Below are 72,089 nucleotides of genomic sequence, written 5' to 3'. Positions count from 1 at the left end.
AGGATATTAAATCTTGTTTATGTTGAAAGGGAAGATATTAGGGGCGGAGCAAGGCAAAGAAAAAGGATCCTACCAGCAATCAGATGCATTGTGGAGAAAACTAATGATAAGTATACATACTCAATATGCTTTTAGGAGCAGAGAACCAAGAGGAATCTCATAATATTACTTACCCAAGAGATTTTAAAATGCTCCAGGATTTGTTTGATCGGGTAGTCCGCCTCGTTTGGTTTGTGTGAACATGCAAGCAAAGTCTAGAAAGGATCAAACTGGCAAATTGTTTCGTTTCCAATCAAAATCTAGAGTGTTAAGGCTCCAACATACTCTGGTGGACTCCACAACAGACTCCACGCGGCCGGTCCACACTCCTGAGAGATTGCATATTTTAGCTTACCACCGCTTAATAGTTTGTTTCACCAGGCAGTGAAATGCAAGTTGGTGTTACGTTTAATGCTGGTCAATACAATACCGAGCAGTGATTTGTTTTACACCAGGTATGCGGACAACTCCTGGGACTGAACTGGTGTAGTCACAAGTTTAATCATGGACTGCATTCACACCAAACGCGACTCTGGCGTCTATTACATTCAAAATCAATGTAAATGATTCAAAGTGACACGTTCTGAGTCGCTGGAAATTTTCAAGCGACTTCGAGTGACGCTTAGTTGCGACATTCAAAAGGCATTGAGTTTTTCCCATTCTTACATTCAAAGTCAATATAAAAGATGCAACTTCAAGCAACCTCCCTTCAACTGACGCGATCACAGTCACTGGAAATCGCTGGAAAATGTTGAAAACTTTTCAAGCAACTTCGGGTAAAGCTGTGTCACAGTATCCAATTGGCAAGAACCTGCAAACCTCACACCAGTAAAGCAAATGAGCCTGTAGCTTGTGGAAAAAGCCACTTCAAATTCCAAAAGTGTAGTATTTTTAGAAGTATTAAGGATATTTAGAAGATAATGCCAACCAACACAGTGGGACGTATCCAGGACTCGCAGTGACGGATAAACTTCCGTGTCAGCTCCGTGTTTTCATTTTTCCAAAGTCGCTTTCCGCAGCGTCGTGCACATTCTGGAGGTTCCTTCACCCTGCGTTTTTTTCCAACACACATTCCAGCTACACATTCATTCACGTGCACAACGCACAGATGCAAATACCTCTCGGCACCTGAATTCAGGTTGCTAAAACAGTAAAGGCCATTTTTAGCTCTTTAATAATAGTTGCTACCTGAGATATCCCCGAGGAAAGGTAAAACAATCCTGCTCTCCCACAAGCCCAGGAGTTTAATCCTCTCTAGTATCCTCCAAAGGAAAATAATATTTCCCCATATAATTCCTCCGGTCTTTCAGTTCAACGCTAACGTCCTTTTGTGTTGGCTAAAGCTATTAGTTTTGACATGTGTATAATTGATTACCATATAAACGGGTAAAATCATCCCGCTGGTTTTTTGCTGAGGCTGTTGGGATAGACAAAGTGTATAATGACTTTGAGCAGCTAAATCCATTGTCTTCACCCTTTGCTCTCAGTGTGTTACTATTTTCACGCTCTCGTGTTATTCTCGCCCTTTTCCTCTGACCCAAAGTCTCGTCACTTATCACTCTTTCCCCCTATCATAGCTTTTGTGATTATTATTTTGTATGTTTTGGAAGTATGGAAATATATTGCTGTCACAGAGCGTTATGCATTGGTTTAAAAGGGCACAAAGTAGAATAGTGGAGATGTTGGATCAGCCTGCAGGGTCTCATCGAAGGAGAAGGAAAGGACATGGGAAGAATAAGTGTTTTTGTTGTTTTTCTAGCCACTAATTAATAACTGAGCAGAATGCAGATTAGTGAAATTAAAGGCAGTGCCAGGCCAGCACATTCTGATTTTATCTGACTGGAATGATTAGCGAAGAGAGAGGAATAAATGAGAGTCTCTTATAGTGTTATAATGTTACTTTATCCCACATGTGTCAAATTCAAGGCCCAGGGGCCAAAGCCGGCCCTTCAGAGCATTTGATTTGGCCCCGCAGGAGAAAGTGAAAATGACAGAGAAGACATGAATCATTGTGTAAATGACCAAATAATTCAGTGGAAATTGTTGTTGAAAGAACTAAATGTTTTTCCAAAATCCTGCAATTTTTCTAAAATCATTTTACAAAATCTCCCCAAATTAAACAAAAATTGGTCAAAAGAAATCTAAAATTATTAGACTTTTAAGTATCTGTCACTTACTGCTAAGATCTTGTTGATGCCTTCCATACTTTATGTGTAATTTATAACTGGAAGTGCAAACTTGGGCACATTAATGTTGAAATATTTTGTTTTCTCGCCTAAAATCAGTGATGTATTTGTGATGAAACTGGTCTGTATTTGGCACTTGAAAATGAGTTTGACACCCCTGCTTTAACATGTTAAAAGCTGATATTTTATATAAACATGAACGCTCAGAGAGAACAAGAGTCTTTCAAGCTCCGAATCTCTTTTCTAGATATTGTCACTTATTTGGATTTAATTATCCTTATCGTGGTACTATTATCATTCACACTTTACATTTCTATCCCCATTAATAACCATGCAGTAGGTCCAAATGTATGGAAAACCCTTTTTTTTTTTTTAGAAAAATCACAATGAAATGCACAATTTGAATCTGATCCAAATGAAACTCAGTGGAATAAAAGAAAGAACCAACCCAACATAACTGAGTCAAATTTCATAAAGATAGATTCATTACAAACTTGAAGTTTCACCAAATATGAGAGAAAGGAATATTCCTATTTCTAAAATTGATCCAGAATCATTATATTGAACCTTGTCCCCTCCAAAATTCAATGGAATCTTTGGTTAAAATTTGACATATATGTTAAGTTAATTCTGCTAAAAGATGCTGAGCAACAAACAAATAAATAAACGATGGTGAAAGTGTAAGCGCAGGCCAAAAAAAATGTTTTTGTTCGATCCAAGGGGAAAAAAATAAAAAATAATAACGATTCAAGGTTTAATACACAAAATACCAAAGGGTTTAGTTTGTTTTTCTCATCGTTTTGGATATTTTTCTGTCTTTCGTGCTTTTTTTTGTGTTGAATGAGTCATTTAGTGTAGTCTTTGTTTTTTTGTTGTAGTTTTGGAGCATTTGTTTTCGGAGTAAATTGTGTTATTTAGTTTTCCTTTTGTGCAATTATTTGTTTACGTAATTTTTAAAATGCTTTTATTTTAACTATTTTTGTATTTTCACTCTTTTATGTTTCTGGTAATTTTATGTAATTTTAACTATCTGTAAACAGAATTCAAATAGCAGGCTACAATACATGTTCATTAAATTCTTTTTTTTTTTTCATTTCTGAAGGCAGTCGGCAAATTATGAATAAACAAATAGATAAATTAAATAGCTATTTGGTTAAAAAAAGAAAAGAAAAGAGTTATAGATACAATTCGCTGACTTCATGCAGACTGAATGAAGAGGAAATGCAATGAAGTGGCTTCCTGCTGATGGAGACAATTTCCAATAAAAATAACACTTCTTGGATGACGTTGTTAAATCAATTGGATCAGAGAAAAATCTAAGAGAAAGCAACTCCTTTTCTCTGCAGAGTCCCGACTGCATTGTAGAAAAATCCTCTAAAGGAAGACATGTTTTAAAAGCAAATTATGTGAAAATGTACTTTAAAATCTTTCATTAGCAAATGTACGAGAACTGAGGTGCGTTGCCTTAAAGATTTTGCACATGTTCTCATTCATATCTTTGAGAAATAATGATCAAAACAACATTTGTGACTTGTTATAGTACTCCCTGAAGGTAGCACGACGTTCAAAGCCTCATTTCATCTAATCCTTAACCTCAGACAATCCACTACAGGAATCCACAGACTCTTGTTTTATGCATGATATCTACCTTTTAAATCACATCACACATTTGAAGTCGCTCACAAACTTGCAATAAATACACAACAAAGATGTGTAATTTATCTTCCAAACTTTAAAACCTGCTGTTCCTTTCTCAGGAGAATAAAAGCACGAGCCACCATTTATTTACAGCTTTAAGCTGCTGGAGACGATGATTCTTTATCAGATCAGTAAATCCAAGTACATTTTGAAGAAAAAAAAAAGAAAAATACTAGCCATCAGGAAAATTTTTGAAGTGAAAATTTCCACCTTAATATTCGGTCTCCTATCGTGGCGGGGTATTCAGCTGCTCTTTGTCTCTGTGTTAATTGCGTAAATGTTTTTTAACGAATTAAACAATTTGAATATTGCGGTATCATTTATTCAGACAACTTTTTTTCAACCAATTTACTTTGATCTCCTGACATACATGTTTCAACTGTCAACTGCCAGTCTTCTTCAGAGGCATCTGCTGATTGCTTTAATGTGTCCTTGACTTCCAAGTAATCCAGCAATTCCAGCAAGTTGACCCATATTTTCGAAAACGAAAACGGTTTTCGGAAGTATGTTGGTCAGTCAGTTTGTGTATGTAACCCATGTGAACTAGAGGCCAACTTCCTGCCATGGTTTTATTGTGACGAGCCCGCGCTACACCTTTAAAGTCCCTGGCCCCTCCCCCTTCACTCTTGTTTGCTCCACTGAATGCTGTGATGGCTGCTCTCACTGTGGCGTCTGCATGGTCAGCTTACTGATTGAAAATCACCACTGAAACAAAACCTCCATAAGAAATACCTGGATGAACATCTTCTCCTATAACCTAGACATCTCTCCACTCACCGGTCAGGTTTTTATGTTAGTCCTGGATCACCTACCACTCTCGACCACTAGATAGCGAGCCACCACCCAACCACACCACCGCTGCATCGCGGTAGGAATATTTGATCTTTTTGTTTCCTCGGACACTCAGACCTAATACATGGATTATACCCTGGGGACCTTTTCTGTTTTGTATTTTTTTCCCCCCAGTGCGAAAGAACTTTGCGAAACCCTTTGCTTTCCAACTTAGCGAAATCAAACAAACTGAACTGAACTCACCAAAGGAAATGAACCTTGAACTGAACTTTGACTACAAGTTTTGAAAGAAGAAAATATTGTCTTTGTTTTGTAATTGTATTTTGTTTGTTTGTTTATTGCCTATACCTGATTATCATAACAACTAAATAATATATATCAACATAAATTGACTCCAAATATCTTTACGATATATAATATCTTTAATATACATATACTAAAACAAAATCCTTGTGTCTGTGTCCAATTATTCACACACCTTGGCTCTACAGCCGAACCTATTTCTGTTGTTTTTTTTCGCAATCAGTTCCTGAGCCCGAGTGTGTTATTTATTTGTTACATGTACACAGTAACGGAAAAAGTTATGAACTGATATTAATGAAATTGTCAGGCAATATTGATAATGGGACAAGGAACAGGTGACTAAATTTTGGTGATGTTCTGGCTACCAAAAGAAAATATTTCAGACAACTTTTTTGTCAGGAAATTTATCTCCTGACATGTTTCGACCGTCAACTCTGTACACAGCACTATCCCTAACAGTTGTTTTTTTTTTGTTCTTTGCTAAACAGTTTTTCACAAAAGTCAAACATGTAACAGGTTATTAGTACTAAGTTGTATTGGAGTGTATTTTAACTTCTTGTGAAGTCATTAAAACTGCAATATGTAACTTTATTTGGTCAAAAATCCATAATCATCTTTGAGCATATTGTAATCAAAGTGTTCTGAGTGAGCAGTGAATCTCTGCTTCTTCTCCTGGCACTGTAAAATGACATTTAGAAATCCAGGAGCGTGACGCTCCTAGACTCTGGATGTCATCCAATCAGAGATCTTTCTAGGAACTATTGGCTGCTCATCTGAAGTCAGACGCGGTCAGGTATCCAGGTAAAAGTGAAATGACGGACGTCCAAGCAGAAGTCTCCTTAACAGTTACACAGCAAATCAAGAGGAAAAAGGCAGACCGAGGTGGAGAAGTAACAGTTTAAAGCCACAAACACTGAGGAGGAACAGATCGCTTTCGCTTTGCGTCCTCGTCGACCTACGTGACGGCAGAGGGCCGCACCACACTCACACTCTGTGTCAGAGAGAGAGTGAGAATACGTGATACGTGTATTCACGTGTATTCATCTCTAAAATAGTGGTTCCCAAACTTGTTGTGGCCAAGGCACATCAAAGGACAAGTAAAAATCTAAAGGCACACCTATTGCTCAAATCAGCCTTTATAACACGTGTTATCACTCATAACATGAACGATATAACAGGCGACCGTACAAGAAAGTGCTCCATTTTCCCTCTCACTGTTTCTCTGTTTTAATGACGTCCTACAGCCTTTGTCACAGTCTTGTAATTACCGCCTTCGCAACTGCAGGAACAGCACTTTTTTTACGCATAGAGTTTGCCTCTGTATTATGAAATGAGTGCATACAAAATAGTAAATTCAAATAAAATTATTTTTGTGCAGTTGGATATTGCAACAATAATGTAAGTGTCAAGTGTCTTTATAACGTCATGGCTTCCCACACTTGAAAAAGGAAGGACTTAACCAGACTCAGGATTTCACGCATTCTTACTTTTATTCTTTCCAGTGACAAGAAAGGTGAAAAACTTTTGAAGACAAAACACAATGTAAATAAGTTTATAATTTTCCATCAAACAAGGTAAGTACAAATAAACACAATTTCAGGTAAGTACATTTAATTTGGTAAAAGTATATTTTAAACTTTTTTTTTTTATTAAATCAATGCAGGTAAGTTATCTTTAAAAATTAGACATTAACCAAACAGAAAACTAGGTCTACTTTTATAACCTGAAACCTATTTCCTCATGTTTTTATCAGTTATATATTTTACAATTAAAATTTTATTTTAACAATTTCTCAACAGAAATACTTTCATATTGTACTATTTTCATACATAAATTAAATATTTTCACTGTGGATGTTATTAAAGAGAAATTAGCTAAATTTTAAATACTCATTTTAGCCCTTAAATACATAAACAAGGTTTTAAGCAAATTTTAAACTATTTTTTTTTTCTCATTTAAAATACTTATTTAACACAGCAAATTAATTATACAATGATGAGATCACATTTTAACAGTCCAGTCATTATGAGTGCACCAGCAGCCCTTCAATTGGTTTCAGTCCTTTTCCCATGCTTATTGTGCAGTGCACCTTTCAGGTGTTCTCAGCTACGTTATGCACAGCCAAAGGCCGTTTATAGGGTGACTTTCTCATCAGTGTGATTGCGCTCACCTGCTGAGGTGCGCCGCAGAGAATCGTGTGCACACACAGAGCAGTGTGCACGGCTGCAAGCACACGGAGCGCATCCCGGCATGCACTTACACATGCACCCAGCATTTAGCCTAGTCTATGCTTGACGAGCACAGGACGTCGCGAGGTGCGGGCGCCAAAAATGACGTCACCGCTCACCCTCGGAGCACTCAGGCAGAACGCCGGAACAGTATGGTGTCACAAAAACCCACGGCACACCTGGACTTGCCTTACGGCACACCATTGGGGAACCACTGCTCTAACACACCAGAAATATCTCCAGTAATGCAAGATAAAATCCATACACTTGTCAGTAGTCTATATTGAGAAAAAAGTTGTTAAGAGCGTTCTCAAGAGAAACCGCTAAGGGAGGTTGAGTTTCGGTTTCGGTTTCAAAACGGAGCGGAGAGAGAATTCTGCAAACTGCAGCTTTAAGGCGTTTTCATGAGAGAGCGCTAGAAGAAGGGACAAGAAGAAAAGAGATTCGTGACGTCAGAGGATAGTTGATGGCACACTTAACTTCAACCGTGGCCTGTATCCCATGGTTACCATATGTCCAACTCTGTGAGTATCCCATTGCAGGCTGACGCACAATACACGCATGCACGCTGCAGGACAACTGGCACCCGACACAGGCATGTGCAGAAGCATTAACGCACTGTCTGTGAAGAAAAACACTATAACATGGGTTGTTTCTAATTCCATCCTCACAAATATCTGCAGGATCTTCAACTGAGATAGGTAATCCACCTTCATCCCCAGGAGATCATCCTGACTGCAAAAGATAGATTGAAAGACAGAGAAGGAGAGAGAGATGCATGGGCAGGAGAATGTGGGGTAGAGGCAGGGACAGAGAATGGTAGAATAAGAGGAGGAGGAGGAGGAGGAGGAGAAGGCATTATCTGTGTTTCCAGTCCTGGGAGGAACAGCCTGTTTGTAGAGTGATACCTATCAGCTCCCTGGCCGTCTTGGGAGATGTTTCTGCACTATGGTGTACTTTACCCAGATAAAACATCCCCATGTCTCTGGAAAGTCAGACAGATAGTGGCAAGGTGAAAGACAAAGACACACAGCAAGAGAGAGAATGACAGAGAGTTAAATATATGAGCTAATCACGGCCTTTAGGAATCATTCTGCATCGCAACAGGAGATAGAAAATAAATGAAGGATCGTCGTATTGGAAAGTTACAGATGGTACAAACACAACATCGTGTTCAAGCAGGAATCAAACACGTTAATGTTGTCTCGTGATCTGATGTTGGTAAGAAAACTTTAAAAGTCTTTCATGCAACTGATGTGATTTGAGGCAGTTTTTATACAAACATTAATGACCCATAGAGTTAAATCCACCATCTCAAAAGTTTAGCAAAAGTCTTGTGAAGAATGCTTTTATTGAATCAGTTCTGTGCTTACTGTATATACTGGTATCCCACTGTGTGTTCAGAAGTCAACTATTCCAATGTGAAATAAATTATTTCTTATCACTGAAAAAGAAAAAAAAACAACTACTTACAGTACATTTTCTGTGGGTCGCAATGTGGCTCTTTGGCCAATGAAGCAAGCTTTAAGAGCGCTAGCATTGGCTAGCATTACAACATCCATGTAGGGCATCAACAACACATGAGAGAGGAGTTTATCCACAAATAGGCTAATACTAAGGCAGACATTTCCCCATCATTGTATCTCTAAAGCAGTGTTTCTAAATCGGGGGTACGCGATGGCACTACAGGGGGTACTTGAGAGAGAGTGGAAAATTAACAAATAAAGTGTCAGTCTTGCTCCCACCCTAGGCATTAGATAACCAGAAATGAAAAAAATTAAAAATAAATAAATAAAATATTCAGGAGCCCCCAATCTTAAACAACTGTATTTCTAAACTTAACTTCAAAAGTGTCCAATATAAATCTAATTCATGTAAGAAAAAGAAAAAAAAAAAATCTGAGGTCAAACATGATCAAAAACTAATTTAAGAAAAAAAAGGGTAACACTTTTAGAATAACCATCATCTATAAAGCATAAAAATTGGTAAATGGATAGTTAATTAACCTGTAGCTAATAGTTATTTACAATAAAATGATAGTTCATAATGATTTGTAATGCTATAATTTGATGTTGTATGAACAGTTTATTGATGCACACATAACATATTACACACTTTATAAAGTGTTGTTAATGATTAACAAAGGACTAGAAAACCTTGATTATGGTTTATCAAACATCTATAAACATTACTGACACATGGACCAGGTATTTGTTAATGGTTTATAAATGTTTAATGAAGCATCTATTATCATTATTTGGAAGGGTATTGTAAAATTTGAACTGAAGATCATTGATGCTTTATAAAGCATGTATAAACATGTTTTAGATAGATAACTAATACTTTACTAATGGTTAATAACTAGTTTATAAACCATCTACAATCATTATCTGGAAGTTAAGTTGGAACTGACGGTTATAATCCCTTACTAATGCCTTATAAAGCAACTATAAACATGTTTTAAATACATAATTAAGATTTTACTAATGATTATTAATTTGTTTATAAACCATCTACAATCAATATGTGGATGGTATTATAAAGTTGGAACAGATGTTTATAATAGTTTGTAAATGGTGTGTAGAGCATCCATAAACATTTGTTGAATTGATGTTTATAAAACTTTAACAATTGCTTTATACATGGTTTATAAACCATTTAAATATATGTTAATGAGTATTATAAAGTTGTTAGTAATTTTGTAATATTTAAAACTAATTAGCCATCCATTCCAATCTATCATAACCATGTGATCTGGGATTAGGGTTAGTTAGTTAGTTAATAATTAATTATAAAGATTACACAAATTAGTTGCAACTTTATGATATACATGAACATATATTTAAACGGTTTGTAAAGCATGTATAAAACAATTATTACCAAAAAATGTATTTGGGGTCGCCAGAATTTTTTGATATCAAAATGATGACGATCCAAAAAAAGGTTGGGAATTAATTCATTCCATCATTATGACCTATAGTTGTTTTTTCACAGAATTTTGAGCAAAATGTTCTCGTGGGACAAAGGGGGTACATGGATTGAGATTACAGTCATTTTAATGTTAAACTGTTGAAAAAACAAGAACATTTCCCTTAATTAAATAGAAATTGGTCACAAAATCAAGGAAATTTAAAGATCCTGTTGACACTGATATCAATCACTTATTGCTTGAATATTGTTGGTTTCTTACATATTTTGTATTTTATGTATACACAGAAGTGCAAACTAGGGCACAATAATGTTGAAATTACTTGTTTTCCAGCATAAAATTTGTGGACCATTTGGGATCAAACTGCCATGTATTTTGTAAAAACAAAAAATAAAAAATAAAATTGGAATTCTAACTGCTGTGCTGCAAAAGTCAGAGCCAGGCAATTTTAGGCAATTCTGAGCAACAAGCACAACAAAAACTGTTTCTGGTACAAGAGACAATGTTCTATATCACTGAGTTAAATCAAAAATAGAAATGTCACAAATGGTTTCACTAATAGAATAAACCAGTCACCTCTGTGTAAGAAAGTATACAGTGTAAATATATTGCATGTAGACATTATGAGGACGTTTATAATTTGTTTTTAACAATGATTTATTGGCTCGTAAGTGGAAAAAGTGAAAAGGCAATCTAAAAATGGAACAGAAATTAGGAGGAAATTTTGCAATAGAAATAGGAGAATTTTTTCTTTGTTAATGGGGCTAAAACTTAAGTGAAAGTTGCAAACCTGGAGCACATTTGGTTGATTTGTTGTGAATTTTCAAAACGTTGAATTTCACTGGCTTCATGTAGTGCCACCTATAGAACAATTTGCCTGTTTTTGCAGCTGACACAATCTGACATGGGTCTGGACCTTTGTGCAAAATTTGGTGATTTTTCACACTTGGGAAGTAGGATTCTCTCAGTAGAAGAAAGAAAGAGGAACATGCATGACAACAAAAAATAGAACATAAAAAAAATAAATAGTTATAACAATAAAACATGTGCACAACCCTTTTGTTTTTTTCCTATATTTTTTTTTTTCTCAGATTGCAAATTATTCTAAATACTGACATGAATGTTGTCAATAAATCAAAACCCTTCTCATAAAATTTTCAAAAGAAAGATTTTCACCCACATGTGGTGAAGCCATAAATGTTGTGACTTGTTTTGTTGTGCACGTTATTCACGTTTCATAGTTTGAGTTGCACAAGGAGTAAGTAGTTTAGTGCTTTAGAAATGTAGCAATGAAACATTAACTTTAAACATAAAAATTAAACAGAGTTTTATTCAATAATGGAAACGATCACCGATAATTTATCTTGGCGTTGGATCTAAAAATGAATAATTATGGGTTTTAAAAATGACTTTATCTCGTCCGGCCGTAACAAAATGAAACAGCTGTCAGGTACATAATCAGGCACCATGGTTGACGTTAGAATCCAGAGAGAACAGAGATGGATGTCTTTCATCGATCCCCACAGTGTCCTTCATACTTTACTCTGATCTTTATAAAAGCAGTAAAACCATGTGTTTTTGTATCCAACACCTGAATACCTTGTGTATTTTAAAATCGAAAAGAGTAGGCAGATGATCCAGCTACTCCATACAGTATGCATAAAAACAACAATTCTTTTAATGGAGTAATTAGTTATATGTATTAGTGTTGTAGTACTCAAAACCAGTCTTGGTCTTGTCTCGGTCTCTGACTGCCCAGTCAAGACCAGCACTGATTTCTGCTATTCTTCAACGTTATTAATGTGATAAGGAGAAGAACTTAGTAAAACGATAAAAAAATCTTTAATTTATACGTTCAAGCGGGAGTAAAAAGTGGAGGTGTGGCCAAAGGGGGTGAGCTTGAATCTTTAGTTGTTTTTGTATTCTGTTATTAAACTTGTTCAGGCTGGACATTTGAACCGTTTCTGACATGCTGTCAAAGGTCAACACTACAAGAAGTACAATCATTATGAGACAGCAACGCATGTTTTGTTATTGCAATAAAATAAATTGATTTATTTTATTGCTTAATTGTGACCATCACCAGCCCTCCCTAAGGAAGGGTAAGAAATATTTTATTATAGGGAGAATATAAAAAGGGAGAGCAGTGTTACACCTAAGTGGAGGGGGAGGGAAAGGGGAGGGGAAAGGGAGCAGGGAGGAGAGACTCAAGATAGGAAATAAAAAGGGTGGGGAAGAATAGATTGTTATACAGTGAGGGTGAGATGTGATGTTGTAGAATATATTGTGCTTATTATGTTGTGTAATCAAGCCAGCATAGTGACAAGTGTGAATCTTAGCTATAATGGTGGTGGCTGTGGACAGGGGGAATGAGTGAGTGGTAGTACCTAAAGGTATGAGTTTTATCCCACATCCCAAGGCGTGCCAGTGCATTGTATACCAGTATATGTGCAAAAACCGTTACCGCAAACCCAGGAAATGCCCCGGGCCCGCAGATGCAGCCAGGCCAGCAGAGAGAGTGGGGGCCAGGGAGCCCCAGGCCACCCCCCCACAGCCGAGCAACCCCCAGACGCCCCCAAGATCCCAGGCCCAGAGGCAGCCACACACACATCCGAGGAAGCCCCAAGCAGCCGAGCACCCAGCGCATCCCGCCACCGACCCTAACCCCCAACCCCAAGGCCCCCCGCCAGCATCCCGCCCCCAGGCCAGACCTACCAAGCGGCAGATGCCGACCTCAACCACCGGAACAGATAGAGCCGTCCCCCAGCAAAGAGCACCACCCCGGAGTTCCAAGCAACCCTACCCCAACCTCGGCGCAGACGCCAGCACCCCCCAACACGCCCACCCCCCACACTGGAGCGGCAGGCCGCCCCGGACCAACACGCCGCGAGGCACTCCCCCAAGGCAACCAGGAGACGAGACAAGCACCAAGCCCCACCCGTAGAGGAGGGGCACCACCACGCCCCACCAGACCGGCACCGCCCGGAGAGACCCCACATAGAAAGCCCCCAGCAACACCCCTGCACGCCCCCCAGAGACCCACCACCCCGCCACGCCCACCCGACCGCACCCTCCCACCCCAGCCATCAACAGAGGGGCCGGGCCCCCACCCGAAAGGCCCAAATGTGTGAAGTTACCCATCACCCTGTTATGGTGCCTCTCCATTCCCCAATGGAGAGGCACTTCCCTATCCCCTGAGTGAATGTATGTGTTTAGTGAATGTATGAAGTGCTATTAAATAAGGGTGGATGGAGGAGAGCCGTGCTCCCCATCCAGCCTATGTGTATATATGTGTATGTGGTGCAATAGCTCCGAAGGGTGGAAGTGGTGGTCCCACCCTCCCAGGGGGTGGTGTGCTGAGGTGTAATTAAAATTGGAGGGATTAGTAGGGCAGCCAGAGGTGGGAGTGCCGGCCCCGTGCCACTATTCAGTAGCACAGGCAGCGGCCCCCTGCACCATCCAGCCCCCCAAGGGTTGGGTATGTGAGTGTGGTGCAACAAGTGGGTGAGCCAGACCAGCTGGGAGTGTGTAATGTGAAGTGTCCATGTCGGAGGCCTGTCCGGTAGGAGCCCGACCCGTCCTCATGGCGGGCTACCGGAGAGGGTAGATGGTGCAGACGGGCACAGCGGGCCCCAGGGACGCGCTGAGCAGCACAACCGGAGATCCCCCACGGCACCCCCCGAACCATGCCGGCCAAACAGAGCGCGGCGGGACCCCCCCCTTCCTCCCCCAGGCGGCGCCAGGCACCAGCCACATCCCCCAGCAGTCCAGGAGACGACCCCCGCCGCCAGCCGGCCCAGAGTGGCCCGCCCCGCCAAAGCAGGTGGCGGCCAAGCAGGAGAGAGGCCAGCTCCCACACCAGGGCCAGCACAGGCCCGCACGACACCACGATATAGCACCCTCCACAGGTGGGTGGCCCCGGCCCCCCGACGAGAGAGTACACCACCAACCACCCAAGCAGGGCCACCCCGCCAGCCACGAACCGATAGGCAGGCGAACCCATGCACCCCCAGCCAGGCACCGCAACCCCACACCAAAGTTGCCAGCAGAGCCCCCCACGGAGGCCACCCCCAATCACCCACGCGCCGACATGAGACACCCCCGACGCCAGCACAGCCCGGAGGACAGCGGGCCCCAGCCACCAGCCCTACTCCGCCCAAGGCGGCGCGGCACCTTGCTGAACCATGGCCAAGCCCCGGGCAGATGGCGGGGGGGCGTGCCCCGAGACACCGAACCCAAAGACCCACCCCCGGGACACCCCCGCCCAGATACGGAACCCACGGGGCCCGACAGATGGCAGATATTAGCGTCCAAACTTGAAACCCCCGGACAGTTGGACACATTATCACGATACGGCGTGAACCTCCCTAATGGAGCCCTACTACTACCGGTCCCTGCATCAACGTGCTGATGTTGTTATCAAACACACACTGAAAAAAATTAAGCCATTTTCTTCTTAACACATTCATAAAGTGTGTATATATGTATATATTAATCATTCAAATTTGACAGTGTGGTTAACAACAAACTTCTGTGGTATGACAAACTTAGAGCACATATTTATTCTTACTTTACAGCAATTTTAACAGCATTATTTTAAGAAGTAGTTCAGCTTGGCTTGCACAGTATGTCATAAGTCTTGTTGCCAATGGCTTTGTACATACTGGGCATTTATAGCCACACAATAAGTTAGTCCTTTGCTGCCAATTATATTTTCTCCCAGAATAAAGTATTTTGTTGTTAAATGCTAGAATTGACACCAGCATCAATCCTGCTGTCAGTTGAGTCTAGACTGTGGCTAATTTGTATTTAGAATTGAAAGACAATATAGTAATACAATATATCCAATTTTCTGCTATAGCCTAAATTAAATTAAATGTTAACATGAAGCATTAAAGTTGTTACTGTAAATTAATGTTCATTAATTATTTCAAACATATCTCAAATGTTGAGTGTTTGTGGAGCATGCACATTTCTTTACTTTATGGAAGCTGACCAAATAAATTTCTTCTTCTGTTTTCTTCCTCGAGGTGCTTTGTTTTTTGGACCACCACTACCACCACCACCACCACCACCACAACCACAATCACAACCACAACAACAGACCTCTCTACGTGAAAGTAGGAACTTATTTAGTTTAACTTTTTTAAAATGAAATGTAAACTTTAGAATATATCATGGGATCGATCTGACAATACAAATATTTGTCTTAAACAATTGCTTCTTATCTTATTTTCTTTCGAGCAATATCAACCTCAGATCATGAGTGGGGCCTTGAAGAAGAAGAAGAGTAGAACATGATGGCACATTCATGAAGCAGCAGCATGGCAGCACAGGATTTCATCACCACCTCCTCACCACCCCCATGACACCACATCACCAGAACAGAAGGTATTAAAATAATAGCAAATTAAATATCAGATGATCCTGTGCTGTGGCCAAAAACTATTGATGACAATGCTCAATGTTAAATTGTGAGAAAAGAACCACTCCAAATAACAGACATGGACATCCCCAAAATTCAGAAAACCCACCTCAGGAGATTCACGAAAGAAAATTACAAAATGATATTGAGAAATGGTTAGAAGATCCAATGTTTTTGGTCAAGGTACTCTTAATTTCCACTTCAAATCCTTGTTTTTTGTTGTTGTTTTTTTGCTTGGTTGCATTTTTATCATACTTAAAAAATTTGCACATTTCAGTTGTGTTTGTTTTTCTGGCATTTACAGTATGCATTGTGGGGTTATGCTACTAAGCCTACAAAGCTTGCTGAAGCTGAATCACAATTGGCAACTAGTCTTTCACAGCAAACCTGGTCTCGACCAAGTTTTCTCCGCCCCTTTCACATGAGCACGCACGTAAGAGTGTGAAATCACTTGGCTTAAATTAGCGTGTTTTGATCGCCGTTCGTAGTCCAGCGCATATCTGGAAAGCAGTGGCGGCTGCTGGTCTTTCATGCAGGGGAAGCTCATTTTCTGCCTACTTCAGAAAATGTATCTGTTTATTTAAATGTGAATTCTAGTAGAATTCACATTTTGTTGTCAACAACTATTTGTAGATTATCACACACACGCGCACGCGCACACGCACGCACGCGCGCAGCTGCTGCGCGCTGGAGTGTGAGTGTTTGGTCAAAAGTCTCACAACACAAGCAGTAACAGTCTCCACAAACACCAAAAACAGACACTAGGTTTGTCAGAAGTTGATGAAAACAAAGACAAATTCGCTATGAGAGGATCAGCAAAGTCTCCGTGTCAACACAGAGCAACGGACTGAAATATTTGAAAACCCCGCCTGTGTGCTTACAACGTCATACTCTCTGATTGGCTCATTTCGCTGTCAATCAAAATTGAATTAGCCTGAGACAGATCATCCAATCATCATCCATTATTCCAGCGTCCGGAACAGACAGATCCAGCCCACTGCTCCATAGACCTCCTGTGAATCCCGGCGTCCGATGGGCGGGACTAAGTGCGTCATAACCGAGCATTTATCCAATGAGCGTCTAGTTTGACTGCAGTGGATCAACCACTAAATCCTCTCCCATTGAAGTCAATTGAAGCTGAACTTCACCACTGTTTATTAACACTGTGACGCTGCGGTAATGAATGAAGAACGTCACGCTGTCACTGTCAGTTTCCTGTTATAAGAAGCTGAATCTGAACTAAACATACATGTGTTCTGTCATCTATTTAGTCAATGAAATGTACACACAACACTACATATTTGACCACTGATTTTAGGGGAAGCTGAGGTTCCCTTGTAGTCTTAAAGCATCCACCACTGCTGGAAAGGAATTTTTGGTTAGTTCAAGCCAGCTAATGGAGTTTAATCCAATCCAGATTTATAGCATACACCCTAAGTGTAAAGTTTGCATTTAGTTAAGATAGTTATGTTATTTATTATTTTTCTTATATGTTAATTATTTGATAAAGTATTTATTTACTGATCTGTTGTCCTGGACTTCATTAATCATCATTCTGGGACTGGGAGGCCTAATAGTCCTTCTTGCCTAGGGCCCCCAGGGGGTGTAGAAACTCCCCTGCTTGTAAACATTAATCTGTATAAACAAAAACTTCGACTGAAAGTGTAGCAACCCAAGGATTGGACAATGACTATATTGTCCTGGCATCTGTTGGGGAATGAGTTTATGTATGTATCGAGTTAGATCATTCATGTCAGGTTTCTCCACCTGTGTAATAGACATTTAGTTGAAACCTATTTGATTCCCTAAGAGACCCAAGACATCTTGTTGGAAGCTAATGAATTGTATGAAGATTTTATTTTGTACTTGCTCGTCAAGATGATTAAAATGAAGAACTTTTAGAATCTAAGCCTCTCTTTCTGTTTGTGAGAAAGGCCTTAAACCAACACAAAGAGAGAGAGGAGGAGGAGGAAGTGCCTAAAAAGGGGTTAAAGACATTATGTAGGAAACCCAATTAAATTATGAAATAGATTCTTAACCAAGTCTGAAACTCAATGGTCTGTAATGGGCGTCTTGTGGCTTATAAAAGCCTCCTCTTGAATTCTCTCTCTCGCTCTCTCTCTCTCTCTCTCTCTCCAATCAAAACAAGCTTTCTTGGCATGAGAAAACAGGTTTACATTGCCAAAGCAAGTGTGAGAACCAAGTACAAACAAAAAGATTACATGTTATAAAATAGCTACATTAGTGCAAAACAATCAGATTAAAATGAAATAATAATATAGGTTTTCACTATATATATATATGTTATAAATGTTATATTTTACAAAATGAGACTGTAGACAAATGATGACTGGAAAATATTCCCTTATTTTTTGGGGGGAAAACCAAAAACATACTGTACTATTTTCCTTTTATTTTTCATTGTCAAAAGAATCCCTTGATAAACTATTAAAAACAATGAAATTTAACGAAAAATAAATCCTGAATGAAATTAATAAAGGAATAATGCGATGCTATGCGCTAGCGGACAGAGCTAATAGAAAAATCTAACTTTTACAGATATTCACGTAATATTACAGATATTCTTTCGGTGCTAAAGGGGTAAGGAATCATTTATGAACATGCTTAAGAGTAGTAGGTGATTTTGCCTTCCGTCTACGCTTCTGGACAAGAGAAGGATAAATAGATAAATAGATACCGCCCTCTTCTGTTTAAAAAAAGTGCTACAATTAAATTTTCAGAGTATCGATATGAACCGTGATACCTATAAATCGATTTTTAACTGCCTTACGATTAATTGTTACGTCCCTAATATACACACATGCGTCCGGTTGTAGTGCTACATACAAATATACACACAGTACATGTACACAAACACCTACATATGTATGTAGGCTGTGCTCGCTGAGTCTGTACCGGGTCATGATTTTCCTAAGCTGTGGGTTGGTAACAGTGTTCAGGTATTTTGCCATTGTGTACTTTCTGTTTAGGGCCAAGTATACTTCCTGTTTTTTTCTGGGTTAGGGTTGATTCTTTCCAATGGTTCAGGTAGTTTTCCTTTTGTTTTCTAATGATGTGGTTCAGTCTGGTTGGGGTTCTGTATGAAGGTTCTGCTTGTGTTTGAGTACGGAGTCCTAGAACCAGCTGTCTGAGAGGGCATCCATCTATTGTCTCTGTGTATTTGAGGGCTTAGTGGTGGAGGGTGCTGGGTTCACCTTCTTTGAGGTGCTCATAAAATTTGATCGTTCTCTGGATTTTAATAGTGACAGTGTATTGTCCTAATTCTGCTCTGCATGCATTGTTGGGTGTTTTCCGCTGGACACGAAGGATGGCTTTGCCAAATTCTGCATGCAGTCTTGATTTGGTGTTTATCCCATTTAAAAAAGTCTTGGCTAGTGAGTGGACCCCAGAATTCACAACCATAGAGAGAAATTGGTTCGATAACTGAGTGAATTTTTTAAGCCAAATTTGAACTGGTTTGTCTAATTCAGTGACGTGCCGTGACCTTTAGGATTGGGTAGGCACGTTGCAAATCAAGACCACCAATGACAATTTAATATGTTTCTGCTGGCAAGTGTTAATTCAATTCAAATCAATTTTATTTGTATAAAGCAATTTCCAACAAAGTAATCTCAATGCGCATATCAAGATATAAAATTCATAATAAGAAAGAAAAAAACCCAACAGGATCCACATGAACAAGCATTTAGCCATCTAACAAAATCAACATCATAAACACATTTAAAGAATCATAAACAATTATTTAATATAGCCTCCATATTCTCCCAACAAGATATATCTCATGACACGGCAGCGCATCCATTGTTTGTGTTGGAAACACAGAAACATGGAGAGAAAGACAACAACAACAACTCAGAACATCCTCAGTGAGGAGCATCCACAAAGTCAATCCTTCCTTTTGTACCATTCACTGTGGAAAGTATGTAACATTTTCTGACCTTACCTTTGCTGAAGCTCTGGTAACTCAGGTGTTGGTCTCTTTTTTACTCAAAAAAAAGTTTTTCTATCATCTCTGGCGCTGCCATCCTGCCTGTAGTGTTATCCCACCCACTAGCTAGAGAAGCTAGCAGCAGCGGTCACATGGCGTCAATTCACTAATGCACTGTGAAGTTACATATAGCATTTAGCATAGCGCTGTTACGTCCAAAGGTAGCTCTCTATGCTGCCTTTGGACGTAAATGGTTGTCATCTTGGGGACCTGACTGCGCATGCACAAACATGCAAAAACATGCAATGGGAACGGAGGCAGAGGAGCAACGTGCCTTTGGGAGGGGGCGTGACCTCCCTCTGCCTTACAGAGGAGTCAGACTGTGCAGCTGTTCCAGGAAATAGCGCTGTTTAGTAATTTGGGCTATGAAACGTACAAAATGCGAACACTTTCAAACTTATAGGTACAGTAGGCTATTGGAAATGGAAAAATAAATCATTTTTAATTATATTATAATTAAAAAAAATAATCAAAATATCAATTCACTCTTGGGTAGGCACTGCCTACCTTGCGTACCCTGACAGCACATCACTGGTCTAATTTTATGTTCTTTTTAATGGCATAGAATGCTCTTCTGGCCTTGTCTCCCAGGTCTTTCACAGCTTTGTTGAAGTTTCCTGTGGAGCTGATGTTCAGGCCCATGTAGGTGTAACTTTTGGTGTGTTCTAGGGCCGTCTTATTTAGGAAGAATTTGTGTTTGGAGAGCTGGGGACTGTCCTTTTTGGAATATCATTATTTTAGTTTTGGATTGGCTCATTTGTAAGGCCCAGGTTTGGGAGGATTTGTGGATAATATCCAGGTGTTGCTGTAAACCTTTTTTGGTTGGTGACAGCAACACCAAGACATCGGCAAACAATTGATTTCTGTGTCTGCCAGCATGATGCCTGATGCTACAGACTGTTCTAATGATTGTGGTAGTTACTGTAATGTAAATGTTGAAGAGGGTTGGGCTCTTTCTCTAATGTTCTATCTTTCTCAGTAAACCTCTCTTTCCCTTGGTTTAATGCATAACACACACAAAGTGAGCTGCACGTCTCTGCGTGAACTCTTGAGCCAATCGTGGCAGAATGTGACTTTCCTTTGACTGTTGCAGAATTTCAATGACTGCTTTGAAGACGAAAGGAAAAAAAAAAAACCCTTTATCGAAGCTGATGTTAGAGAAAACATTCAAACCAGGAACATTGTACTTTCTAATTTAGTTTAATGTTTCAACATTGCCTTGAAGGGTTTTTCCTCAGTGGTTTCTACATTTCTCTTTTTCTCTATTTCAGTGTATATTTAAACAATAATTGAGCCGTGTTTACCAGATCTTAACCACTTTTATGGAAAGTGGAAATGTTTGAGCATAAATGTGATATCATCCATAGTTAAGATCTACTTGTATTTAAATTTGATAGTTTTACTACTGCACAAGTACATAAGCAAAATGTGTTACTAATACTACTACTAAGCACCATATACTAATAAGGGCATGAGAAAAAGCAAATTGCATAGCCTTTACTAGTAAAACAAGATTTTAATCTACTATTAATGTATATATATATTAAAAAAAAATTTAAATCTCTACTTGGCAGTAAAACTATTCTGATTATTATTATTATTATTATTATTACAACAGAGCAAAGCAAAAGATTACGCTGCCCATTTATTTATTTATTTTTTTTTTGCAACTCCTCGACCATTAAAAGCGCAAATACTCCAATTTTTTTTGTTGAAAGCCCGTATAAATGAGTGACTGCAGTCTGAGTGTTGCATTTGCAATATATTGAATGTCAGGTAGATTAGGCCTACCTTTATCGTACAAAAAGTCAGCTGAAAAACTCAGTGCATAGCACAAACAGCGTTGTGCATGTGCACTTCCAGAGTGTGAAAAGACTTGTGTCACTGACCATAATGCAGAGCTGTTTCTTTCACCTGCAGAGATTTGTGTGCGCGCATGAGTGTGCTCTAGGCTAATGTGAACCATCTGCATGAGTACAGAAACACTTCTATCTTGGCGTTTACTAAGACCTAGCTATGCAATGAAGACGAAAATAACGCACTGCACATTGAAGAATTTGGCTCCCCCTTTAGGCTTGACCGCAACCGTGACGTCACAGGTAAACAAAATGACGGAGGTGTGTGTTTCTATATAATTCCCCGTTGGTGCTCCACAGTGCAGGTCAGAGAGAAGCTGTGCGCTCTAGACATTGAACTCCTGGTTCTGTCTCTCCGTCACTTTTACCTGCCCTGTGAATTCCCTCAACTGTTCTTTGTCCTTGTTTAAATTCACCACAAAGCTAACACCACTTTAGCAAATGAGCTTATCAAGAGCTCCCTGGAAACATTTGAACAATTGTCCCCCGATTCCCCCAAATTTATTCTTGGAGATTTTAATCATTGCAACCCTGATAAATCCCTGAAAGACTTTATCAATACATCTCATGCTCCACCCGTCGAGAGAAGACACTCGACAGATGCTATGGTTCAGTTCTTGATGCCTATAGAGCTGTCATCCTCCCCCCACTAGGCTCTTCTGATCACCTCACCATCCTGCTTGTTCCAGCCTACAACAACCCTGTTGGGGTGTGTTTTCCAGAGCCTGTTCCTGACCTTCATCAGCACTGGAATTGTCCCCAAGTTATGGAAACACTCCACTCCGTATCTCCGTATCAGCGCCACTTTATTCCCTGTACCAGCGTCACTTACTGACAACCTGCACTAGAACTCTAAACTTTGCACCTAGATACTCTAGTTTGTATAGTCTGTTTTATTAGTGGGCCAAGCCCGCGGGGCCAGGGAATCGCGTATGCTTACATACTAGGACCAGTGGTGCTAGGAACCCTATTGTAATCATAAGGATTATTGTTACCTTTTATTTTTCCCCCGGTAAAAGTAGTGCTGCAGGCTAAACCATGCAAGGTAGGGCGATGCCCCTTGGTGGTTGGGTCCAGACCACCACGTGTACCTTGGACGCAAAAATTCACATATGTTCGCCAGCAGGTGGCGCTATAACAAAGGTCAATGCATTTTGGTCAATAACTCCCACACCGTTTGTTGCAAATTTAAAACCTTCATATCCACAGATTCCTTGAATAGCACCAAATCACCTGGGATAGGCCACGCCCATTTCCGCCCAAACTTTTCTTGGAGCAAAATTGCAAAAACTGAAAAACCTACTTTTTCAAACTCCTCCCTGGGGTTTTGTCCAATCAGCGTGAAACTTAGCACGTAGAGTCTTCAGTTGGACACAATCTCCAGTTAACCCTATGAGTTTGTTCGGGTAATTTATGCGCAAATTATTAGCGAGTAAAGTTTTCTAGCTAGCTATAAAAATGCGAACTGGCGCATATCTCGGTCAAAATAAATGCTAACAACACCAAATCTGAGATCCATAGTTGGCATGTCACTGTGAGGGTATGTATCAAATTTGAATGATATAGACCACTAGGGGGCGCTACAAATAATGAATATTTACATCTCTTAATTGGCACGACCAATTGTTACCAAATTTGGAGGGTATGATCTTGGATCCCTCCTGAGGCGATATCTCAAAGTTGTTCACGATTGGTCAAAGTGGGCGTGGCTAATGACATAAAAACACATAAACAAACAAACATTTATTTTTGCTGAATTGTTATGTTGAGGGCAGTGAAATTTACAGGGTAGATATAGAAGACCACACAGACCACCCATACCAAAAATTGCGCCACTAGGTGGCGCTATAATTGCAAAAACATTTTGGCCTTTAACTTTCACAATTTAATTCACATTTTTAAAAACTTCATATCCTCATGTTCCCTACATTGAGTCGCATTTTCTGACATAGGCCACGCCCACTCCCACAGCACATTGCTCTTTGTAAGTCACTACATATCAAAAACCTACTTTTTCAAATTCCTCTTTGGAATTTGACCCTGACCGACTCACAGCTCGACCCGCTCCAATTTGCGTATCAAAGTCCCAAAAGTGTCGATGTTTCCAAAGCCTTCATCATCAACACCATTCACAAACACCTGGAGATGCCCAACATGTCTGCCAGACTTGTGTTTGCTGACTTCTCCTCTGCCTTAAACACCCTGCAACTCCACATGCTCACACAGACTCCAACAGAACTTCAACAGGTGCAGTCAGCTCATACTCTGGATCCTGGACTTTTTAACCAACAAAACTCTGCAGGTCCGGATCAACAATACCCTCTCAGATCTCCTCACCACCTCCACCGGCTCCCCTCAGTGTTGCGTGCTGTCCCCCACTGCTTTTCATTTTCACTGATGAGTGCAGGTCCATGCAACTCAACTGTCACCTGGTGAAGATGCTGATGATGCTTTCTCTTGTCCCTCCCGTCCGGTTCCTCCCTGCGTCATGGACCTGCTCTGCAGCAGTTTGTAGAATGGTGTAATGCTTCCAACCTGGAGCTGAACTTCAGTAAAGCCAAGGAGATGGTGGTGACCTTCTCCAACAGCCGTAGAGAACTGGCTGCGGCTGTCACCACCATGATCCATGGTTCCCCAATTGAGACTGTTGAGGAATATAAATCCCTGGGTTCCATCCTCAACAACCAGCTGAAGTTCTCCTCTGATACAGAGGGGATCATGAGGAAGTGTCAACAGAGGATGTACCTTCTAAGGAAACTGAACTCCTTTTGTCAGTAAAAGAAATTCACTGACATTTTACTATTAATTTATCGAAACAGTGCTAGCTTTCTCTATCTACTGCTGGTACCACCCCATCACCCTACAGGACAGGAACCGCCTGCACAACATTGTTAAGGTGTGTTGGAGGATTATTGGACTTCCTACCCGCCACCTGGGCACTGTGTATGAACAACAGACATGTGGCCTAGTTCTTCACATTCTCATTCACTCATCTCATGCTTTGTTCTCATCCTTTGAGTTCCTTCCTTCAGGATGTAGGTTACGCTGTCCAGCCTGTAAGACCCAGAGAAGGAGGGAAACCATAATCAACCTTTTTTAACACTAATCAGAAGATATGCGCATCATTAATTGGTTGCATTTGGGAACCGGTTCTTAGTCAAACGATTCTTTGGAATCGCTAACAAACACCCTTTACAATTCTGCTATTGGTTGCTCTCTGGCTGCACGCCACTGTAAACAAATGCACCCCACTCGCAAATTTGGGATGACGTCACACACACATGTTACACTTATAAGAATGACGCTGTGGTCAATCCTTTGTGTTGCATTAATTTTTATTCCTGCGGAAATAGTCTTGCTCTGTGTAACTAGCACTGTCTGACGTCTCACTCTATTGGTGACACATATTACAAGTAAAAAACATGTGACCATGTAATAATATATCCTGTAACCAACAGTATTTATACTCAACGAACTTCCTCACAGTATGTATACTCAATTAACTGCTTTTTCAATCTATACTTATGAACAATTTCACCCTTTTAACTTAACTTATAACTGTTTTTACTCTCTTTTTAGCTCTATGTTACTCCAAAATAACAATAAAATCTAATACTGAAATCGTGTATATAAACAACACACACACACACACACACACACACACACACACACACACACGTGCATTAGGATTTATATAGCAACTTTTAGCGCTTTACATGGATATGCATGTAATCGTATATTTGGTGGTATGGGTCTGTTCTGGGACCTCCTTTCCACAAGCTTACGTGGAAAGCCAGAGATAGGGAGAGCACTCCTCCCTGACCTTCCCTAAGCCCTAGCTAAAGGCTAAAGCAAGGAGAGTAGTTAGCAGAAACCCCTTGGAACAGATCAGATCATATGTTAATGACAAAAAATGACACCCAGATGCTTGCTGAGGAGGAAAAAAGGCAGCTGCTGTGGTTTAAGTAGTGCTTCATGTATGCTGTGACCAATAGGGAGCCAATCTAGGTTGTTGGTTGATTGGAGGTGTGGCTGGCTTGACGTCCGCGGCCTGCCTGAACTAACACTATGCTTAGTTTCTACATATATCTAGTTAAAAGCATGTTTCTTTATGCACTTATAATGTAGTGTTAGGATGGTTCATGTTTGAGCAGTAATTCGTAGTGGTTAGTGTGAATTCAGTGTTGTCACTCAGGCTGTTATTCAGTCAGTGACGTGCCGTCAGGGTAGGCAAGGTAGGCAGTGCCTACCCAAGGGTGAATTGATATTTTGATTATTTGTTTTAATTATAATATAATGATAAATTATTTATTTTTCCATTTCCAATAGCCTACAGTACCTATAAGTTTGAAAGTGTTTTTTTTCACTCTGCTGTAAGGCAGAGGGAGGCCACGTCCCCTCCCAAAGGCATGTTGCTCTTCTGCCACCGTTCCCATTGTGTATTTTTACGTGTTTGCGCATGCGCAGTCAGGTCCCCAAGATGACAACCATTTACATGCAAATGCAACGTAGAGAGCTGCCGTAACCGCGCTATGCTAAATGCTATACGTGAGTTCACAGTACATTAGTGAATAGATGCCACGTGACCGCTGCTGCTACGTTCTCTAGCTTGTGGGCGGGATAACACTACAGGCAGAATGACAGCGCCAGAGATGATAGAAAAACTTTTTTTTGAGGAAAAACGACAGCTTTTAAAAGATGGAGACCAACACCTGAGTTACCAGACCTTCAGCAAAGGTAAGGTCAGAACAATGTTGGTATTTTTTTACAGTGAATGGAACAAAATGAAGGATTGGCTTTGTTGATGCTCCTCACTGAGGCTGTTCTGAGATGTTTTTGTTATTTTTTCTGTTTCCAATATAAACAATGGATGTGCTGCCGTGTCATGAGATATATCTTGTTGGGAGAGTATGGAGGCTATTTAAAATAATTGTTTTGGTTTCTTTAATGGTGTTTATGATGTTGATTTTGTTAGATGGCTAAATGCTTGTTCATGTGGATCTTGTTGTGTTTTTTCTTTATTATTATGAATTTTATATTTTGATAAGCGCATTGAGATGACTTTGTTGTAAATTGCTTTATACAAATAAAATTGATTGAATTGAATTAACACTTGCCAACAAAAGCATATGAAATTGTCATTGGTGGTCTCAATTTGCAACGTGCCTACCCAACCCTAGTGGTCACCGCACGTCACTGTATTCAGTTAAACTAATTTGGTTCCAGGATGTAGTAGCATACCTATATATTTTACAATAAAAGCAGCCTGCTGGTTTCGGCAGTTCAGGGATTTATATACTGGCTAACTTTGTGTGATAATGATAAAAATTAGGTTAATGTATTATCTTAAGCCAATAACCACTTGACTCATTTTACTGAATTGAGTATTGTTTATTTGTTTATTGAGGACGCATTTGAGTATTGTTTATTCTTAGCGGTGAACAATTAAGCCACTTTGCCTTTCTAATTATCCCTCGGGGATAGTTAAAGTTTTTTCTTATTCTGATACTAGTCAACTCAAACTACACTTAAGACTAGTATACTGTTTATACTCTACTAGTAGTACTAGTAAAGCCAAAAGATTCACTAGTAGTGCTAATAGACTGTTTACAGTCAATGGCAAGCCGTTTGAGCATAAGTGGATATCAGTGACATCAACCGTTATTAACCTCTCAATTTTGGTTTACTAGTGGCAAGCCTGAATTTGCTTTCCCCACCCCTTTATTTAGTTTATGCTCAAACGGCTTGCCATACTAGTCTACTAGTAGTACTATTAAAATCTAAATATTCACTAGTAGTACGAGTAGACCTAATGCAAATGAAGTGGGAGTGATTAAAACCAAATCTAGCTCCCTGATTGGTTGGAATATTTTTTCAAAACCAAAGGCAAGCCTGAATTTGATTTCCCTTGCCATGATGCTAACTAGTGACACTTTTTGTTTCTAGTAAAGACTACTCGTGCACTAGTAAACCAAAACAAGAAAAAGCTTACACTTTAGCTCATAAAGCTTTTTGCTCTGCAGTGTTGTAGCACTCAAGATGGATCTTGGTCTTGACTTGGTCTCGGTACATTCTGGTCTCAAGCAAGACTTGGGCTGTGTTAGAAATGTCACAATACACTACAAATGCAATGAGTACATACTGTCTTCTATATACTAAGTATGATTAGGATGATGAGCATTCCCACTGAAGTATACTTCCAAGTTTCTCAACATCAGTGTTGGGAACATTACTTTAAAAAAGTGATTAGTTATAGTTACTCACTACTTGTTGCAAAAAGTAACTGCATTAGTAACTGAATTACTCTATAATAAAAGTAACTCATTACCAAGGAAAGTAACTATTTGCGTTACTGTTAAAAAAAAAAGTTGCTCTATGTCAAAGAATTCAGATTTTTTAGATGCGTGTCATGAGGTGCTCCATTACATTTGAGTTGCTTACAACGGATGTCGACAAAGTCTTCTCTCCTGGATATAATGAACACTTCACATGTACGTTCTTGCCTTTGACCACAATTAATTTAAAGTAGTTTGTATCGCCACCTTAAAAATTACAACTTTTCATTGGACTGCTCCACGCTCACCATCTCTGCTGCTTCATCCAATCTGCAGTGTGTGTGTGTGTGTGTGTGTGTGTGTGTGTGTATGTGTGTGGCGCGCGCGCGTCTGTGTGTCGCATGTGCTGGCACGTCGCCTTAGCCAATCATAATCGCTCACCTTGTTTTTGACCCACCTACTCACTACAGCTGAGTAAGAATCCAGGGATGCTTTCGGATCACAGTTTATTCTATCAATACATGTAACGCACCGCATTTAACGTTCAGTAACGATAACGGCGTTGTAACGGCGTAAAAAGTAATTAATTAGATTACCCCGTTACTGAAAAACAAATGCCGTTACCTAACGCCATTATTTTAAACGCCGTTATTTTAAATGCCGTTATTCCAAACACTGCCCAACATGCATTTGGAACCTACAGCAACAAAAACCTGAATCACACTGAGGCTAAATATCTCTGTTGATTCTCCATCTTTGAAAGTTCTGAAAGCATTTTAAGCGAAAAAGTGACCAAGTAGAATATCACGTATACACATTTAATGCCGACATATTGTAGATTTTCAGGGACCCACTTTTGTGCTACTGACAAAACTTCTGGTTAACTTCAAAATGAGAGCCCTATTTACAAAAGCATTAGAAAAACTAATGGAAGACAATAATATATGCTTTTTTTTAAAAGGGGATGTTAGACTTTTAGCTTGAAGCCGATCCCAGAACCTTTTTATGTTCCGCTCACAATGCATCATGAAATCACTAGTGCTCCCATCATGCATACTTAAAAATTGTCTACATACATCCGGATATTTCTCATGAAGTGTCTTTGGGCTAAACACTGAACCTAAGTTGCTCCCAGTGGTCGACTAGCGCCATGCATGGCAGCTCAATCTGATTGGTATGTGAATGTGAGTGTGAACAGGTGAATGAGCTGATATTGTAAAAACACTTTGAGACTACTTCAGTGTGGGGATGAAATGATATATATATAGATCAAGTCCATTTACCATTTAGACATCAAAATTGGTATGATTAGTACGTTGGGATGACATTTACATCACGGCCTTGGTCTCGGATACTGTGAACACAGCACAACACTACTATACCGTATGATGATGATGTCATTAGGCCTGAGGAGGGAGGTGATGCTCTTCTGTCTATTTTCTGCTCTTCTGTCCGTCCAACTGACCTGCAGATAAACTTCTAACAGGTCATCTCCCTTTGATGGCTAAAGCACTCTGTCTGAGTGTGTGTATGTGCTGTATATGCCTATGCGTATTGTGTCAGCATCAGTGCACAGCATACATAGTCTGCAGAGCTAGGGAAAATGTCGATCCCAGTACATTTTCTGCTTGCTCCATAAGTTCCTTAATACGGCATCAATGGATTCAGCGTTTAATCTTCAGCCCTGAGTCTCTGCTCTCCTGGGCTCTTCACCTACTCACACTCTGCTTCCTCATCACACACACACACACATTAAAGCAGCTTTTTAGTCGCTCACTGCTGGGATTATTAACCTCTGAATGGGGTGACAGCAGAATGCCGCTGGTCTCTTATGGTATATAGTTAGAAAACAGGAATCTAATGTGTGTGTTGGCATAAACAAAAGTGCACGTAATATGTGTGCATGAGTGTGTAGCTATCAGTAAAGAAAACCAGATTAGCACAACTTGGTCCTTATGGTGTCAATGTAACTGTGGTGCCCCCTTGTGGTAGTGGAGCAGATACCTCTCATTTTAAATATACAGTAATGAAAGAAGGATAAAAACACTTTATTAAAAACATTTATTATTGTGACAAACATCAAAAAAGCAAACTTTGGATTTCCGTTACATTCGACATCTGGGGAAAAAAGTGAACTTTATAGTGAATAAAATGAAACATAAGGCAATACTATACAGTCTGTTGAATATAGCAGCTTGTATGATCTTTCAGTGCATGTACACCGAATCGACCTTTCTCTCTTTACTCCTGTACAACATAATGATTTGAAACTATTGACATCATTTCCACTACAGTTGATGTTTTTATTGTTTTTTCAGGGAGATTGAGGTATCACAGTTAAGCTTAGTAGAGACAACAGAGCTTTTTTTTTTTTTTTCAACAATCATCTAAACACAAATGATAATTCAAAGCTTCATTGGACTTTGGTTGTTGTTGGGGTTTGCTAGCTACTTATTCTTTCCCTAATCCTTGAAATTTTTGTTAAATTCACATCCTTACGAGGCAGAGTTTTTGTAATGACTTCATTTTCCTCAACGATCTATAAGACCTAAATTGCATCTCGAGTGACAAATACACTCAATGAAGCACTATGTACAATAAGGACTATTTAACATGTATGCTAACGATGACCTTAAAGGGACCCTCCACTGTTTTCACAAATCTGTCCTAAAATCTTTGAAATGTACCTATTAGAAGATCTATGCCTAACAAAACACATTATTATGCACCATATTCATTTAATTGCATTTTAAAAATGGGACTAATTTATTGTTTTAAAGCCTGTGTTCCTCCATCTTAAAATCACGTGATTGATGTCACACGGCCCCACTGCCTGTAAATATCCCATCCTATTGTTTTCTATTGGAGTGAAGCATTCAGCAGCTTTATAGATCATTTAGCAGCTTGTTTTGTCAAAATGACAACTTGCGCTGCTTTAGGTTGCTCTAAAAAAACAGGAAAAGTTAGATACCCCTTATTGTTTAATGAAAGAGGATAAAAACACACAAATCTTTGGCCGCAGGGGACGACAGTTGCAGCTGTGGTTGGGTAGTAGACAATGAGGCAAGAGAAGAAGAGCTCTCCTAAAGAACCTTTACTTTCCCTTAAACAGTGCGTTGACACGCTCTGGTAGCAAAAGTTAGCGAGTAATCACAGATTGTTGAAGACGCTTAAACCCTGTCGATAGAAAGACTTCAGGGTGGGAGCCCTTCAACTGTCTGCAACCAAAAGCAGACAGCAAAGTTGTCGTTTTGACTGAAAAAGCAGCTAAACAATCTAAAAAGCGGGCTGAATGCAAAACTATGAAAACAATGGGATGTTTACAGTCAGTGGGGCGTGTGACATCATCAATCACGTGATTTCAAGATGGAGGAACACAGGCTCTAAAACTGTAAAGTAGTCCAATTTTTTAAAAGACAATAAAATGAATATGGTGCATAATATTGTGTTTTGTTAGAAATATAGATCTACTAATAAGGACAAGTAGGTCAAATTTGTAAAAAAAAAAAAAAAAAAAATGTGTAGGATCCCTTTAGGCTTTTCCAATAACCAACAAAAAAAAAGCTGCTGAACCACTGCGGTGGGTGTTCACTGAATTCAAGTAATACCAGGAATAAGAGTATCCATATACAAAGAAATAGCAAGGCTGAGTTGAATCTACTAAAATAAAGTTTTCTAATTATGTGCATGTCTTACTTCTCCAGCCACTTACACGACTTGCCTAATTTCATGCTTAATACTTTAGTTTATTTCCTGCTGTATGGATGTTTTGTCATAAATGTATACATCGTCATCATCATCCGAGTATCTGTCGTGGCTGCTTCTTCCTGATGCCGTTGCTCCCTGTTGACTCACTAAGTGGCAGGGTTAGGATAATGCCTGAAGACTTTGTAGATCCACTGAGCGTAGAAAGGCACATTGATGAAGATGCTTGGCTGGTTGGCACGTGCGCAGCCCCTCCCATGAACGCTCACGCCTACGATCACCCTGATTTCGCCATTCCGACAAATGAGCGGGCCACCGTAATCCCTCTGAAAAACAAACAAGCCGAGGCTAGGAACGTTTGAAAAGCACAACAGATTTGACACATAGTGACAAACACTAGCGACACAATTTGTGAAAATTTTTTTAAAGATGCACAAGAATGAAATTTTTTTTATCAGATAAAGACAAAGTGTCGGCCTCATAGATCAGGGCTGTGAAACTGATTTCAGGTAAGGCGTCAAATATGGACCAGTTTGATCTTTAGTGGGTCACAGATTATGAGCGGGCAAACAAGCAATTTCAACAATAATATGCCCTACTTTGCACTTCCACCTTTAAATGATAAGTAAAGTATGTAAAGCACCAACATTATCCAAGTAATAAGTGACAGATAGCAGTCCCTGCCGGTTCTTCACCTACATTAACTTGATTTTGTGATTAATTTTTATTTAATTTGGGGAAATTTTGTGAAAATATTGAGAGTTCTTTCCACAATTTAGCAATGATCGATGACAATTTATCAACAATTTAAAATGTCTGCCATCATGTGATATAAGTGTGGTAAAACTGTGAGCATTGGTAATTGTTGTCAAGTTTCATTAAATTTATGTACTTTGAGAGACTGCCATATCTACAGTCCAATTAGTTGGTAATTTACACATTGATTCATGTTTTGTCTGTCATTTTTTTTTGAACTTTCTCCTGCGGGCCAAATTGGATGCTCTAAAACGCTGAAATTGATCTAGTGCCTTACAGGTTGTTACCCGCCTCACGCTCAGTGTGAGGAGAAGATATGCACCAGAAATAGCCCCACTACGCACACGAGTGCAGGACAAAGTAGGTATAGAAAATTATAGATATATAACTGAAATCAAGCATAACAACTTATAATAAGTTATGCAACTTGGACAGAAATAAATGTCCTGCGGGACAAATTGGATGCTCTAAAGGCAGTAATTGTTCCCCTGGCCTTGAGTTTGACACGTGTGTCATAGATCAATAATCAATATTCATAATGTGATTTCTAGTGTTTGTCTCCAAAAACTCATGACAAAGTTTCTTCCCAACACATTTCTGCTGATTTCACTGAAAGTTGCATAAAAACACAATGGCGGATATTTATTTTTGGGTTTTATTTAGAAAGATCTGAATCGAGCTGAAATTGAATGTCTGGTGGAGTGAGGAGATATACTGGAAACAGACTATAACAAAAATGCAAGAAATCATGGTGAGAGAAGTAAAAACACTTCGGTTTAAGGGACTCCACATCCCACAATTCAATGCACCAAACATTCCCATCAATGTCAATAAGAGAAAATTTACAGTGGAGATCAAAGCAATCATTTGAGCGGCAATTTCAACCCTTTTCATCTTTATCTTTGATGTATCTGTGAGGCCAAAACTTTGTCTTTATCTGATAAAGAGAATTATTGTCTCGAGCAGCTTTAATCTCCCAAACACCAAACCAAGTGTTTAAGATCTGATGAAATTCACTGCAAGAGTCTCTAGTGGCTCCATTTTCACAAGCCTGAGCACTAAGCCAGTAAGATTTGTTTGAGATGTAGGTCAAACTAAGCTAGTCCAAAAGCTTCTTGGAACACTGGTAGAAGCTGTAATCACTTTATCCCTAAAACTAAAGTATTGTTCTTGTTTTTTAACCCAAACGCTGGGAGAATCTTTACCTCACACACTCCTTCGTTGCGCGTTCCTCCTGCACAGAGCTTGTTGTTGGTGATGTGAATGTTCCCTCTGTGCATCTCTCTGCACCGGGCGTTTCCAACAATGGGAAGGTCCACTGCCTTCAGTACGTCCTCATGGCCAGTGCCTTGTAGGGGAGGGAGGTGTGGACGTTAGTTCTCGAGGTCCGACACAAATACATCCTGACATACAATAGAGGACGTGCAGCTGAAGTTACAAAGGTACGCAACAGTTTATCCGACGACTAGACCTGTCCGAGAAAAACAAGTTTTGTTAACTCACGTCGGCAAAATGGTGACTATTTGTTTGGATTTTTCAAAGTAAAAATCATCAGCAGGATAAAAAAAAAAAAAAACTTTCCATTTCACCATATATGGATTGCAGCCATCAGAAGAGAAAACTGAGAACCAGGGGAACATGCTCGCAGAACATTTCCTTGGAGGTAAGACTGAAATAATCAATTTAGCATTGATATACCATATTTTTCTTATATTTTTTTGCATGCATTGATATGCTAGGATTTTTCTTTAGGGGTTGGGGAGGCTTTTTTGTGAACTGTCAACCCTTAGCTCAGGCAACAGTTTTACAATAAGCATCTATGTACAGAAATATTTGCTAAAGATTGTAACAAATAATAGGTAATCGATATTTGGTCATTTCCAAATTGTCGGGTGTGTTGCCCATCCTTGGGATTGCTGATTGTAAGCCTCCAGGCTTTTGGATGCTTTCAGTTCCTCTCCAATATAGTAAGACTGTTCAGGGACCAAAGATCAGGTATGCAAAGTCCAGAAAATTGTCTTTCTTTATACTGTCCTTAATTTTCTGTAGCGCCAAATTTTGCACCAACTCTTTAAAGGCATTTGGAGGTCTATTGTCTGAATCCTGACACCCCAACACCGAACATTTATCAACATAGCGGCACCTTGCTGTCCCTTCTAAATGTTCAGTGAAATTTGAAAGGATGTCTCTCGGTCCAAACATCACTATGCCGTCACAAAAGGCTAAAAAGCTACCTTCCTCCACACAATTCTAACCTCTGCTTCATCTTTCTTGCCATCCAATATGCTCTATGTGACACCACAAAGCTCCATATCTTTCTCGAAACACATCACCTGACCATTCATTTACCACGCAGCGTCCTAACCTGACCTGGGCCCATGGTATAGTGAATAAAATTTAGGGCAAAGAATTCAAGTTCTAATATAAATATTTCTATTTCAGAAGGTGAAGTCCTTCATATTGCATCAAATTAAGTCATTCTTTTTACAAATAGATTAAATTGACATTTTTGTTTCTGACTACCTGCTTGACGAAACAAATTGTGTGTACATGTGAAATATATTCAATGTCAGATTGGAATTTCCACATCATTTTGTTGAAAAATAAGAATACAAATAATTAAAAAATTTGTTTTTCGCTGTGACGGAATATCAGAGGCCTTACATTTAAAAGCTAAAGGTGATTTGACTGTTAATAACTAATGATGCGAGAGTCGATGAATTAACAAACCTTTGGTCTCTCCCCATCCATACATTTTGCACATCGTTCCTTCTTTAATAGAGCAGCCATCGACAGGAAGCTGGATCGTACGGACGTTGTCTGCAGGAAGTGCTGGCCTGAACATAATAAAGTACAACATTAGGTTCAAATAAATGCATTGTATTTACTGGGATTCTTTTTTCCTAATACTTACTTAGAAAGCCTTAGGAGGGCCAAACTGGAGCCTTCGGGGCCACATATGACATGAGCTATACTGACTTCCTGTGTCCTGGCCAATGTTGGATTATCTTCTTCTATATTAGAGACGCCCAGCCACACCCGATATTCACTGAGGTCAGGGACACTAGACGTACACAACACCAACGCCATAGTGAAACATCAAAAAATAGATTCCAAACACAGCAGAACAAAGCTTTGACAAACAAGGATTTATTATTTATCTTATTTTATTTTATTTTTTTATCTTCTTGCCCTCAACAAAGGCGGACACTTTTCACTGGCTCCCTTCCTCATCTGCACCTGCTTGCTGTTTTGTCTTGAACTGTCTTTTGTCAGAATCTAATAAGAGTTTCTCTCTACATCTCTATCCAAAAATCAGCTGGTCTCTCAAAACAATCGACCAAATTTTTTTGACAAAAAGAATGGCCAGAGGTGAGCCCGCCTGTCCCAAAGGAACGTTTGCAGCTGGATACACGATGGACTCCTGGGACAAGTGGAGGATCGTGTGTCGGTCTATCCTTTCCATTAAGGACGTGGAAGACGTCTACGTAATTAGAATTATGATAGCAGGGATGCTGCTGATTGGAGCTGGCAGTTTTCTAATCTATGGCAAAGTCCGGATTACTTTGGCAGCTGTTTTGGGAAGGCTGCCTGTCATTTCTGACTAATTATGCAGGGCTTTTAACACTCAGACTCATGCTATAAACAAACTCAAAGGTATGCAGGATGCTACTTTGGAATGTCTACGCGAGATGGAATCTAACTTGGAGAAGTTAACAGCTCAGCTTTCGGGATAACGGCCACCATATTGGATATAATGATTGAGACCTGGACACCAAGGCTGATGGAAATTTTATGTAGCCTAGCTGAAAACAAATTGTTTATCTAAATTGGCATCTGTAAAAGCCAGCAGTTTAAGGCCGTTTATCTCTCTATTCTCCAGGATGTTTGTGTCAAATGACGCTCTGTCCCCTCCTTTTGTTTCTGAATCAGATCTACCCAAGGTCGTTTCACATCAACTGGCGACAGGCTGAACTGTACAGAATGAAGCAAACAGGATCATGTTTCAATGCCTTCTTTGGCCCCATTTCCCCCCTCCCTCCCACATAGTGGCAGCAAGATGGACGAGAAAGGCGTCTGTCCCAGCGGCTGGCTGTAATCTTTTCCTCGACCCCCAACCCCCCCTGCCCATTTGTGCTTTGTGCTCAAATTTTGTTGTGATTGTGTTCCGGTGTCTGTATGTGCTGAGGAGTTTTTTTCTAGTCCCATACTGTGCTCCCTCTAAAAGAGCATAGTTTGGGACCTGCCTTTTTCCCCTCTCTCTCCTTTCCTCCTGTTTTCCACTTTTCATCTTAGATACGGGGCGCTGCCTTTGTGGCAACTCACAAGTGATTGTTTTTTCATGTTTCTTGGACGGGATGTAACTGAAACTGAGTTGCCCCTCAGGGATAAATAAAAAGATCTGAATCTGAAATATTAAAGATATCACACTCCGGGGTGAGAAAAATGTTCCAAGTTCAATGTTTATGGATTAAAAATAAAAACTAAGACAGAAAGAAGGTGGTTACCATGAAGAGAAACACTGACTGTCCGTGAGAACCCACTGCTCTCGTATCAAGGATCCACCGCACCAGTGTGTGGAGCTGTGTGAAGAACAAACAACAAACCTTAACAAAGACTTAGTCAGACATCTTTGGAAACATATTTGTTGTTAAACTTTGATCCTAGCATGACTTGCTAAATTGTAAGAATTTTTTTTTGAAAGGCATGGGGTGTATCTCATTTATCTTTTTTTGTTTTGTTGTTCTGCCAGGGATCTATTGCTTCTTCTTCTTCTTCTTCTACAAAAAACAGGCCATTCATCTTAAGGTGGCGCTACAGCAAGCCTCTAAAGTTCAAAATAATAAAAATTCACAATTAATCAACCATATGTCCGACAGATTTGCAACTTTGACCAAAATGAAGCCCTGATACTGAAGAAACGTTTTTACTTTTGAACCTTTTGCAAATTATGAAGTCCATCACTCTGTTTTTGTCAAAAACTGTCCAACAGAAATGAACCACATAGATTATTGATTTATCAAAAAATGCCTATAGTGCATCAACATGTTTGACTGTAAACAGTGATGTAAACATATATTTGTAAATGATTGTTGCTAAATACATTAGAGTATGGTATGATAGAGTAGTAGTAGTAGTGGTTAGCACATCTACCTCACAGCAAGAAGGCTCTGGGTTCAAACCCTGGGGTGAACACTTGGGTCCCTTCTGTGTGGAGTTTATATTTTCTACCCCGTGCTTGCATTGGATTCCTCCAGGTACACAGTTACCTCCTAGGTAAGCTAATGCTAGGTTAATGTTAATTCTAAAATAATGCTAAGCTAATTATAGGAAAATGCTATGTTAATGCTAAGCTAACATTCAGATAATGCTAAGCTATTGTTAATGCTAGGCTAGTGCTAGGTGAATATTAAGTTAATGTGATGAGTTAATGTTAATGCTCGGTTTATGTTAATGTTAGGATAATGTTAAGCCAATGCTTGGCTACTGCTATGTTGATGTTAGGTTAGTGCTGAGCTATTGCTAATGCTAAGTTAATGCTAGGTTAATGTTAATGTTAGGATAATGCTAAGCTATTGCCAGGATAATGCTAAGCTAATAATAGAGGTAATGCTAATGCTAAGTTAATGCTAGGTTAATGCTAGGTTAATGTGAATGTTAGGATAATGCTAAGCTATTGCCTGGATAATGCTAAGCTAATAATAGAGGTAATGCTAATGCTAAGTTAATGCTAGACTAATGCTAATAATAATGCTGGCTCCTGATTGGTGGATGATGTCAGATTCTTTTTTTTTTCCCAGCAGCCAAATAGTGATGCGTTTCAGCGATGCATCCTCACTTGCATTTTCAAATATTCTATTTGTTTTCGTGTTTCCAATGAGGTTGCTATTCTTTGCTAAAAACTTGTGGCCATACCCTTTCTGTATGCTGACCATCCAGCTGCCGTCTGACATGCCCACTGGACCACCGCCCACAATCCTCAGGATTTTACGGACAAAACACAGCACAGAGGAAGGTTCTCCTGCAAAAGCAACAAGAAACACACTTGAATCCACACCAAGGGAGCGCTATGTATCCAGGCTGTAGGTTTTTCATTTTAAATACATGCTATTAATATTGTATGACTGTATTAACAAGATACAGTTCATGCTACATTTGTCCTACAAGCAGTAGTTACATGAGCTGCATCATGATCTCCATCAAATATTTAACATCATGCTAATGAGGTTTTACAATTAAGTAGATCTGTAAAGACTGCTGATACAGTATCTCCTACTCCAGCAGAAGTACTATTACTTAAAAATTATACTCAAGTACTTGTAATTCTTACATAAAATGCTCAAGTACAAGTAAAAAGTAGCTCATTTAAATAGTACTCAAAATAAAAGTTATTAGTTAGTTTCACCCCCACGTTTATTTTAGGTAATAAGTCTTGCCAAGGTTCTCTTGCATAGAGTAAACATCTCATGTATAAACTTAAAAAAGGAAATCTTGCACGATTGAAGCTTAATTTATTTCACACAAAAGCATCTGTATAAAATAAAAGGTTTGTCGAATTGTAAACATTATTTTTTATTTTTCAAATAAAATAACACTTATCAGGGTCTAAGTATAGCTACATTCATGAACTCTAAAACTGAGAAAATAACCAGCATTCAATGCTGTTTTGGCGCAGTGCATTACATTTAATCTGTTTGGTTGGTTATGATTTGATAGTTGTCTGGTCATTTAATTGTTTGTAGTTTCACAATGTCTGATGATCATTTTAAAGCAAAAAATAATATTTTACTCAGTAACAGTTGGATGTAGAAATGTAACAAATTACTTAACTTCTTTTAAAATGTGCTATAAGTACAAGTACAATTACTGATTTACAAATATGCTCAAAAAAGTACATGTACCCATAAAAGCAACTCAATTACAGTAACGTGAGTACTTGTAATCCATTACTTTCACCTTTGTATTTAAGTCTTTTAGATTTTTGTTAAAATACCGCAAACAAATAGGATATCCAAAGTTAGTTTTCTATTGAAGAAAATTCAGATTTTACTTAGATTTTTAGGCCATCATAATAGGTTGATTTGTACACACACACATATATATATATATATATATATATATATATATATATATATACAGGGAAACAGATGGAGCCACATTAACATTTTGTCTTGCATCGGGTAACATAATAGCTGGAAATTACAAGAAAAAGAAAAAACCTCACCCAGTGGAATGTTGTTCTGTGAAGCATTGCCTGCAGAAGGAGAAAATACACAAAGACAAAGGTGATTATTGAGCATTTACTGATACACGGTGAGGCGTGTCCTCACGGGTATGTGTGCGTAAACGTCAGCAGGGACCGTGTCGTCCGCCGTGATACAGTAATTTCCTCATCATTCGGGCGAGCTCCATGGAATGAAACAAGCCTTGAAGGACTCTACTGGCATGCCACCAACATCAGGCCATTTACATGCCTTCTGCATTACCTTCAAGTGTTAATGAACACTGACAAGATGGCAGATGCGGAATAAAATGGCAGCTCTTACAAATTAATTGGTTATTAGGTAGAAGTACCCAAGCTATATAATGACCCCCCCCACACACACACATACACATACTGTAGTTGACCTCGAAGTGAAGACAGAAACACCCACTGCAAACAACCAATGAGGTGTAAAGGTAAAATATACCAACATATCATATAAAGCCCTTCCAAATTCTGTTTTCCATTTATTTCTTTAAAATTCCATTTTACTTAATTTTTTTTTTTTTTTTTTTAAATTTATCATTTTTTTCAAAAAATATTGGTTTTCAAGTCCTGTGAAGATACAAACTAAATACTAATAATAGAAAGCCATAATTAAACAAAAAATGAATCTGAAAAGGTTTATTGATTAAGTTTTGATCAACTTAATTTAAATAATCCTGATGACATCATTACAGATCGTAATATTTAGACAAAAATAGATGGACACAAGGCTGCATCAGTTATTTCACCACTAGGGGCCAGAATATTGTACAGTATTAGAAGCAATCAAGTTACAGACATGCAAACACCAAAGGCATGAAAAAGGTGACAGAAAAAAAAAAAATCTCTTGTACGGGGGTCTGGGGGAATTCTACCTCAGAAAATTTTTTTTGGATTTTAACACATACAATGAGCAATCTCACACACTCTGAAGAGTACAATACGACAACATACGCTATTTTCTTCAAGAAAAAAATGTATGGTCTGTTAAAAACAATAAATATATATGTGAATAATTGTGAAGTAAAAGTACTTACAATTTGTTCTGTGTTTTGCTTTGTTACTAAACTGCTACACTGCTCCTGAGCTACTGGTGTTGTAGTTATTTAACAGCTTTTATCCATTGCCTTGTTTCTTTCCTCTTTTGGTCTGGACAAGTCTCTCAGAGCAGCTTTCTTTGTTGATCCATGAGCCAGTTACCAGCCACTCTCTTTCTCCAGCGCTTTTGCTTTGTGCACTCTTACGCACTGGCTTTGACCCATAGAGGATAGCCTCTTCTTCAGGTTTCTGTTTCTCGACCTAGAGAAGTTTATACTCCAGTAACGGTGCCCTCAACTGGTTAGCTCATGTAACTGCACCAGAGGCTGTTTGGAGCGGATCAGAAGTTGCTCTCTGAACACAAACCGAGCCAAACCAAGGTGATGAAATAATCAGCTGTCCGCCCATTCAAAACGAGTGTACGACTAAACTGGTGTGAAAGCACTCTAAAGGCTGGGATACACTGTGCCATTTTTTTCAATCTTTGTACTCAGCTCCAGCTCAAACTGTGTGACTCCAGTGCAGAGCCTGAATGTGCACAGCTCACGATTCATTTTCTCATACTATACGGACCGACACCTCTGACACGATCTGACTGCTGACACTGTACGTCCATACGCAACATGTCGGGGTCTTGTTTCTGGAAATGCAACGTACAAATTAAAAGAAGAAGAAGAACTCTGAAGCATCACCATTAAAACAGAAGAAGAAGAAAAATCCAGAAGTGACAGACACTCACAAATCTCAGCTTTAAACAAGAAAAGACGGAGATGTGATGCGATGGACCAGGAGCTGGCTGGACAGACGTGGCCAGTACAGTCTGTCAATTTTACAGCGGTCCTACGGTGTTTGCGCATGCGCAGTGTGGAAGTTAAAGGTAAGCCGGACCGAGGCACTGCTTCAACTGTGTAATACACTCACAAGGAGGGACCAAGATTTCAAACATGTTTGATTTCCATACAACCATACGATTGCTGATTGGGGACTGGTCGTGAGGTGTTAATTGCTTCTTGTGACCCCATGTATACTACACAATGCATGACATGCGATTTAGCAAAGACTTGTTCCGATCTCAAAAATAGACGCACAAGTCAAAAATCGGTTCAAAATTGGCCAAAAATCGCACAGTGTCCCCGGCACTGGTGGGATGCCACCCCAAACATTTTCCCAGACAAGCGTCCTTCACCTCACGGTGACGTCGTTTCATTTACATTATGTCACTTTCCGCGTTTAACAGTGGGTTCCGTTTTTAATGGTCAATTCCAGTAACGTAAAAATTACACATTCGGTTCATGCCATGTCATTTCACAAATGGCCCACGCATTTTGGTCTAAAAAAATTCTATAATTTTTACCAATTGTTCCATGATTCTCAGGAACTACACCACATAGGAAACTGAAACTGGTATAGTAATACAGCTCCACCTTCTCTCTCAGAATATACAAAAATATATTCTATACATCCTATCTGGTGGACATGCCAGCTCCTCACAATTGGAAAAAAGTTAAGTGTGGGTTTGGGTCTGAAACATGTTTGGGCCTTCAGTAAAACTACTTTGCATATGCCTCAGCATCCTGAAATTTAATCAGCTTTGAGCTATGGGTACATATACTGTTCACATCACTAATGATTAGTCACATATATGCATTTGTTCTTGGGTTTATTTATTTATTTAACCATTTTCATTTGCCCCTAACTGCATGTGGGAATGTAAAAAAAAAAATTATAGTATAAAGATTACTCTTTCTTGGGATATAAAACTATTTTTCTTAAGGACGCATGGAAATTGACACATCCCTGTCACTAAAATGTTCATATCTCAAAAAGTGTTCATCCTATCAAACAAAACATTTACAGTGTGGCTAATGAATTATTATGAATTTAATTTTTTGAGACTGAAGTGCGTGGGATGTCCTGAAAAGTTGTTGATATTACATGGAATGACCCATACTGACTTTTTGATCTGCGTGCCAGATAAAAAGTCACTGGTAACATCACTCACATGCTTTGACGTTGCAGTAGTCCCAGGGTATGGCTGAGTTGTTGGTGTAGCACCAGGGACCGTGTTTATCTCTGTCAGGGTTCCTGCAGTAGCTTTCTTCAAGGCCACCCATCGACGTCCCCCTCTCTCCACTGGATGGACACAGATACACAACACACAACACTTTAGCTCACATTTGGTCCTGACTTTTTAAAACAAAATGATTCATATCCCTCATGTTGATAATGGGGATCTGTGCAGAGTAACAGGGATTTCCTGAGATTTATAACCATTATTGGAAGTGGAAAGAATTCCTCCAGATAGGATCAGCACAGTGGGAGCACACAGCTGTTTAGGCTCGCTCCATCCAGACAAGATAAGGAGGAATTACTCACTGGCCACGTTTACATGGCTTTAATTCCACTTTCAAGCAGAATAAAAGTTTTCCTCTTTAAACTGGCCTTGTAAACACTTAATTCCTAATGTTAATTTAATTCCGAATTAAACTTAAATCCGGTAAATGAGGTGGCTGGTTTATCCCAATTTTAATTCTGAAATAAATAATTCCTCTATCTTGTAAACAGTTAATTCCGGTCATTCTGCGCATGCAACTTGCCACAAAGATGTGTTGGTGATGACATAATCCAAGATGGAGGCCCGGACTGGAGCTGAGACTAATTTATTTAATAAGAGCCTTAGAAGACATGGATATAATGAAAGGAGTGGATGGACGTAGGAAAAAAACATTCGGACATTCACACGGACACACAGATTAACTGTATTATCAGCAAAAGGAGAGGCTTCATCGGGGCACGAAGCACCAGAGCTTCACTTATGATGCGCTGATCATTATAAAGTTATTTTTTCACTCAATGTCCTGTGTAGTAGAGGCAGAACAGCTGTTGCATTAACCGCTGGCTTTGATTGACCAAAGTACGTACTTCTATCTCTCTCCTTCTGCTCCACAGGTGAAAGCAAAACCGTGTGTTTTTATTGAGCTGCTGCTTCAAAACTCCAAAGACGAATAAATCGGTTTTCCAAGTAAACCTCAATTCGGGAATTATTATTTCCATGTAAACACGAAGCGGAACACTTTGATTCCAAATGACTAAATCCTAATTAAAAAACATAATGTAACCGTGGCCACTGAGACAGTCTGCAATCAGCTCCACACGTTTATTACAAGGACCAATTTTCTCACAAACACGTCTCCCTCTGACATCGTCCGCTCCACATATGACATCAATAATAGGAAGTTCTACAGCTAGCTGGTTTTAGATCTGTGTTTATGTGTTACAGCTCTTGCTCAGCAGGTCTCACGGTGACCTTTGACCGCCTGAGCTGAAAGTGCTAAAGTGGTAGAAGTGATGAACTTTGAAGTGTTCCAACAAAGGAGGGCTTCGGGGGGTCAAAGGTGAGAAGTGTATATATTCCCCAACCAAGTGATCACACACAGAGCCATTCCTGCAGAGTTAGGTCACCTTCAGTAAGACGCTGCTTTACTCATTACACAAGGCTATTCCACCACCCGGAAGGTCCTTTCCTCTTCTGAGCAAACAGAGGCTAGACAGAGGCTGCCAATGATACTTTTTACTGTTTTATGTTTAGATTTGTTCTTTTAAATGAACACATTTTTAAACATTTTTTATCAGACGAAGACAATAATAATAAATCCAAGATAATGTGCTTGACAAAATGTAAAAATGTGAAATTTTGTTCCATTCGCTTATTGACATTATTCAAAAAGTTTGATACATTGCATTGTGGGATATGGAGTTCTGTACACGGATGCACAAAAGTGTTTTTACTTCATTCTTACTGTGATTTCTTGTTTGACACAAAAACAAAATTGTTCCAAAGTGACTTTCCAATACATTTCTTGTGTTTTCACTGAAAATTGTGGCAAAACAATAGAGGATGTTTATTTTGGAGTTTTCTCACAAATATCCAAAATCATATTTGTCCAAAATTAAATGTCTCTTGAAGTAAGGTAAGATATCACAGGGAATACTGGGAACAAACTAATATGAAATAAAAAATTGATTCAAGCCAATCACTGTCCTCCCAGAAACACAAGAAATCATGTTAAAAATGTTGGACAAACACTTCTTTACATCAGTCTACTGGACTCCACATTCCACAATGCAATGCACCAAACTTTTCAGACAACAGCTGTGTTTTTGTTTCCACTGAAGGTTGTTATGGAGCCTGGTAACTCTGGTGAAATCTCATCCCATGAGACTTCTCTGCAGAAAGATGGATGCTCCAAACCTCCTTATAACATTCTGCATTCCTTTGTTGTTTCACGTCCAATGTGGCACTAAGAATTTTTAAGTCTAATGCTGAGAAATGTCTGCATCTCCTCTTCTATTTATGTGTACCGTGCAATGTTTTTTCAGAGCGAAGTGGTCATGTAACCGGGTATTGGCATAATTGTGGAAAGTGTTTTCATTGAACTTTTGCGTTACATTTCAACACGAAAACATCTAAAAACTTTTTAAGGATATTTGAATGTTTTTTTCACGGTTCAGGTGTTTCCATCACCAGTTTGTATTGCGCTCTTAGGATTTTGCGCCTTTCCAAAGGTAACAGAAATGCAGCTAATGTTAAAAGGAGAGTGTTTAAAGTGGAGGTCACCAACTTTCAAACTTTTAACATTTTTTTTTTTTTTTTTTTTTTAGCAAAAGATTTTAATTTATTGATCCATGAAGACTTATCTCAGGGTTTTTCAACCTTGTGGTTGTGACCACATGTAGGGTCACCTGAAAATAAAATGGGGTTGCCTGAAATATCTAGTATTAATAAAATGTAAAATATTACTCATTAAAATTATATTTCTTAATTACAAAGAAAATTGATTCATTTTTTTAATTGCAGCAGTTTCCTTAGAACAGGGTTTTTCAACCTTGGAGTCGTGACCCCATGTGGGGTCGCCTAAATATAAAATTAAGTAGCTTGAAATGTCTAGTTCTAAAATAAAATAAATAAATAATAATAATAATACTCATTCGAATTATACGTATTTTTATTTTGGATTGTATTTCTATATATATATATATACAGTATATATATACAGTATATATATACTGTAAGTATATTAAATAAACACATGTGCTTCATATACCCATTTATGTTTTTATTTAGACTGTTTTATAATTTAGGAATTAGGGCTGGGCAATACATCGAGACTGAAGATGTATCAAGTTTTCTACTTTGGGGATATAGAAAACTAATATTTCATATATCGTATGAAACAAAATATTAGTTTTAGGAGTCGCTGCTTTTATTTCTCAGAACAACATGTAGAGCTGTTTGTTCATAAATGTTCCTGCGTGGCATTATGCATCAGCAAATTTAACTTAGAAATGTATTTCTGGTCAGACTTTATTTGATAAAATTATCTAGATTTATATCATATATCACCATTTTGAAAAAATATATTGAGATATGAGTTTTGGTCCATATTGTCCAGCCCTAGTAGGAATGTTCATAGCATTTTAATGTTAATAAAGGTCGACCTACCAGATTCTAATCACATAATTGTATTTAGTAAGTGGTTGATAAGTGGCTATTTTAGATTTATTGTACTGCTATCTTAAAATATAAGATTTACTGGAGCTTGGTTGGGAGGGCGGGACGGCTCGTAGTGGGCGCCAGAAAATTTCCCCTTTTTTCAAATCCAAAACTTGACAGGTATGAATAAAGCTCAAGGAGCTTAAATCATTGGTACTCTTTTTCAAATTTAAACACAACACACAATCTCATATAATTGTATTTCTATACTTTCACTTTCTCAAATATAAAATAAAATGCAGTATAAAAATAGCTGAGCTGGCGCATATTGTCACTATTGTGCACTGATACTGGCTACTCTGTGTTTGTAACGCAGTATGAGAAACATGATCAAAAACTGAATTTTAGAGGAAAAAAGTGTGCGGGGGTCGCCAGAAATTTGTGATATAAAAATGAGGTCAGGACAAAAAAAAGGGTTGGGAACCACCGACTTTGCTGATAATTATCATCTCCAGCAGCTTTAGGTTAAAAAAAATAGAAATAAAAAGAAATAGTTAGCCTTTTTAGTCTTATTGCTTTAGTTTAACTTCCTCATTTCTATTCAGCTGACACCGATTGGTTAAACTTTGCAAGGCTCTGATAGGTTACAAGCTCAAGAAACAGGTGACAGCTTTATTTTCATTTCAGTTGGGAATGTCTGTCTACAATCTATATTAGCACTGCAGTGCTACGTCTGTTTTTCCCATTAAGGCGCTGAGGTTATAAAGTAGTGGGGATCCAGAGGGCTGACCTGTTGCTGTGGTCTCTCCAGGGAGTGCACGGCAGGTTGGATCGCGTCCTTGACTGCTGTCCTTGGTAATTCTCTCCAAAGCTCTCGTAGCAGTCTGCATTTAGACATGAAGGAGGAAATTAAGCGAGACAGGCATTTAGGATACATACATCATGGAGGAACTACAGACAGGTTCAAACACACAAGTATAAAGATATGTTACTTAGAATCAAGAGCTATAAAGCTAAAATAACCAAAATAGATGTAGAAATAAAAGCCTAAATGCTCTATGTTGTCATTAATGATCTAGAGCAGTCTTTCTTTACAACTTTTGTTCTTAAAACAGTTATGGTAACAACAATAACATAATCATTAGTGGTGGGATTCAGTTAAAAAGAATCATCTTAATTCCTTAATCTTGATTAATCTAAAAAAATCTCATAACAATATTTGACACGAGAAGCAACATTTTTCTATTTAAATGAATTTTGGTGTATGACTGAATCAATGACACTGACCGCACTATGTTTTCTCAGAGAGAAGTGGTCATGTGACCACGTCCGTCCTGTAACGTATAATTGTGGAAAAAGTGTTTCCATTGTAATTTATTGATTCAATATCGAAACATCTGAAAAACCTCCTCATGAAACTGTTAAAACTTTTTTGCATTATTTGTGTTTTTTCACATTTTTTTATTGAGCTATTTAGAATTTGTGCATTTCCAAATGTAATGGAACACAGCTAATGTTAATATTTGTGTCAATAGTTGACAGGAGAAGCAACATTTTTCAATTTAAAAGGATTTTGGTATATGACTGAATCAATAAAAACAATAAATGAGCTTAAACGACAAAAAAGTGTGTAATTAATTATCACTGAGTGCTAACATAATGTGTAATATGAAAAAAGAATATTACAATTGCACTGTTCACAAAGCACAAACTTAAATTTAACTAAGCTATATTCATGATTTTCTGGATTTCTTGTAAATGTTCTAAAACATTTGTTTTTGTGTATTTAAATAGAAAGCAGCACTTAGTACAGAACATTCCAGAGAAGTGGAAACTGAATAGTGCAATAATTGTTAGAATATCTGTGGCATGAAATAAACAGAGCAACTGATGAATTTAGCTTGAAATTCTTGCTCAATTTGAAAACAAATGGGCTTTTGTTTTTCATCCAGTGTTTTTTTTAAACTAAAATTAACGCCCACAAAGCACATTAATGACTTCTCCTGTTTCTTGTGTTGTGTTCTGTGCATCAGTATTATGGGTTTCCTGGAAACTTGTGATGAGATGAGGTTCTGCGCTGTTTGGAGTGCAAAAAAAAAAGATAAACTGCATTGTTTTTCTGTAATTTATTAATCGCAATTAACGCATTAAAGTCCCAGCCCTAATTTCTGAACTATTTTAACATTTATATGACTGCATCAAGCACAAAGCTTTTAATTGTGTTTTTGGAGTCCCTTTGTTTTGTTTTTTGTCGTACGTATATATTTCTGTCATTGTCTTCTTTTTTTTCCCCCAACGCAATAAAGTCCCAGCACTAGTAATACTACATTCAAGCTGGGTCTTTTCCATTTAAATCAACAGCAAATCCACAGATAAGTCAGAAACATTATCCATCAGGTGATAAATAATATATTTCATAATTAAAGATGTCTCAAAGATTAAAGTGTGGCTTTAGATCTTGAAGCATGAGTGAGGACTATGAAGATAAAACAAAGATTCAGAGCTGAAAACCTCCCCCATATGTGAGACCTGCTCCTTCCCTGCTATCACTGGAGAAAACTGTCGTAAAACTTTTACACTGGCTTGTATTCACTCCTAATGGGGGTTTCTCCAAAGTTTAAGAAACTCTGAGATTAAAGCTGTTGGGTCGTAATTACATTTAGAAACTGTTGCCTGGCATCGGCATGCCTGGGATGGAATTGTTTCTCAAGGGCAAACACATACAGAATCCAGTGGCTTTGTAATCAGACTGCACAGCTGTATCGTCTCAAACAAACCAAACCAGAAATTCTTTGGAAAATATAAAGATGTGTAATGAGCCAGAGCTATGGCAAGCTGTTTTAACATTTAACCAGTAAGACTTACTAGTTGCAATTTCCATTTTCACTAGTGGGAGTTACATTTCAACATGTCAAAATGTACTCTCAACATTGTAGATAACTGGAAATTAGTTTTGACATGTTACAGCTATAGTAATTACATTTTAACTCGTGAAAACTTAAATATAAATATCTGTAATTCATTTTTAATGTGCAAGAATAACCATTATACATATCTAAAATAAATTTACACGTCATAAAACAATTGTAACTACTGAAAATGTGCTTTACAATTTCACATTTTCTTACCATAGCTAGTCGTTTTCTTAATCTTTCGAATATGTCATTTGAACTAATGGAAAGTCTCTTTTTCTGATATCTAAATTTGAAATCTGCCAAGTTATAAAAGGAACTGCAGATATCTGAAATAAAGTTGTTACCAGTAATAATTTAATTTTCACTAGTTACAATAATATGTCAGATATCTGAAATTCCATTCTCACTAGTAACAATCCCAAGCTACAATCTACAATCCAATTTATGATATCTGAAAAGTAAGAACAATTGTATATTAACAATTACAATTGCCACTAGTCAAAATTACATTATGGATATCTGGACTTGGAATTACAACATGTCAAAAATATACATATCTACAATTACAAGTACTGCTACTAATTAAATGTTAAAACAGCTTGCCATAGTAGAGCTGCATCTTTAACTTCTATTTCTCCTGAAAAACCTCTAACCATGGTTCTAATCTATTTACTGAGGGCCAACCATGCAAAACTACCGTCACCATCTACTGTATTTTCCTTACAGATGGTGGTCACTCCTTCCCAAAGCTCTGTAGATCTGTCAGGTCCCACTTTTCCATTGCAATAAAGAAAACAAGCCATAAAAGTTTTGCTCTCTGTGAGAAATGAAGGTGATGACGTTCTCACCGTTGACTGCTTGGTTCTGGCCACATTGGGGGATATTGGTGCAGAACATGGTGCGAACGTGCGGGTCTGTTGTGAAGCACCATGGGAATTCCTGACCATCTGGATTTCGACAGTAATTTTCCCTCAGGTCCCTGGAAAACACAGCATGTTGTTATGGTTCCCTGTGAGTGTGCGATGCTGCTCGAGCAGATCCAGTAGATCAAGTGTCTGACTCACTTGCAGCGGTAGAGCTGAGGTAGGAACGTGTGGTTATGGGGATACTGAGAGTCCCAACTTTGGCACGTGTGTCCAGTTGGCGTCACATCTACGGTCCCCCGGTAGCTTTCTCCTCGGCCTTGGTAGCACTCTGTGGTTTCAACTACATTTCTTCTTTGCAGTGTTTCTGTGATAGAGAAGAAACATGTACATTCAAGTACTTCTTTTGTATATTCACTTTTTGTGCTTTACTGCTACCAAAAAAAATAAATAAAAATATGCAGGCAACAATTACAGGAATTCCAGACTTTCCTTTTTTAAGACGAATTCCTATTTTTACTTAATAAAGCAGCTGTTCTCAAACTTATGAAGTTTTGAGTCTGTGACATAATTTTGTGGAAAAACAACTTAGTAGTAAAATTTTACTTCTAAGATAAACAAAACAAATAATAAAATAAAATGTGTAAAAGAAATAAAAAAGAGTAAAATGAATAAACATCATCTTCCCAATAATTATAAATTATAATAACAGTATATTTTCACAAAGCTTAGACATCTTCTTCCCATTTTTATTAGGATACTCATGCAATAATCAATATATATATATATATATATATATATATATATTATATGGGGTGTCACTACACTATAATGAATTAATTGTGATTAATTAATTACAGGTAAAATTAACGCGCTAAAAATATAAACGCGTTAATCGCGTCTTTTCTATTTTTGCACCACAAACAGCACGGAACCTTTCTCAATGCACACGTTCCCGGTATACCCATAAATACTGATGCACCGACTACAACGGTAGACGCTGGGGAGTCTAAGAGTCTTTGAGCGGAGGGAAAACTAAAGCCCAGTTGTGTGCAAATTGTGCAAGAAAAAGTTTGTGGATCACTGCAGCTCTTCTAGCCTGCATCGGAGCTACCTCAATGCTAACTATGTAGCAGCTGGCACGGACAGCAGTTCTTCGGACGGTACACTAGACGGAGTAGTTAGGACACAATAGACAAGATTACAGGGTTCAGAGCCAAAATGAATAAATCCATGAGTGACAAATGAACAAAGTGAGTGGATAAATGATTGTAGTGGACAGTCAACCACTCTCTGTGGTAGAGGATGTGGGTGGGGCTACTACTACTGGAAGTGATTACTTGATGTTATTACAGTACTTTATTTTATGATGAACAATGTTATTTTTGATGTACTAATTTACTCTATTGTGATTAATGGGTCTGTTTTATACATTGTATATTATCTGAAGGAGAGAAAAAGCAACAAGTTTGGTGTTCGATAATTCTATTGATCAGAAAATTGCTCTTACTGTTTATGTGGGGAGAATTACTTGCTTACAGAGGCTCAAGAAATATTACAGATGAAAAGAACACACTAAACACTAAACAAAGACAAGAAAAACTGAAAACACAAAATTAAGTAAGACTGTTAATTAATTAGGAATGAAACACAAGTGTACAAGTAATAAATCATGTGACCAAAAATTAGGTTGGGGAGAAGGGGCCAATGTATATATTGGTATCGGTTAATTTTGTTAATTTTGTATTGGGCAATATTGGATGTCTATTAAAAAGCTAACATCAAATATCCCAAGTTATTAAGAAATTCACAAGTTTTGTGATGATTGATTTTCTGAAAGCCTAATAACCTTTGTTTTTACAAAGTTTCACCCAATCCTAACAGGAAGCCCCCTTCTAAAAAATAAAATAAAAATGTTAAAAATTAAATTTAAAAAAAAGTTATGTGCTGCTGAATAAATGAAGGGATGTTTCCAAAGGATGTTGTGTTTTAAATTAGAAGGGAAAGCATATAAGCCGAATAAACTAACAGACAATGACGTGTTGGTTTTCTCTACAATGCTACAGCAGAATATTTCAAACCAGCAAGGAGTTTTAAATTATTCTTTAACAGACATTAAGCAAATTCTAAGTTTTCTCATTTCAAACCATACCAAGTTGAAGAGAACAGGAAAATAAATGGGTTAAGTAAGAATTGCGCTACATAATTGTGGCATGACGGGATTCAAACAAACATGAAATGTTTTCTGCAAGTAATGTGCACACGACTTTGGAGTCAAACTTCCTGCTCTTCTTGCTCTATGACCATATTTTGTTCTAAAAATGCCAAGCTTTTTAATGTGATAATAAACAAAAGAATGGGGTTTGCCAGAAAAAATCTTCCCCATCTTGTTTTGATTAAAAAAGTGAGACAAAGATGGAGCACATCCACTGGCTGAGATGAAATTAAACCACAATCTGTGTCAGTGTCATCTAGTAAACAAAGTGGTAAGCCCACAAAAGAAAAGATCAATGTTGTTTTTATCTTTGATATGTGATAAAAGAATCTCTCTTGGTCCTGGTCACATTGCCCTAAGTAGGCCAGATACCATTGTACCCTGATAATATTTGCCACGGTCTCTTCTCCGGGACTCTGTCATTGTTACCCAGGGTTTCCACTGGATACGTCTCCGATGCGCCACGGCACCATTCCGGTTTTTCCCCTTTGTCCACCGTCCGGTAATCCACACCGGTTGCGTTTTGAGTGCGCCACGGTGCACTCCGGTTGAATGACTGTGACGTCATGAGACAGAGCAGTTCTCACGATATTTATATAATCGCGTGAGAACGCAGTTAAAGGTATGTGTTATAAACGCAACAATAAACAGATAAACAGGTCAGTGTTCGTAACGAAGGAGTACAAGAAGACTGGACTCTGGATTTGTCATAGACACATTTTTTAGCAACAGCCAACAGAGAAGAGATAAAACTGCACCAGTAAAACATGAACTAAATCTATATCTCTATATATATCAGTGCAGTTACAGTATGAGAGGAAACAATATAGTGAATGTAATTTTGTTTAATACACATTATGATGTCTTGGTGATGTATTTACTTGAAATATAATCTGGTGTTTTATTTTGAAAAGTAACCTGATATTTTATTGCGGAATACGTGCTTAATTTCCTGTTTAGCTTCATTTGCTCTGTGCTGATTGATGCGTCGTGCTCCGGTGTCCACCAGAAATAGAAGCCCTGCGTATATCTGGCGGAGGTCACCGGACTACCGCATCTGGAAAGGAGCAGACACGCAGCGCAGCGGACCTGGTGGAAATTAACACATAAACTAAAGTGGAAACCTATCAGCTCCGGTGGCGCGGCGGAGACGTAACGCAGCAGAGCCGCATCCAGTGAAAATTGGGGGTTATGCTTAGCGCTGTCAGCAGCATACAAAACCCTGAGAGCACAGAACAACTACAGATTCACTGGGACACACACACACGGAAACTTGACTCTGTTTCATTCCATTCAAAACCGCCACAACAATCATTATATTGTCTCACACACCAACCGATCTAAAGACAGATCACATGCACAGAACATAAAGGGTGTAACAGAAGCCGTCCGACCGTAGCGTGTCTGACCCTGATGTTGTGTCTGCGGGGGTGAGTGAAGGGTAATGTGCAGCAGAAATGGAGTATTAGCAGTTTAACAATGAAAAGTAAACAAGTGAGTTATTAGAAAAGACATAACATAGTCAACATGGTCAGCCAATGAGAGCGAGAGAAAGATCTAGTCAGATCTAGATAAACACATTTCTACTTAGCCTCCATGAAGAACCCTAATGCCTGTAACAAACACGGAGACAAAGCTCACCACAGACTTTGATGTTGCAGTACTCCCACGGAGTGTTTGGGTCTGTGGTGAAGCACCACGGTCTGTGACGTCCATCTGGGTTCCTGCAGTAGTTATCGTCAAGGCCTTTTTCCGGGAGCCTAATGCAAAGCAGGCATGTAAACAAAAGCTGCGTCACACTCAAAGTCTCAATGCAAAAACACATACGGAAAACAGTCAAAACATGTACCATGAATCAGGGAATTTAAACATGTTCCTTGATTTTGGTTTGCAGCTGAGTCTTTCCATGTTATTTTAACAAATTTTCAGCACATCCCACAGTTTTCAGCCGCAAAAAATTAAAAAATTATTAAAGAGTCACACTGTCATTTTTTTTAGTTTGATCGGATAAACACTTTTTAAGATATGGCCGATTTAGTGAGGGGGGAATTTTTAAGCATCCTCATCCTTCCAATATCTCAGGAACTACACCACATACTAATTTGGTATAGTAATACAGCTCCACCTACTCTCTCAGAATATATAAAATATCTGCTATACATTCTATCTGTTGGATATGCCAGCTCCTCAAAATTGGGAAAAAGTTATTGTACGTTTGGGTCTGGAACATGTTTGGGTCTTCAGTAAACAACTTAGCATATGACTCAGCTCCCTGTAATTTAATCAGCTTTGAGCTATGTACATAGACTGTTCACATAACTAATGATAAGTCACATATATGCATTGGTTCTTGGGTGACAGTCTCTTGAAATCTGAAAATATACTTTTTTTCACTATTTTCATTGGTCCATAACTGTATGAATGTAGGAACATTCTGTTTCTTGGGATATTAAACACTTTTTCTTCATAAGACTTCTTCATTTTTATTTTGGACCGCAACTTTGGGTAATTTCACCACTTGTGGTTATTGAAAATCCTCAACATGAGGTCATTGTAGCTTGTCTCTACTCTGTGTCTTAAGATCATTAGTTTAAACTGGCACATAATGGTAGGACAAATTGTGAATGTAGTTAAATATGCAAAAATAAGAATGAGATGTGGTGAAAAGAGGTTAAAAGTGACAAGAGAGGATCAGCATATGCAACATTAGGTGGAAAAGTGGTAGAAAGTGTTTATAAGTGCTGAAAATGTCTTGAAAGTGGAAAAAAAATGCAGAAAAAACATTCTAATTTGATGAAGAAGTGGCAGAAATTGGAGTAATGTAGCAAAAATGCAATAATAGGAGCAAAAATATGGCAAGAAAAAGTGATGAAAAAAGGTTAAAATATGGCAAGTTTGGTGAAGTTGTAGTGTTACAACTGCTGTTGTATGTTGGGTTTTGTTTTGTGTTCTGCGTAAGTTTCTGTGTTGTGCACTGTGGGCGTGTCTCTCAATTAAAAGCCGAACCTGGACTGCACACGTGGTCAGAGAAGGAGAAGAGTCCACGCTGGATTGGCTGAGCTTCAGTGGAGGCTGGCTATATAAGGATTGAGAGCGTTTAGAGGGTGGGTCACCCTAACCCTGCTCCAATTCAATTGACAGTGTGTCAGACGCTGGAGTGGTTTGTTTAATTTTAGGTCTTTTAGTTTAGCTCAGTTAGCTAAAACGGATATTCTTTTTGCTTGGATTCTGAGTAACCCTGTTTTGTATAAATCCTTATATTACGTGCAACAAAAAAATGGCCCTGATTTTGTAAGACGTGTGTTGATGTGCTGCTTGAGGTTGGTTTGAGGTGGTGCCTTCATGTGCCGTTCAGTAGCTCCTAGGCTGAGCGTAACATGCAGAAAAATGGGAGTCTGAGGGATAATAAGTTAGAAATACTGCAGGTGGTCTTTGGTTAAAGCAGTTCATCAATGCTCCAACAGTTTATACAAACAGTGGCGTGATAAAGGACGTGCTAATGAGTCCCTGCTAATCAGAACAATATGCATTTCCACCACTTGGATTACTCATCACTCAGCTGACACACACACACACACACACACACACACACACACACACACACACACACACACACACACACACACACACACACACACACACACACACACACACACACACACACACACACACACACACACACACACACACACACACAAAGATAATGTAAGGAAAAGCTCCACACGAGTTCAAATGAATGGCTTTAAATAAATGAAACCTACGCAGATTAGATAAGAATAACTCATATGGTTTGAAATGCAACCTTTCTTAGAGTAGAAGAGAGAACAATGTGATTGTATCTGATGCAAGGCCCACATTATCAACAATGTTTGAGTTTAGAATAAACAAATGTTTTGTGTTTTTTTTTAATCATTTTGGTGTATCTTTTGTTGATATGTGTGTTTTTGTAGTCATTTTGTGTGATTTTGTTGTCTTTTTGTGCGTTTTTATGTAATTACCTCCACAAAGGTCTTTATTACTTTTGCAAACGAAAACGGTTTTTGGAAGCACGTTGGTCAGTCTGTTTGTTTGTTTGTATGTGTGTTTGTCTGTTTGTGTAAACAACAACTTGAAAAGTTATGAACCGATTTTGATGACATTTTCAGGAAATGTTGATAATGGGACAAGTGACAGGTGATTAAATTTTGGTGATGTTCTGACTGCTATCTGTATGTCCCATTAATTTCCCCATCCACACTGTAGAACGCCCGTTAAAACATTGTTTTAGAACACTGATTATGTGATGTCATCAGTGTACGATCATGTACACAAACAGACACATACACACACATACACACAAACACAAATAGACTGACCAACATACTCCCGAAAATCGTTTTCATTTTGGAACAGTGTCTTTGTGAAGACGTACAAATCCGATTGGCCGTTTTCGAAAGTCTGCGCTAAACGAGCGTGGGTTCATTACTTTCGAAAACGAAAACGGTTTTCGGGAGTATGTTGGTCAGTTTAGTTGTTTGTCTGTTTGCGTACACAATAACTTGAAAAGTTATGAACAGATTTTGATGCAATTTTCAGGAAATGGTGATAATGGGACAAGGAACAGCTGATAAAATTTTGGTGATGTTCTGACTACCTCAAGGAAAAAAAAAAAAAAAAAAAAAAAACCCTCTGGATTTCAGGAAGATGGACTCATTCTCTCAATTCAAAGCCGGACTCAAAACCCACTTATTTAGAACAGCATTTCCCACCTGACCCCCCCTGCTCCGTCCCTGTGTTTTTACTTTTACTGTTGTTTTTATACTGTTTTAGCTTAAATGTTTTATTGTGGTTCAATACTATGTTGTTGTGGTTTTATCATGTACTGTTAAGTGATCTTGGGTGACCTGAAAGCCATTGATGTTCAAATAAATTGTATTATTATTATTATTATGATTATTATTATGATTATTATTATTATTATTTATAATTTAACTTTAACAAACATACACAGGGTTTACTGATCTCTTTTCCACATTGAGTGCACAACAAATTCACAAATTGTCATTGCAGTGCTCACATACCAAGCTTTGTGTGATGCAGATGCAGGTGTGTGCATGCGTGCACGTGTGCGTGTGTGTTGGTGTGTCGCCTCACCTCCTAGGGTGGTAAGAGTGTTTATGTGGCTCATCCAGGTCCCAGCGCTGACATTCTTTCCCACTTTCTGTGTGGTCCATGGGTCCTCTGTAGTCCTCACCATTACACTGCATACACTCCACTACACAACACAAACACAACTGTTACACACACCCACGTTTGTATCACTGTTGCCAGTGATATTACAATAAATGCCATTGCAATGATATACTTCATAGCATTTCATATTATTTTAAGCAACGTTATTTCAATGATTCATGCCAGCTGCTAGCATAGCATTAGCTTGTTTATTGTTTATTTTTTTCTGTCCTATTTCCTAGACAAATGAATTAATTCACAAATCCAAAAAAAGTGTGGCGCTTACAGTATGAGGAGGGGTGCCAGTGTGGAAAGGAATCTAACATGTGAGCCAATATTGGAGCATTAATATTAAAGGTGTCTGTGCCAATCTGATAATAATATTGGATAAATTGGGTAAATTATTTGTTTTTCTTGGATTTATTGAGGTTGTTTTTTAGGGTCTTCCAATTTTTTTTCTATTAAATTGTAGAATATGCTTATGTTAAAAATATTTGTACTTTATGATATTGTATTTATTGAGAATATTTTTTGTTTTATTTTATTTTATTTTATTTATTTATTTATTTTTTTTTGCTTTGTTTTATCTTTTATATTCCATTCTAAAATAAAAGAGGGGGACATTTTTTAAATTCATTTTTAATGTATTTAATCTAATTGTAGAATAATTTTTGTTTAAGCTTAAAATCGACGCAACTCTTTGGTGAATTATAGCTCATGTATGGATTAACTTATTTAACTTTTGTTGCACTGACTAGAACTTGAGAAGGTAGACATCATGTAAAATGTGGCCTGACCTCCCAGAAACAGGTTCATTATAATATTGATAAGACGTAAGTGCCAAAAAGTAATATTGTACAATAGAACATAGAAAGCATTTAGAAAGGGCTTTTCCTTCATTGCAACCACATGTTTCTTCAGGGATGGATGGAGCTGCTAACCATTCATAACAGAGAGATTAATATCCTCCAACATTCCAACGCAGGTTTTATGCAGAAACCATTTACAAAACTCAAGTGGAATGGAACGAGAAGAGGGGATTAAACTTAGAAACAGCTGCTGAGAACCTGCATGTGCAGCAGCCACATGTGCACACACTTCATGGTGTGTTTGTGTGTGTGTGTGTGTGTGTGTGTGTGTGTGTGTGTGTGTGTGTGTGACCTACCCTGGGAGCACTGGGGGATGCCGCACTCCTGGTGCCGGAGGTGGGGCCGGGGGTCGGTAGTGAAGCACCACGGGCCGGACGTGGAGTTGTCTGGGTTGCGACAGTAGTTTTCCCTAAGGTCCTTTTTCATGAACCTTTGAGGCATGAATCTGTTTGGAGCAGAGCTAAAGTTACACAGAGAAACATGTCCATAGGACACCTGATATGGATATCAGTGATATCAATCATTATTAAGCTCTATAGTGCTCAATATAGGTTTATTATTGCACGGGTTAGCTTTACTAGTGAAGCAATAATAATTATTGCTTCACTAGTATGAATTAATTAATTGCTAATAAGGGGGCAGAGAAAGCAAATTCAGGCTTGCCATTAGCTTTTGAAAGTATTCCAACCAAACAGGGAGCTGGATTTGGTTCTAATCCCACCTACATTAGGTCTACTAGTACTACTTTTGGCTTTAGGCAAGGCAAGGAAAGGCAAATGTATTTGTATAGCGCATTTCATACACAAGGCAGCTCAATGTACTTTACATGATCAAAAAGTGCAACAGAAAACATTCAACAGCTTAAAATCTATAAAATGATCATTTAAAATAATCAGTAAAATCATTCAAATCATCAACAAGCACATTACATCAACAACATGATCAAAAATCTCCCTCTCAATCATAAGCAGTAGAGAAAAAAAGTGCCTTTAACTTTGATTTATAAATGTTCACATTGGATGCTGACTTCAGCTCTGCTGGAAGTTTGTTCCACTTCTTTGCAGCATAACAACTAAAAGCAGCATCACCATGTTTACTGTGAGCTCTGGGCTCCACTATCTGACCTGTGTCCATAGATCTGAGAGACCTGCTGGGTTCATACCTGACTAACATCTCACTGATGTATTCTGGACCAAACCCATTCACACATTTATACACCAGCAGCAGAACTTTAAAGTCTATTCTGAGGCTGACTGGGAGCCAGTGTAAAGACTTTAAACTTGAGTAATGTGCTCTGACCTCTTTGTTCTGGTTAAGATCCGAGCTTAGTATTTATTAGTACTAATAGTAGACTAAACACATTCTACTTGTATTACTAGTGAGATATTTTAAGTGTAATATTAGTATCAGTAAACAAAAACAATTTTTACTAGTAAAGGTCTTTGGCGCACTAGTGTGCAAATAGAGCTTACTCGTAAAGCAAAATTGTCTACAAGTCAACAACTTTGTGTCACTAGTAGTACTACTCAGAGGTGTAAAGAGTACTGATCCTATTCAAGTAGAAGTACTGTTGCTTGATTGAAATTGTACTTAATACAAGTACAAGTAAGTCATACATAAAATACTCAATTACAAGTAAAAAGTAAATCAATTACATAGTACTCAAAATAATAGTTACTAGTTACTTTCACCCCCCACGTATCTCATGTATAAACTTAAAAAGGTAGGCAAAGTTCACGTTGCTTTATGATCCTGTCGCCTTTCCTTTAACAAATTACATTATTTATTATAAAACATACTTAAGTTCAAGTAAAATTACTGTTTTAGAAATATACTCAAAGTACCCATAAAAGCCACTCAATTAGAGTAACGTGAGTACTATTGTAATCCATTACTTTCACCTCTGGTACTAGTCAAGTTTTTACTGGTAACGTATTTTAAGGCTACTAGTACTAATAGTAACACAAAATCACTGTCACTAGTAGTACTAGATTTACTAAATGTTACTTGAAAAAACTCAAAGCTTTACTAGTACTACTAGTAAGATTTACTAGCTTTCCTTACTAGCTTCACTAGTAAGGTCTGCTCATGGACTAGTGCTCCAAAAACATTAACTAGTAAAACAGGTTTCACTAGTTGTACTAGTAGTACTACACTCATATCTCCCTCGTAGTTGAATGATTTACTAGTAGACCTAATGCAAATGAAGTAGGAGGGATTAGAAACCAATCGAGCTCTCTGATTGGTTGGAATATTTTTGAAAGCCAATGGCAAGCCTGAATTTACTTTATACCATTAGCATATGATGCTAACTAGTGACACCTTTTGCTTCACTAATAAAGTCTACTCAACCACTAGTAAACCTAAATTGAGCACTAGTGGAGCTTAATAATGGTTGATATCACACTTATTTTTATATTAAATGGCTGCCAAACTTTACAGCTAAAATACCCAAGGCTCCTTTATTCTACTCCTGACTTCACATTTCTTTTACACTGGAGAGCTGCTGTTTGACTAAAGACTTACCTGGAAACACTATGAGTAAAAAATGGCTTCCATAAAAGGCCAAACTTTAGAATACATGACAGTATTATTCAAAGAAAAAGCATCAACATGTAAAGCTAATACTAAATATAAACCTTATCTCTAACAGCAGGCCAACACGTGGATAGCACGTGGCTAACGACCCACGATGATAGACACTCAATCATTTTTCCTTGTGAGGATGAAAGGACAAAGCTACAGTATAAGAAGTGCAGCAATGGTTTGAAGGACATTTAAAAGAGAGTGGAAAGGTTTGTCCGTGTGTGTGCCTGCCTGAATGTCAACTGATAAAATATACAAAAAACCTGGCTTTAATTAGCTGAGCTAATAACAGTCTGATGAAGCAGGTTCACGTGAGGTACAAAAGTGCACTGCTGACTTTGATTTTTCATTTAATACCTCAGAGGAGATGTTTGACTCATTTAAAGACTAATGCTGCTTTGTTTGCATTAAAAAAACGAAATAATGTAACATTCATTTATCATGCAGACAAAAAAGAAAGACATTAACATAACATGAGGTTAGAGTATCTATAAAACAAAGCCTCAAAGTCTTATGTTCCTCTTGTTTTTGTATAGAAATGATCTTCTTAAATGCATCTGTTCTACAGATCTTTGAAAGGTATTATTTTAAACAAAGTGTCTATAGTTCCGGATCCAGACCTCAGACAAACTTGACCATATTTCCGGCACTTCTTGTGCGCATGCGCAGTGCCGTCACCGCCGGCCGTTTTCTACATAAGCGTAATGTGCCTATGTCCCCACCATATTAGGATGGCTGAGTGGTCTAATGTGCAAGACTCAAGGATTTTTCATGCTGCTTATGTGGGGTTCAAATCCTTATATACTTATATATTTTTTTCATTTTAACATATTTAACACTGCAAATTCCACCATAAAAAATACATATGCAAAAAAAAAAAAACAATTTAGGGTATTTCCTGGGTTAGGGATAAAATAAAACTGACGGAACTATAGCTAGAAGGACATGCACACAGGAAGTGCCGGAACTATAGTCAGGATTGTCTGAGGTCCAGGTCAGAACCAACAGCAACAGCCTATTTTAAATGACCTCTTGTTCAACTCACAACACTGGTAGAAGATTGAACAACTATTTGGCTAATGTGATTAAAAAAGAACAAAAACCGAAAACTTTGATTTGATGGGAAAGAATTGAATGTCAGGTTAGCATGATTTATTGAAGTCATTTAAACTAGATAGATAGATAGATAGATAGATAGATAGATAGATAGATAGATAGATAGATAGATAGATAGATAGATAGATAGATAGATAGATAGATAGATAGATAGATAGATAGATAGATATTCAGCAAAACAATTCATGCAATTTAAAGTAGCTGTTACTGGAAATGAAAACCATATGCTCTTGTCAAACAAATTGAGTGTCAGGCCTTAAGCTGTAAAATTTACTAGAAAAGTTCACTCCGAGCTTTTCCAGATATTGTCAGTTATGTGGATCAATGATCCTCATCATGATACCATCATCATTCACACTTTAAAGGCTTGGAAGACATGTACTGTATATCCCCATTAATAACCAAACAGTAGGTCACAATGTATATGGACACCTCATTTTGTTGAATAATTGCAATGAAACTTGGTGGAATAATAGAGAATTACACCCAACACTGAGTCCAATTTTACAAAGATCGGTCAATTACGAAACGAGATAAGAAATACTGAAATTTCATTAATGATGAGAAATAGGGATTTTCCAATTTTTGAAACTGATCAAGAATTTGTATCTTGATCTAGATCCCCTTCAATTTTTAATGGAATCTCCAATTGTTTAAGATCTATCTTTGGTTAGAATTGTGTCAAAATCTGTGAAGTATAATCTTGCTAAAAGACAAAGTAAAAAAATGAATAAATAAACGTGGTAAAAAATATAAAATAAACACTGGTGAGTATGAGTATGAGTATGAACCATGCAAATGAACCATACACATGAAATTAAAGTTTTTGTTTAGTTTTTTTTTTTTTTTTACAGTTTTAGCTAACTAAAAGAAGAAAAAAAACTACTTCTGCACTTTTGACCAATGAGTATTTTTTTCTAATTTTGGGGGGGGTTGGCTCGCGAAAAGATACACGAAAAGATTTACTGTGATTGCACAAAGACGATGATGATGATGATGACGATGACGATGACGATGATGATGATGATGATGATGATGACGATCTAACTCCAGCAGACACGCACACATGCATCTGAACCCACATGCACCTAGATAAACACTGAGCAGGAAATGATGTGCGAGTGTTACGTTGAGGTCATTTCTGACGAACGACTGTTCCCTGGAGCATAATCAAGCCCTAATACATCATACATACACACACACACACTAACATGAATATTTGCTGGGATTAGCCTCTAGCTAATAGACAATTGCATCAGATAACAGGCCAATGCTAACAGTGAAAAGCAGCTTGTGGTTGCTGTATGGTTTGATATTGTGGTGAGAAGTAGAAAACTTTCTTACTTGTGCTCGTGTGGAATAGGAGAAGACCAGGCTTGACACACGATCCCAGACACCGTCACTGACCTACGTCCTCGATAGTTCTGACCTGTTCCCACGATGCACTCTCTCACAAAGTCTGATACAGAGACAAGAGGTGATGTGTAATTACAGAATCTCTCCCGGTCAGACTGCCCTACGCAGGCCAGATGCCATGGTACACTGATAGCATTCACCAAGGTTTCTGCCTGAGGAGGCGCCGCTATGTTATGACTACTGGTATCAGCAATATACATAACACGGAGAGCAGTATACAGCAGCAGATTTACTGAGGTACACACACTGAAAGCTGGATTTAGAAAAAGAAGAAGAAATTAAGAATATTTCCTGAACTATTTGAGGCCCTTTTGCTTATTTTACTCTTTTTTTGCAACTAGACCAAACTTGCCAAATTTGAACAATACTCCCATTTTTCCAAGTTCTCCACCAAATTTCCTTTTCTGCACACTGTTTATACTTTCAAGACTTTTTAGACCATTCCACCACTTTTTTTATGTTGCATATGTTGACCCATTATTGACACTTTTAACGTCTTTTCACCATATTTCATACTGTTTTTTGTTGTCAATTTAACTACTACATTTACAAGTTCTCATATCATATCACATCTCATTCTGTCTGTTTTTGCCCACTTGAATTTGAAAATTTAAACCAATTTCCGTGGTTTTTAAAATCCCATTTCACCAGTTTATTAGGACTGCACGTGTATTTATATGTAGCTAACCTTTCCTGCCAAAAAGGCTGCAAAGCCTTGATGTTCACAGACAATTTCTGTTTCTTACAAATAGGGAGGGGGGTTTTTATAGTTTAAAACAACAACAAAAAAGTGTCGTAATGACAGAAAATGAAACCTAATGGGACAATAAACACAACAATACTCCCTGCCCTTCCTTGATTTTCCCCTGAGTAGTCCATGCCTCCAATCACAAAGTGAGCATTTATAAAGCAATCACGTTTCTGATGCAACAAATTCCTTTGAATGGTGTCAGTTGAACCAGGACGGAAAAGTGAAATCTAATCTGTTTCAAAAATATTTCATCAGCGGGATACACTTCAGGGTGCGTGTGTGTTCGTTTGAGGAGAAACAAGGAAGCCAACCTTTTTTTTGGTAAAGTTGGTAGTTGAAGTTCTGGTGGCTCTCAGCTCCTGGTGAGTTCCTGTCAAATGAAAGCCACTGGCATTTCCTGTTTTGCAGATCATAGAGGAATGCTCTAGAAAAAAAAAGAGAGAATGTGAAAAGTTTTCTTCGGCAATTAACACAGCTGAGGATCCCCAAAGGGGGTGTGGCTGTAAACATGATGCACACAACGTTAAACATTGCTCTGGAGCTACTTTGACACAATAATAATAAAACATGTCTTTATAGTGGTCCGACCTGCAGATAAAAGGAAGTCGTTTATTGCGGCTGCAGGCTTTGGCACACTTCACCAGGCTCAGCTTCCTGCTTTTGGTCAGGTGGGCGGAGTCAGGAGATCCAACCGTCAGCTGAACGCCGTCGGTTTTCTGGTAGTCCTGCAGAGCATTTCTCCGGCTTTCTGTGACACAATTAAACAACGAGATCACTGCCTCAATTCATGTGAAGGGTTAGAGCAGTGCTTTTCAACCTTGGGGTCGTGACCCCATGTGGAGTTGCTCACAATTCAAATGGAGTATTTGATTTAAAAAAAAAAAATACTGATTAAAACTGTATTTTTGTATTATTTATTATATTTTTTTAATTATTATACTTTCTCAAATTAAAACACCACACACCATCTCAAACAACTGTATTCTATACTTTCACTTCCTCAAACATAGATCTAGTTGAAATAAATTCAGTACAAAAATATCCGAGCTGGTGCATCTCATCACAAGTACTACTTGTAACACTATATCACAAACATGATGAAAAAAAAATGTCTTTGGGGTCTCCAGAAATTTGTGATATCAAAAAGGGGTCACGACCCAAAGAGGTTGGGAACCACTGGGCTAGTTTATATACAGAGATATTTCATCAGTGTTACGAGGCTCCAAACTTCAATGAAAAAAAATTTCAAAATGCAATTATACTTTGTTGAAACTTTAGGAATATTGCTTTTATTTTGCAACAAACTGTAATGGAAACAGCGAGTGTAGCTAAAGTTTGATTGTCAGGAGTTTGGTGTTTCTTTTCTGTTCTGTTTTACCAGCCCTGAATGTTAAAGTCAAATGCTACCAGCTCAGATTATGGTACTGCTGGATGTTTTTTCTTGTTTTCTACATCGGTACATTGTGTTTGCTCCTTTAAACTTGTTGTTTATCATGTTTAATGTCATTGGTTTAATGTGATCTGATAATCTCACAAATAATCACAAAAAGAAGTGACTAATAACAAATTAATCTGCATTGCAAACAGAAAAAGTTAGAATTGAAAGATTGCAAATTGACCAGGGCCAATTCACCATACAGGTACATCTAAAAAAATTATTATAACATGAAAATGTTCAATATTTTTTGTCACTCATTTCAGAAAGTCAAACCCATATATGATATAGGCTCATGACACATAGAGTGAAATATTTCAAGCTTTTATTTCTTGAAATTTTGATGATTATGGCTTACAGATAATGAAAACCCAAAATACAGTGTCTCTGAAAATTAAAATATTACATAATATCAATAAAAAAAGGATATTTAAAAAAAATGTAAGGTTATGAAAAGTATGTTAATTTCTATGCACTCAATACTTGGTTGGGCCTCTTACAGAATGAATGACTGCATCAATGCAGTGTGGCATGGAGGCAATCAACCTGTGGCACTGCTCAAGAGTAATGGAAGCCCAGGTTGCTTTGATAGCAGCCTTCAGGTCATCTACATTGTTGGGTATGATGTCTCTCATTTTCTCATTCTTGACAATAGCCCACAGATTCTCTATGGGGTTCAGGTCAGGCCAGTTTGCTGGCCAATCAAGCACAGTAACACCATGGTCATTGAACCAGCTTTTGGTATCTTTGGCAGTGTGTGCAGGTGCCAAATCCTGCTTGAAAATGAAATCAGCATCTCTATAAAGCTTGTCAGTAGAAGGAAGCACTCCTGAACAGAGACAACGTCAGAAGCATCTTACCTGGCCTGTGGAGAAAAAGAACTGGACTGTTGCTCAGTGATCCAACTTCCTTTTTACAGATGAAAGTACATTTTTGCATATCATTTGGAAATCAAGGTCCTAGAGTCTGGAGGAAGAGTGGAGAGGCTCAGAATCCACGTTGCTTGAAGTCCAGTGTGAAGTTTCCGCAGTCTGAGATGATTTGGGCTGCCATGTTTTAGAGCACTTCATGCTTCCTTCAGCTGACAACCTTTATGGAGATGCTGATTTCATTTTCTAGAAGGACTTGGCACCTGCCCACACTGCCAAAGGTACTAATAGCTGGTTCAATGACCATGGTGTTACTGTGCTTGATTGGCCAGTAAACTGGCCAGACCTGAACCCCATAGACAATCTATGGGCTATTGTCAAGAGGAAGGTGAGAGACATCATACCCAACAATGTAGATGACCTGAAAGCTGCTATCAAAGCAACATGGGCTTCCATTACACCTGAGCAGTGGCACAGGTTGATCGCTTCCATGCCACGCTGCATTGATGCAGTAAATCATGCAATAGGAGTCCCAACCAAGAGTGCATAGAAATAAACATACGTTTCACAACTTACATTTTTGTTAAAAACATCCTTTTTTTATTGATCTTATGTAATATTATAATTTTACAAGACACTGAATTTTGGGTTTTCATTATCTGTAAGCCATAATCATCAAAATTTCAAGAAATAAAGGCTTGAAATATTTCACTCTATGTGTCATGAGCCTACATCATATATGGGTTTGACTTTCTGAAATGAGTGACAAAAAATATTGAACATTTTCATGATATTGAAATTTGTTTAGATGTATCTGTATACAACAACAGTCTCCATCCAAACTGACCCTAATCTGTTTTCCGTAGCCCCTCAATAGCCACAGACGGACTCTTCCAAACATCACTATTTTTTCATCCTGAACAGATTAAGTTTTTGGTAATATCTCTTCAAAGTCTTTAAATAGACAAAGCTGTGTTTATGAGCTAAAATAGAGAGAATCTCTTTGTTATTAAACTCAACTTTGAAGTAGAGTTTAACGCAGGGGTTCTCAACCTTGGGGTCAGGACCCTATTTGGGGTTGAGAGATACTGGGAGGGGGTTGCCAGATATCTTTAAGAAATTAATAATATTTTTTGAACAGATTCAGCCAATTCCTGCATATTTTTACTCTTTTTCTACAACTACCCAACTTGCCATGTTTTAACTTGCTTTCATCACTTTTTTGTGTCCTATTTTTGCTCCTTTTAATGCATTTTTGCTACATTACTTCCATTTCTGCCATTTCTCATCAAAATCCAATGCCTTTTCTGCACATTTTTCCACTTTCAAGACATTTTTGACACTTATAAACCCTTTCTACCACTTTCCCCACCTAATGTTGCATATGTAGACCAATTTTAACCTCTTTTCACCATATACTGTATCATGCTTATTTTTACCAATTTACCCACATTCACAATTTGTCATGCCCATTATTTACCAGTATAAGATAATTGTTCCTACTTTTTTCTGCCACTTTTCAGCCAATATTGATGGTTTGAACCTTGTTGCGGTCCACTCTAATTTTCAACTTCTAACCAATTTCTGTGGTTTTTAATATCACATTTCACCACCTTTTCTACCATTTTTGTTCACTTTGAACTCATTTGATTTCTGATTAAAACAAGGATTTTCATCTTTAACATGACTATATACTATATGGCCTAAATAATAATAAACTTCCTGGATAACTGTGGATATTATTCAGATAAATAAATAAATGTTATTATCACAGATTCATAGAACAATGGACCATCATTTTGCTGACTTTATGGATGGACCCCAAAAATCTCTCCCCTTTATTCCCCCTATAGATGGCCCTGTTTTTCAATGTTCATGTCTGTGTTCAACCACCTTCAGGTTCAGTGGGGGTCCCTGGTCTCTGGAACCTTTATTTTCCAGGTCGTGGGCTGAAAAGGCTTTTTTTAACGCATTTATCAATACACAACATTTTGTAGACAGCCAATATCAGCTGTTTGTTGTCATATTGTGAATTGGCCCTCGTCAGCTTCCGTAGATTTGACTTCATTAACAAACCATCAACTTTCATCACAATATTGTATTTTGAGTTAATTTTCGAAAGTTCGACTTTAATCTTGTCTTTTCAACTTTAATGTTGATTTGCCCAAAATCATTGTCTCAATCAAAATTGGCCCTAATCTGCTTTCATACTCAGAGAGCGCAAACCTCTGCCAAGTACCAAATAAACCTCCTCTTTGCCAATACATTAAGTTTTAAATGGGCATTTGTGTAATGCAAAAAGTCAGCAGCAGGAGGTGCTGTAAAACCAGCTCAAAGAAGTGAACATAGGGATTTATCAAATTTTTTGGAATATGCCCAAAATCTAATAATTCCAGAGCATCTCATCATACTCTTTATACAAACTAATAAATCAATGAATAAAGTCATAATAATTGTATTTTACTTTACAGTAAATCTACTTTCTGTGTTCCTATTTCATGCTCTGCAACATCTGGCTATGTTTATTTCTTCTTCTGTTCAACATTGAAATTAAAACATGTTTTACATTACATATCGAATCATTATTTGGTTAAAAAAAAAAAAAAAGAAGATAATTGTGTATTGAACCAATAACTCACTTGCAGTGCAAAACTTGACGTCACAGATAGATGAGTTTATGGACTAACAAAAGCATTTATGACTCTTTTAAAGTTATATAAAAGAATCCATCCTACTTTCATTTTCCTACTCCACTCTGTTTTATATGGACATGCCTTCCCTAAGTAGAATGTAAGCAACAGAAGGATGTTAAAAAAAAAAGCAGAGTCAGATTTATCTGATTACATAAAGACTGGAGGACTTTAACACAGAGAGTGTTTCTCCTTTCCTCTCAGTTTGTAAAGCACATAAACAATGTTTATATTTCTGCTGAACGTATTGATTAAGAATTGAGGAAAAGACCCAGTCATAAATTATAATAATTTGAAAAACTACAACACAAATGATTAGGCAGCTTCTTCTAAAAACACTATGAGGTGAAAAAAAAAAGTGCCGTTAAATCTGCACTTCGTCTTTTCTGCAGAAAAAAAAATTACAACCCAGCTAAACTTACCGCAGCAGGAAATAATAAAGAGTCCTGAAATGAAGGAGTAAATCCTCATGGTCCCTTTGTGGAGCCAGATGACGATGATGATGATGATGATGATGATGATGCTAGTGCTGCTGCTAGTGCTGCTGTGATGTGAGCTCGGAGAGGAGGATGAATGCAGTTCCTCTAAGTACCACCTTCTCTCTCTCTCTCTCTCTCTCTCTCTCTCTCTCTGTGCATTGACTTCCTCTCAGATAACACTCTCCTCTCTAATCCATCCCTATTCTTTATTCCATATTGCCTTGATTATATCACACATTGTTACTGTATTTGTAAAGAAAATGCTGTTTCATTTTTGCCTTAACCATTTTTCTAGAAAAATAATAATTTTTGTATTATTTGCTTTGTAATTGCAGATATTTCCTTTCATTAAGGTAAAAATGACAAAAAAGATGCACTATCTCCCTATTTCAAGATACCAACAGCATTAGATAGATAGATAGATAGATAGATAGATAGATAGATAGATAGATAGATAGATAGATAGATAGATAGATAGAGTTAGGTCCATATATATTTGGACAGAGACAAAATGTTTCTAATTTTGTGGGTTGAACAAAAAGATCACAAAAAAAATCTGAGGAATTAAAGCATTTTTTAATACAAAAACCCTTTTTTCAGGGGCTCAAATGTAATTGGACAAACTGAATAACTGATAATAAATGGTTCCTTTCTAATACTTGGTTGAAAGCCATTTGATGGCAATGACTGCATGAATTCTTGAAATCATGGACATCACCAGATGCTGGGTTTTCTCCTTTTTAATGCTCTGGACCTTTCTTTCTGAAGTTTAGTCTTTAACAGATGAAATGCTTGCTCAATTGGGTTGGGATCAGGTGACTGAATCGGTCATTAATTAAGTCCTGGGTTGCTTTGGTTGTATGTTTTAGGTCATTGTCCATCTATTATGAAACAACGCCCAATCAATTTGGCTGGATTTAAGCAGACAGTATGTCCCTGAACACCTCAGAATTCATCTGACTGGTTCTGTCCTGTCACATCATCAATAAACACCAGTGACCCAGTGCTACTAATAGCCATGCATGCCCAACCATCACATTGCCTCCACCATGTTTTGCAGACGATGTGGTATGTGTTGGATCATGAGCTGTACCACGCCTCCATACTTTTTTCTTGCCATGATTCTGGTAGAGGTTGACCATAGTTTCATCTGTCCAACGAATGTTGTTCCAGAACTGTGATGGCTTTTTTAGATGTTTTTTTTTTTTTCAGCAAAGTCCAATCAAGCTTTTCTATTCTTGAGGCCTATGATTGGCTTGCACCGTGCAGTGAACCCTCTGTATTTACTCTCATACAGTCTTCTCTTTATGGTAGACTTGGACAATGACAGGCCTACCTCCTGGAGAGGGTTTTTAAGTTGGTTGGCTGTTGTGAAAAAGTTTCTCTTCACCATGAAAATTATTCTGCGATCCTCAACCACTGTGGACGTCCAGGTCTTTTTGCATTGCTAGTGCTTTCGTTCTTTCTTTCTTTCTTTCTTTCTTTCTTTCTTTCTTTCTTTCTTTCTTTCTTTCTTTCTTTCTTTCTTTCTTTCTTTCTCAGGATCTATCAAATGGCCTGTGTTTGTTAGATAGTTAGATAGATAGATAGATAGATAGATAGATAGATAGATAGATAGACAGACAGACAGACAGACAGACAGACAGACAGACAGACAGATAGATAGATAGATAGATAGATAGATAGATAGATAGATAGATAGATAGATAGATAGATAGATAGATAGATAGATAGACGGACGGACGAACGGATAGACGGATAGATAGATAGATAAATAGATAGATGATGGATAGAAAGAGTTACGTCCATATATGTGTTGAGAAAATACAGCTATAGTGATAAACCTCTACAACCTATTAGTACATTGTAAAGGAAGTTTTATTCCTTTAATAAAGCAATATTACATAATACATTATGATGGATGCACTTATTTAAGCACTTTTTAATTTCTCAACAAATAGATTTTGTCATACATTACATTGTTACATTAACTGTTAATAAATACATTTCATTAACTTAACTTTAACTTGACTATAACCAGGCTCAGACTAAATAAATAAATAAATAAATAAAAACTACTCTAAAATGTTCCTCAAGATTAAAATTATTCAGCACTCATTCCATCCAAACTGTTGCAAATTTTGAGGTTTTAAGGTTGGGGCAAAATATTATTAGGCATGATTTCTGTGTGAAATTAACATTTACCAATATGTATTAAATGATAGAGAATCATCGACAGATTATCGGTAGGTTGACCAAACGGAATAAGAATTAAATGAATTCAGGTGACAAAAAAGACTATAACTAAATAAAACTTTCATTTAAACTCACTCTTATTCCAGGGTTCACTTAATATTTGTGTAAAGATGATTCAGAGCTGTTTTGATAAAAACATTGGCTTTAACATTGATTAAGAACAATTTGTGTGCACAAACTCTGAAGCTAAAAAATTAAGCATTGCATTGAGCTTTTGTCAAAACAGAAGCTTTATTCAGCATCAGTGAAAAAAAAAAAAATTTTTGGGAAAGAAACAAATTCGACTCAATTAATTAATCATTCATTTAAGTTAAAGATAATTAGTTTACCCTCTGTCCCATAACACATTTTTAGTTCATTTTAAATACAAACCAAGCACTGTGAGTCAAATATAACCGATATTGGCAGACGTTTGTCAGTAAGTTGGGATGTAAAG

At 38.0% G+C, this 72,089-nt stretch overlaps 1 protein-coding gene across 1 annotated transcript; it reads right to left on the bottom strand.

Annotated features, from left to right (window-relative positions):
• Positions 1-31,227: 31,227 nt before the first annotated feature.
• On the bottom strand, positions 31,228-69,464 carry hgfb (hepatocyte growth factor b). Its single transcript, XM_028449861.1, has 18 exons — positions 69,341-69,464; positions 64,513-64,672; positions 64,236-64,348; positions 63,102-63,216; positions 58,352-58,500; positions 57,109-57,229; positions 53,617-53,735; positions 49,962-50,127; positions 49,746-49,876; positions 46,773-46,866; positions 42,491-42,621; positions 39,427-39,456; positions 38,118-38,223; positions 36,710-36,784; positions 35,116-35,265; positions 34,932-35,038; positions 33,407-33,549; positions 31,228-31,771 (listed from the first exon to the last, which is right to left on the bottom strand). The coding sequence occupies exons 1-18, from the start codon at positions 69,387-69,389 to the stop codon at positions 31,595-31,597; spliced, it is 2,136 nt and encodes a 711-aa protein (XP_028305662.1). The 5' UTR covers positions 69,390-69,464; the 3' UTR covers positions 31,228-31,594.
• Between the last annotated feature and the right edge of the window lie 2,625 nt (positions 69,465-72,089).

The sequence above is a fragment of the Gouania willdenowi genome, chromosome 6 (genome assembly GCF_900634775.1).
Source record: "Gouania willdenowi chromosome 6, fGouWil2.1, whole genome shotgun sequence".
NCBI classification, from domain to species: domain Eukaryota; kingdom Metazoa; phylum Chordata; class Actinopteri; order Blenniiformes; family Gobiesocidae; genus Gouania; species Gouania willdenowi.
This window is presented reverse-complemented; position numbering and strand designations above follow the sequence as displayed.

Coding starts and splice junctions, on each gene's coding strand:
- hgfb (XM_028449861.1), bottom strand. CDS start 69,389: ATGAGGATTTACTCCTTCATTTCAGGACTCTTTATTATTTCCTGCTGC. Junction 58,501..63,101: donor CCTATTCCACACGAGCACAA/GTAAGAAAGTTT, acceptor TGCTCCAAACAG/ATTCATGCCTCAAAGGTTCA. Junction 35,039..35,115: donor GCCCTCCTAAGGCTTTCTAA/GTAAGTATTAGG, acceptor TATTATGTTCAG/GCCAGCACTTCCTGCAGACA.